The following is a 72,089-nucleotide window of genomic DNA, read 5'->3' on the forward strand; positions in this document are numbered from 1 at the left end:
AAAGGGCACGGACCCAGCGTGTTCGAACTAAGGCTGCAGGGCATTCAAGACTTTGGTTTACCTGGTGTCAGTGTCAGCATCTCTGGACTGTGTGAGTACATTGTGCCCCTTTGTTTCAACGGGTCCCTAGCATCACTGAGCCCCGGGACACCATCCACTTCCCATGGAGGGGTTAACATCTCCAGCTGCTATCCCATCGCTCCCAGGTGCTCCTTTTCTCTCCCAAAGGCAGCAGCTGTGGTATCCCATTTTACCACGACCCGTGGGTGGCGTCACGAACACTATCCAATCCATCCTTTTTTTCCCCCTTTTTATTTTCGAGAGGCCGCTCGACCCCGCCTCGGATCCGAAGACCCCTCGAGCCACTGCGGATCCGGATCCGAGCAGCCCATTGGCTGTAGCGGGGGTGGCACATTAGCATACTATGCAATTCAGTAATTGTAACCCATAGAGATGGGAGGGTCTGGATAATACGGACAGAGGCCCTGACATTTCTATACTGTTTCCCACAAGAAGTAATGTGTTTATCTCAAGACCCTATTAGGCTGAGTTACATGAGCTACCTTGTTGTTACTTTCTAGTGTAACCAGAAATTATACTGCTTTTCCTTGTGATAACCTTCCCTTGCCTTCTGTTTCCCTATCCCTGTCAGTAAATTAATAAATCGAGTTAGCACTGTTCCTCCTTCCCTGTGTGCTGTATTTTGACCCTGCTCTTACATGGGTATAATCCCTCCTTGGAATTCTACATAGTCTTTGCAATGAGTGAATAGGCTGTACAAGGGAAAGAGTCTGAATTTCTTTAAAATTGACACAAAATGTACTCAGAAGCCTTCTTCTCCATATCTTGCTGTGTGTATTTCCATCCATCCTTGGAATTCTTGCTATTCCTTCCACTGAGTGCTTAGGTTGATCTAGTATAGAAGTTCTAATTTTTTTAGAATTGACACAAACTGTAGTCACAGGTAGAGATGAGCGATCTCGAAGTTTGGTTATCATGTCCAACACATACTTTACAAAAAAAAAATAGTTTGGGTTTGGAGTTTAGGTGCTTTCCTCATGCTGACCACTTGAGCAAGCATTGCTGTGCTCGGGTATGCTCAATGCTCAGCCCAGTGCAATCCGCTTGCAGTGTTTGAATGGCTTGCACTGGGGGTAACAACAGAGTTATTGGATGTAGTGTGCACGAAAAAAAAAGGAAAAACCCTAGCCACCCTCCCCCAAAAATGTTCTGTTTATGGTTGGCTGCATAGGTCCAGAGACCTAAATTGCCCAATTAGTGACTTCCATTAGGGTTAAGGTCAAGCGGGGTCCTAAACCGAAATTAATCTAAAGTTCAGCTGAACTGAACTTCCACGGGTCAACTTATCTCTAGTCATAGGTCCCTCTCTTGCTGTGTATATTACAATCTGTATTTGGAATTCTAGCTAGGCCTTGCACTAATTGCATAGCCTATGCCTGTTTGGAGTCAGAATCTTTGTAATATTATAACATAATTGAATCTCAGTCTCTCATCTACATCTCTTGCTGGCTATGTTCCAGTTCCTCCTTTTACTTTTTGGCAGCCCTTACACTTAGTGCATAGTGCTTTACCAGTCTAGAAGTCCCATTGCTTCAAAATGGTCAAAAATTGTTGTCAGAGGCCCTCCTCTACAAGTCTTCCAGGGGGTATTGCAGTTTTTCCATTTAATTTTGTTCAGCCCTTGCACTTAGTGAACAATCTTTATGAGTGTAACAGTCCTACTACCTAACAGTTTTTTCAGAATGTGTATAAAACCCTCCTTTTTGTCTAATACCGGGTGTATTAAAGTCCCTCTTCTTTCTCATTTTGGCAGTTCTTTGATTTCATAGGCTTTGCAAGTTTCAGAGTCCCTCCTTGATAAATTAGAGACTTCTATAGGAAATTGGGGATCATCGCCGCGCTTGTCACCATTCAATCCAAAGAGTTATTATTGGAAGTAATTTATTTCGGAACATTAACAAAGTCTACGCGTTTCAGGGGTCTCTGCCCCCTTCCTCAGGACAATGTAAGAATAATGACACAGAAGATATTACAGGCAAACACATGCATGGAGATAAATACCTTAAGGTTGTAGACGTCATAGGACAGCCCACCAGTTTGAAAAAAATTGGCAGGAACAACATATGGAAAATAAAAGCAACGTCATAGAATATATAATGTACAAATTCAATACATCTCATTACATATATATGGGTGGTAATCCATTGTGGAAGAAATTGTAAAAAAATATCACTTTCTATGTATATTTTTATAAATAAAAATATATATAATTGTGTAAAAGAAATTCTTTTATATATAAGATTGATTGTCATTCCACCTTATATGTATTCAATATGCGATTCCATTTGGATTCGAACCCCTTGTATTATTGGAAACAGTGGATTATAGGATGAAGGATTTATCCATGTGTCCAAATGTATTACACTGAGTTCACAGTGGCAGGCGGGGGAATATGTAGGAACTAAAAAAAAAAGAGTATTCATGTTTATAACATCCTGCAACGATCTGCAGGGAAACTAAAAAGAAAGAGTAGTCATGTTTATAACATCCTGCAACTATCTGCAGGGAAACAAAGGAATATATATAATTTGTCAGACGTTCAACACGGTTCATAGTATCATAGTATCATAGTTTTTAAGGTTGAAGGGAGACTCTAAGTCCATCTAGTTCAACCTGTAGCCTAACATGTTGATCCAGAGGAAGGCAAAAAAACCCCAATGTGGCAAACAAGTTCCAATGGGGAAAAAATTTCCTTCCTGACTCCACATCCGGCAATCAGACTAGTTCCCTGGATCAATACCCTGTCATAAAATCTAATATACATAACTGGTAATATTACATTTTTCAAGAAAGGCGTCCAGGCTCTGCTTAAATGTTAGTAGTGAATCACTCATTACAACATCATGTGGCAGAGAGTTCCATAGTCTCACTGCTCGTACAGTAAAGAATCCTCGTCTGTGATTATGATTAAACCTTCTTTCCTCAAGACGTAGTGGATGCCCCCGTGTTCCAGTCGCAGGCCTTGGTGTAAAAAGATCTTTGGAAAGGTCTCTGTACTGTCCCCTCATATATTTATACATTGTGATTAGATCCCCCCTAAGCCTTCGTTTTTCCAAACTAAATAACCCCAAGTTTAATAACCTGTCTTGGTATTGCAGCCCACCCATTCCTCTAATAATCTTGGTGGCTCTTCTCTGCACCCTCTCTAGTTCAGCTATGTCCTTCTTATATATCGGTGACCAGAATTGTACACAGTATTCTAAGTGTGGTCGCACTAGTGACTTGTACAGAGGTAGAACTATATTTTTTTCATGAACACTTATACCTCTTTTAATACATCCCATTATTTTATTAGCCCTGGCAGCAGCTGCCTGACACTGTCCACTAAAGTGAAGTTTACCATCCACCAATACACCCAAGTCTTTTTCTGTGTCTGTTTTACCCAGTGTTCTACGATTAAGTACATAATCATAAATGTTATTTCCTCTACCCAAGTGCATGACCTTACATTTATCTACATTAAACTTCAATTGCCACTTCTCAGCCCAATCCTCCAATTTACATAAATCTCCCTGTAATATAAAATTATCCTCCTCTGTATTGATTACCCTGCAGAGTTTAGTATCATCTGCAAATATTGAAATTCTACTCCGCATGCCCCCAACAAGGTCATTTATAAATATGTTGAAAAGAAGTGGGCCCAATACTGACCCCTGTGGTACCCCACTATGAACTGAGACCCAGTCCGAGTACGTACCATTAATAACTACCCTTTGTTTCCTATCACTTAGCCAGTTTTTAACCCAGTTACACATATTTTCCCCTATCCCCATTATTCTCATTTTATGTACCAACCTTTTGTGTGGCACCGTATCAAAAGCTTTTGAAAAGTCCATATACACAACATCCACTGCATTTCCCTGGTCCAGACTTGAACTTACCTCTTCATAGAAGCTGATCAAATTAGTTTGACAGGATCGATCCCTCATAAACCCATGTTGATACTCTGTCATAAGGTTATTTTTCTTGAGATACTCCAATATAGCATCTCTCAAGAAACCCTCAAGGATTTTACCAACCGTAGAGGTTAAACTTACCGGCCTATAATTTCCCGGCTCAGTTTTTGTCCCCTTTTTGAATATTGGCACCACATTTGCTATGCGCCAGTCCTGCGGTACCGACCCTGTTATTAAGGAATCTGAGAAGATTAAAAATAATGGTCTATCTATCACAGAACTCAATTCCTGTAGTACTCTGGGGTGTATGCCATCCGGGCCCGGAGATTTGTCAACCTTAGTGATTTCGAGGCGGCGGCGTACTTCCTGCTGGGTTAAGCAGGTAATATTCAAGTGTGAATTTATGGTATCACTGGTCATGTCATCTGCCATGGCATTTTCTTGTATAAAAACCGTAGAAAAAAAGTCATTCAGCAGGTTGGCTTTACCCTCATCCCCTTCCACCATTTCACCAAGACTATTTTTAAGGGGGCCAACACTATCGCTTTTCAGTTTTTTACTGTTTATGTAGTTAAAGAATATTTTAGGATTATTTTTACTTTCTCTCGCAATGAGTCTCTCTGTCTCAAACTTAGCTAACTTAATTTGCTTTTTACATATTTTATTTAATTTTCTATAATTATATAATGCCTCATCACTACCTACCCTCTTTAATTCTTTTAAGGCTTTCTGTTTTTCTTTTATTGCTTCCCTTACAGCTCTATTTAGCCATAGGGGTTTCCTCCTATTTCTAGCATGTTTGTTCCCATAGGGTATATTTTCTGCACAAGCCCTATTCAGGATGCTCATAAAAGTCTCCCATTTGCTTTGTGTACTTTTATTACTTAGTACATCATCCCAGTTTATTGCACTAAGATCATCTCTCAACCGTTTAAAATTTGCTTTCCTGAAGTTTAGTGTCCTTGTAGCACCTCTACTAGACATCTTACTAAAGAATACATGAAAACTTATTATTTTGTGATCACTATTCCCCAAGTAACCCCCAACTTGTATATTTGATATGCGGTCTGGCCTATTGGTTAGTACAAGGTCTAGTAGTGCTCCCCCTCTTGTGGGGTCCTGTACCATTTGTGAAAGGTAATTATCTTTCATTGTTATCAAAAATCTATTTCCTTTGCTGGAACTGCAAGTTTCTGTTCCCCAATTTATATCAGGATAGTTAAAGTCCCCCATAATAATTACCTCTCCGAGACTCGCTGCTTTATCAATTTGCTTTATGAGGAGATTCTCTACCTCTTCCATAATATTCGGCGTCTTATAACACACCCCTATCAGTATTTTATTATTCATTCTCCCCCCCCTTATCTCCACCCATAGGGACTCTACATTCTCAGTACCCTCACATATGTTGTCACGCAGGATGGGTTTTAAGGATGATTTTACATATAGACACACACCTCCCCCTCGCTTATTTGTACGGTCATTCCTGAATAGGCTATAACCCTGTAAATTAACAGCCCAGTCATAGCTCTCATCCAGCCATGTCTCTGATATCCCCACTATATCATAATTTTCTTCCAACAATATTAATTCTAATTCCTCCACCTTATTTGTGAGGCTTCGGGCATTAGTGTACATGCACGTTACGTATGACTCTGTACCTGTATTCCTGCTTACTGTATTAACTGTCCTAACCCTTCCCCCCGTACCACCCCCAATTTCATTACTTGTGCCCTGGTCACTATCTGCACTACATTCCCCTTCTATAAAGTGAATACCCTCGCCCCCCATTCCTAGTTTAAACACTCCTCCAACCTTCTAGCCATTTTCTGCCCCAGCAGAGCTGCACCTTCCCCATTAAGATGCAGCCCATCCCTAGCATAGAATCTGTAGCCAACTGAAAAGTCGGCCCAATTCTCCAGGAACCCAAAACCCTCTTTCCTACACCAATTCCTGAGCCACCTGTTAACCTCCCTGATCTCCCTTTGCCTCTCTAGTGTGGCTCGTGGCACAGGTAGTATTTCCGAAAATACCACCTTTGAGGTCCATGCTTTAAGCTTACAACCTAATTCCCTGAAATCATCTTTAAGGACCTTCCACCTACCTCTAACTTTGTCATTTGTGCCAATGTGTACAATGACCGCTGGGTCCTCCCCAGCCCCTCCCAGTAATCTGTCAACCCGATCAGCGATGTGCCGAACTCGAGCGCCAGGAAGACAACACACTGTTCGGCGATCCCTGTCTTTGTGACAGATTGCCCTATCTGTCCCCCTAATAATTGAGTCCCCCACTACCAGTACCTGTCTTGCCTGCCCTGCACTCCTATTCCCCCCCTTACTGGAGCAGACACTCCTCTGGCGTTCAGAGGTCATGCCTTGCTGCAGCAATGCTACCCCTGTAATGACATCCCCCTCATCTGCCAAGTTTGCAAACCTATTGGGGTGTGTCAGTTCAGGACTAGCCTTCCTAGCACTTTTCCCTTTACCCCCCTTTCTAACTGTCACCCAGCTACCTACCTCACCGTCCTGCCGCTCCCTACTACGATCCTCCCCCACATCTGACCCAGCAAGCTGCTGCTCAGTGAGCAGCAAACTCCTTTCCATATTGCTAATGCATCTCAGAGTTGCCAGCTGCTCATTTAGATCCAGTATCTGGGCTTCCAAATGTGCAACTTGCTCACATCTCGAACAACAGTATGCACCCTCGAACGGCTTTTCAAGGACTGCATACATGAGACAAGATGTACACTGGATCGCATTAGCAATAGTGGAGCACATTTTCTAATGGGGATAGCACTAAACAAATGTTAAGTAATTAAACAACTAAATACAAACAATTCTACTCACACTTACTTTTGCTCACACTTTGCTCACTCACGCTCACAATGAAGAAGACAGGCTAAAACTCGCGCGCCGCTAGGCGCGCGGTTTTCAGAAGTCTTCCTTCCGGCTGTAACGGCCAAAACCCGGTTCTCCTTGAGCTCGCGGTGACTCTTCACTTATCCCAGAAGGCACTGGGAATATGCAAATTATCCTCGCAAGACTCCTTCCCTGGCTTTCAGAAGTCTCCCTTCCGGCTGTAACGGCCAAAACCCGGTTCTCCTTGAGCTCGCGGTGACTCTTCACTTATCCCAGAAGGCACTGGGAATATGCAAATTATCCTCGCAAGACTCCTTCCCTGGCTTTCAGAAGTCTTCCTTCCGGCTGTAACGGCCAAAACCCGGTTCTCCTTGAGCTCGCGGTGACTCTTCACTTATCCCAGAAGGCACTGGGAATATGCAAATTATCCTCGCAAGACTCCTTCCCTGGCTTTCAGAAGTCTTCCTTCCGGCTGTAACGGCCAAAACCCGGTTCTCCTTGAGCTCGCGGTGACTCTTCACTTATCCCAGAAGGCACTGGGAATATGCAAATTATCCTCGCAAGACTCCTTCCCTGGCTTTCAGAAGTCTTCCTTCCGGCTGTAACGGCCAAAACCCGGTTCTCCTTGAGCTCGCGGTGACTCTTCACTTATCCCAGAAGGCACTGGGAATATGCAAATTATCCTCGCAAGACTCCTTCCCTGGCTTTCAGAAGTCTTCCTTCCGGCTGTAACGGCCAAAACCCGGTTCTCCTTGAGCTCGCGGTGACTCTTCACTTATCCCAGAAGGCACTGGGAATATGCAAATTATCCTCGCAAGACTCCTTCCCTGGCTTTCAGAAGTCTTCCTTCCGGCTGTAACGGCCAAAACCCGGTTCTCCTTGAGCTCGCGGTGACTCTTCACTTATCCCAGAAGGCACTGGGAATATGCAAATTATCCTCGCAAGACTCCTTCCCTGGCTTTCAGAAGTCTTCCTTCCGGCTGTAACGGCCAAAACCCGGTTCTCCTTGAGCTCGCGGTGACTCTTCACTTATCCCAGAAGGCACTGGGAATATGCAAATTATCCTCGCAAGACTCCTTCCCTGGCTTTCAGAAGTCTTCCTTCCGGCTGTAACGGCCAAAACCCGGTTCTCCTTGAGCTCGCGGTGACTCTTCACTTATCCCAGAAGGCACTGGGAATATGCAAATTATCCTCGCAAGACTCCTTCCCTGGCTTTCAGAAGTCTTCCTTCCGGCTGTAACGGCCAAAACCCGGTTCTCCTTGAGCTCGCGGTGACTCTTCACTTATCCCAGAAGGCACTGGGAATATGCAAATTATCCTCGCAAGACTCCTTCCCTGGCTTTCAGAAGTCTTCCTTCCGGCTGTAACGGCCAAAACCCGGTTCTCCTTGAGCTCGCGGTGACTCTTCACTTATCCCAGAAGGCACTGGGAATATGCAAATTATCCTCGCAAGACTCCTTCCCTGGCTTTCAGAAGTCTTCCTTCCGGCTGTAACGGCCAAAACCCGGTTCTCCTTGAGCTCGCGGTGACTCTTCACTTATCCCAGAAGGCACTGGGAATATGCAAATTATCCTCGCAAGACTCCTTCCCTGGCTTTCAGAAGTCTTCCTTCCGGCTGTAACGGCCAAAACCCGGTTCTCCTTGAGCTCGCGGTGACTCTTCACTTATCCCAGAAGGCACTGGGAATATGCAAATTATCCTCGCAAGACTCCTTCCCTGGCTTTCAGAAGTCTTCCTTCCGGCTGTAACGGCCAAAACCCGGTTCTCCTTGAGCTCGCGGTGACTCTTCACTTATCCCAGAAGGCACTGGGAATATGCAAATTATCCTCGCAAGACTCCTTCCCTGGCTTTCAGAAGTCTTCCTTCCGGCTGTAACGGCCAAAACCCGGTTCTCCTTGAGCTCGCGGTGACTCTTCACTTATCCCAGAAGGCACTGGGAATATGCAAATTATCCTCGCAAGACTCCTTCCCTGGCTTTCAGAAGTCTTCCTTCCGGCTGTAACGGCCAAAACCCGGTTCTCCTTGAGCTCGCGGTGACTCTTCACTTATCCCAGAAGGCACTGGGAATATGCAAATTATCCTCGCAAGACTCCTTCCCTGGCTTTCAGAAGTCTTCCTTCCGGCTGTAACGGCCAAAACCCGGTTCTCCTTGAGCTCGCGGTGACTCTTCACTTATCCCAGAAGGCACTGGGAATATGCAAATTATCCTCGCAAGACTCCTTCCCTGGCTTTCAGAAGTCTTCCTTCCGGCTGTAACGGCCAAAACCCGGTTCTCCTTGAGCTCATGGTGACTCTTCACTTATCCCAGAAGGCACTGGGAATATGCAAATTATCCTCGCAAGACTCCTTCCCTGGCTTTCAGAAGTCTTCCTTCCGGCTGTAACGGCCAAAACCCGGTTCTCCTTGAGCTCGCGGTGACTCTTCACTTATCCCAGAAGGCACTGGGAATATGCAAATTATCCTCGCAAGACTCCTTCCCTGGCTTTCAGAAGTCTTCCTTCCGGCTGTAACGGCCAAAACCCGGTTCTCCTTGAGCTCGCGGTGACTCTTCACTTATCCCAGAAGGCACTGGGAATATGCAAATTATCCTCGCAAGACTCCTTCCCTGGCTTTCAGAAGTCTTCCTTCCGGCTGTAACGGCCAAAACCCGGTTCTCCTTGAGCTCGCGGTGACTCTTCACTTATCCCAGAAGGCACTGGGAATATGCAAATTATCCTCGCAAGACTCCTTCCCTGGCTTTCACGGTTCAGCTGCCGTGGGAGAAAAGCCTGACGTACACACACGCTGGGCTCCTCCAGTGCAAGAATCCCAGAACTCGGCAGAGATGTCATCCCATCCAGAACGGAGCTGGAGACCAAAGGAGGACACAAAAAAACGGAAAAAGAACAGGAAATTTGCTACAAAACAAACCTATCTATTGTCATTAAGGGTTTTTAAAAAGGAAGATGCCGTATTGTCCTTATCGTCCCAGATAATTATATTATCATCAATATATCTTTTATATAATATATAGTGATGAGCGAGTACTAAAAAGCTCGGGTGCTCGAAGCTCGGGCCGAGCCTCCCAAGATACTCGTGTACTCGGGCCGAGCAACGAGCCCAATGTTATCCTATGGGAGACCCGAGTATTTTTGTGAAATGACCCCCCGGCAGCATGGAGAAACCCTAAAAATGTCACAAAAGTCTCAGAAGAGTGCTCAAATGACATGGCAACAGCATGGGGAAGACCCCTTGAAGCATTTATCACTGAAAAGTCACAGCTGTGAACAATTTTGTCCGCGTTTTACGCCATTTTTACGGACTCACCAGAAAACCTTCCAAAATGACCCCAAAATGATTTTTCATGGCGGAAATGTTAAGGGCACATACCCAATAGTGAGATAGAGCTGGTGTATGTTACTTTTTGAGATTAATACATGAAAGATTTTACGTGAAAACATTGTGTGGCACTCCGATGTCCCTGAGAAGAGACGTACATGAAGGCCTCTTGAGTCTAATGTGCCCATTTTGAGGAAGTGAGTCTTTGTAGTATTTTCCTTTGCCAGGGCAGTCCAAAATTGTGAGGTTCACCAATGCCCCTGCATACAGACGTGCATGAGGGCCTGTAAACCTGAAGTGCCCATTGGAAGGAAGTGGGTCTATTGTAGTATAGCCCTTAGGCAGGGCAGCCAAAAATTGGGAGGCTCCACGTTGTCCCTGGGTAGAGACGTGCATGAGGGCCTCAAAACATTAAGTGTCCATTGTCAGGAAGTGGGTGTATTATAGTATAGCCCTTAGGCAGGGCAGCCAAAAATTGGGAGGCTCCACATTGTCCCTGGATAGAGACGTGCATGATGGCCTGTAAACCTGAAGTGCCCATTGTAAGGAAGTGGGTCTATTTCAGTATAGCCCTTTGCCAGGGCAGCCAAAAATTGGGAGGCTCCACATTGTCCCTGGATAGAGACGTGCATGATGGCCTGTAAACCTGAAGTGCCCATTGTAAGGAAGTGGGTCTATTTCAGTATAGCCCTTTGCCAGGGCAGCCAAAAATTGGGAGGCTCCACATTGTCCCTGGATAGAGACGTGCATGATGGCCTTTAAACCTGAAGTGCCCATTGTAAGGAAGTGGGTCTATTTCAGTATAGCCCTTTGCCAGGGCAGCCAAAAATTGGGAGGCTCCACATTGTCCCTGGATAGAGACGTGCATGATGGCCTGTAAACCTGAAGTGCCCATTGTAAGGAAGTGGGTCTATTTCAGTATAGCCCTTTGCCAGGGCAGCCAAAAATTGGGAGGCTCCACATTGTCCCTGGATAGAGACGTGCATGATGGCCTGTAAACCTGAAGTGCCCATTGTAAGGAAGTGGGTCTATTTCAGTATAGCCCTTTGCCAGGGCAGCCAAAAATTGGGAGGCTCCACATTGTCCCTGGATAGAGACGTGCATGATGGCCTGTAAACCTGAAGTGCCCATTGTAAGGAAGTGGGTCTATTTCAGTATAGCCCTTTGCCAGGGCAGCCAAAAATTGGGAGGCTCCACATTGTCCCTGGATAGAGACGTGCATGATGGCCTTTAAACCTGAAGTGCCCATTGTAAGGAAGTGGGTCTATTTCAGTATAGCCCTTTGCCAGGGCAGCCAAAAATTGGGAGGCTCCACATTGTCCCTGGATAGAGACGTGCATGAGGGCCTCAAAACATTAAGTGTCCATTTTAAGGAAGTGGGTGTATTATAGTATAGCCCTTAGGCAGGGCAGCCAAAAATTGGGAGGCTCCACGTTGTCCCTGGGTAGAGACGTGCATGAGGGCCTCAAAACATTAAGTGTCCATTTTAAGGAAGTGGGTGTATTATAGTATAGCCCTTAGGCAGGGCAGCCAAAAATTGGGAGGCTCCACGTTGTCCCTGGGTAGAGACGTGCATGAGGGCCTCAAAACATTAAGTGTCCATTTTAAGGAAGTGGGTGTATTATAGTATAGCCCTTAGGCAGGGCAGCCAAAAATTGGGAGGCTCCACGTTGTCCCTGGGTAGAGACGTGCATGAGGGCCTCAAAACCTTAAGTGTCCATTTTAAGGAAGTGGGTGTATTATAGTATAGCCCTTAGGCAGGGCAGCCAAAAATTGGGAGGCTCCACATTGTCCCTGGATAGAGACGTGCATGAGGGCCTCAAAACATTAAGTGTCCATTTTAAGGAAGTGGGTGTATTATAGTATAGCCCTTAGGCAGGGCAGCCAAAAATTGGGAGGCTCCACGTTGTCCCTGGGTAGAGACGTGCATGAGGGCCTCAAAACATTAAGTGTCCATTTTAAGGAAGTGGGTGTATTATAGTATAGCCCTTAGGCAGGGCAGCCAAAAATTGGGAGGCTCCACGTTGTCCCTGGGTAGAAACGTGCATGAGGGCCTCAAAACATTGTTCCCATTGCAAAGGAGCGGGTCTCCTGTCGTTGTAATGTCCATTCTGCAAAGAATGGGCGAAAAAATTTACCACTGGGGGTATACCTGAAACAAAGGCCTAAGTATTGCAATTTGTAACGGTCATCATCATGGTGGCGCATGAGGAGAAGGAGGAGGAGTCCAGCGATTATCCAAAGTCCAGAAGTGTGTACCCATGGGTGAGTGGAGGTACATGGCAAACTTTAAATTCCGCTCTCATTTGCTGGTGGTGTGGTGAAGTCTGGCCCAATCCAACCCTTGTTCATCTTGATCAGAGTCAGCCTGTCAGCATTTTCAGTTGACAGGCGGGTGCGTTTATCTGTAATGATTCCACCTGCGGCACTAAAAACACGCTCTGACAAAACGCTAGCAGCAGGGCAGGCCAGGACTTCCAAGGCGTAGAGAGCCAATTCATGCCACGTGTCCAGCTTGGATACCCAATAATTGTAAGGCACAGAGGAATGTCGGAGTACAGTTGTTCGATCTGCAAGGTACTCCTTCAGCATCTGGGCAAACTTAGGATTTCTTGTGGCACTACCCCGCACCTCAGGGGCTGTGGTACGTGAGGGGCTGAGAAAACTGTCCCACATCTTAAAGACTGTTCCCCTACCTCTGGCGGATTGGACTTGTGCCTCTCTCGGTTGTACGCCTCGGTTGTCCACTGATTCATGACCTATGCCGCTAGCGTTTTGTGAGGGGAATGCTTTGCCTACTTCCGTGAGTATGGCCTTCCGAAACTGCTGCATTTTGGTTGACCTCTCCTCCACGGGAATAAGAGACAAAAAGTTCTCCTTGTAGCGTGGGTCTAACAGTGTTACCAACCAGTAATGATTGTCGGCCAAGATGTTCTTAACGCGAGGGTCACGAGACAGGCAGCTTACCACAAAGTCAGCCATGTGCGCCAGACTCTTAACAGCCAGGACTTCAGTAGCCTGACCAACAAGATGACTGAACATGCTGTCCTCCTCCTCCTCCTCCTCCTCCTCATCTACCCTGTCCTCTGGCCAGCCACGCTGAACCGAGGATATGACTGGTGTGCATGTCATATCCTCAATTTGGCCGGAGAGTTGCTCCATGTCTTCATCCTCCTCCTCGTCATAGTCCTCCACTGCACGTTGTGATGAGACGAGGCTGGGCTGTGTGTTATCACCCACACCCACTACTGTTTCTTGCTGCAACTCATCGCGCTCCGCCTGCAATGCATCATGTTTGTTTTTCAGCAGAGACCGTTTTAGAAGGCAGAGTAGCGGTATGGTGACGCTAATAATGGCGTCATCACCACTCACCATCTTGGTGGAGTCCTCAAAGTTTTGGAGGATGGTACATAGGTCTGACATCCATCTCCACTCCTCAGGTGTTATGTGTGGAGTTTGACCCATTTCCCGACGGCTTAGGTGATGCAGGTACTCAACAACTGCCCTCTTCTGCTCACATATCCTGACCAACATGTGCAGAGTTGAATTCCAACGCGTGGGGACATCACACACCAGTCTTTGAGCCGGAAGATGCAAACGGCGCTGAAAGCCGGCAAGGCCGGCTGAAGCAGTAGGTGACTTTCGAAAATGTGCAGACAGGCGGCGAACTTTTACCAGTAGATCAGACAGCTCTGGGTATGACTTTATAAACCGCTGAACCACGAGGTTGAGCACATGGGCCACGCATGGAACATGTGTCAGCTGGCCTCGCCTCAAAGCCGCCACCAGGTTCCGGCCATTGTCACACACGACCTTTCCTGGCTTTAGGTTCAGAGGTGTGAGCCAGTGATCTGCCTGCTGTTTCAGAGCTGTCCACAGCTCTTCTGCATTGTGGGGTTTGTCACCTATGCAGATTAGCTTCAGCACAGCCTGTTGCCGCTTCGCCGAGGCAGTGCTGCAGTGCTTCCAGCTTGTGACTGGTGTGGAGGGCACAGTGGATGAGGATGCGCAGGAGGAGGAGGAGGCTGAAGAGCATGACATTCCGGAGCTGTAGAGTGTGGGTGAAACACTGACTGAGGTAGGGCCTGCAAACCTTGGTGTGGGAAGGACGTGTTCCGTCCCTCGCTCAGACTGGGTCCCAGCTTCCACAATATTAACCCAGTGTGCCGTCAACGAGATGTAGCGGCCTTGCCCACAAGCACTTGTCCACGTGTCTGTGGTTAGGTGGACCTTGGGTGAAACAGCGTTGTTCAGGGCACGTGTGATGTTTTGTGACACGTGGTTATGCAACGCGGGGACGGCACACCGGGAGAAATAGTGGCGGCTGGGGACCGAGTAACGTGGGACAGCTGCCGCCATCAGGTCACGGAATGCTTCAGTCTCCACCAGCCTAAAAGGCAACATTTCCAGCGCAAGCAGTCGCGAAATGTTAGCATTTAGAACTGTGGCATGTGGGGTGTTGGCAGTGTATTTGCGCCTGCGTTCAAAGGTTTGCTGAATGGATAACTGAACGCTGCGCTGGGACAAGGACGTGCTTGATGATGGTGTTCTTTCTGCGTAGGCAACTGCAGGTGCAGGAGTGGAGGAGGCTTGTTCGCAGGCAGCATGGACAGAGGATTGGCTCGCATGCACAACCAGCGAAGACGTAGCAGTGACATCAGCAAGCACTGCTCCTCGACTCTGTTGTACTTCCCACAAAGTCGGGTGCTTGGCTGACATGTGCCTGATCATGCTGGTGGTGGTCAGGCTGCTAGTTTTGGTACCCCTGCTGATGCTGGCACGGCAGGTGTTGCAAATGGCCTTTTTTGAATCATCTGGATCCAACTTAAAAAACTGCCAGACTCGGGAAGACCTAACATTTGTACAGGCACCTTGTGTTGTCGTGTTGTTCCGGGGAACGGTTGCCTGACTTCTGCCTGGGGCCACCACCCTGCTTCTTACTGCCTGTTGTGATGCTACGCCTCCCTCCCCCTGTGCACTGCTGTCCTCGCTCTGCATATCCTCCTGCCAGGTTGGGTCAGTTACTGGATCATCCACCACGTCGTCTTCCTCTTCCGCACCCTGCTCCTCCTCCTGACTTGCTGACAATTGTGTCTCATCATCGTCCACCACTTGTTGAGACACGTTGCCAACTTCGTGAGAACGTGGCTGCTCAAATATTTGGCCATCTGTACAGACGATCTCCTCATGACCCACTTCAATATGAGCTGGCGAGAGGCCAGAATGTGTGAATGGAAACGTGAACAGCTCTTCCGAGTGTCCAAGTGTGGGATCATTAATGTCCGAGGAGGACGTGTACTCAGCCTGGTGGTAGGAAGGAGGATCAGGTTCAGAAATGTGCGGTGCAGTATCACGGCTACTGACACTTGACCGTGTGGAAGACAGAGTGTTTGTGGTGGTGCCAATCTGACTGGAAGCATTATCTGCTATCCAACTAACAACCTGTTGACACTGGTCTTGGTTCAAGAGCGGTGTACTGCTGCGGTCCCCAAGAATTTGGGACAGGACGTGCGAGCGACTAGATGTGGCCCTTTGTTGTGGCGAAATTAGAGCTTGCCCACGACCTCGGCCTCTGCCTGCACCACCATCACATCCACTTCCTTGTTCCTTGCCAATGCCCTTGCGCATTTTGCAATGCTGTGCACTGCTGACGTGTATATTCACTACTTGTGCGTTATATCAAAGTGTGTGGAAATTGCACACAAGTGCACCTGTACGCTGCCACCAACAGGCACACACGTGCGGTTTTAAAAACCAAGCACGGACGCAATAATAACCTAACAGGTTTTTTTGGGGAGCGACAATTACAGACAAGTCAGACACTATCTGGACTGTTTTACACTGTGTACACCAGCCCCAGATATGATGAAGGCTGGTATACGGTCACCACTACCCTGCCTGCCTGCCTGCCTGTATACTGGTACAATAGTCCTGACAAGGACTCTTTTGGTCACTAGCCTGTATTCAGACCTGGCTATACCCTGCCTGTATATAGCAACAATAGTCCTGAGAAGGACTCTGCTACTGTACTCCGACCTGGCTATACCCTGCCTGCCTGTATACAACTAGAATAGTCCTGAGAAGGACTTTTGGTCACACTGTTTGCAGCCCTGCAACTGAAAAAGCTATAAAGGGCCGCAAAGCTTTCCCTGAATCAGCGACACTCTCCCTACACTGACTGTCTGAATAGCTGTGAGCAGAGCACAGCGCGCCGGCCGATATAAAGGCTCGGTCACGCTGTGCAGGCCGGCCAATCACTGCAATTCCACAACTAACAGGGCTGTGGCATTGCAGTGGTCTGCCAGCCAATCCCTGCATGAGGGCTGGCTCTCAAAAGAGCGCCAACATGCAGAAATGAAGACCACGAGTACAGCACGAGTATCGCGAGATTACTCGGTCCCCGCCGAGCAGCCCGAGTACAGCGATACTCGTGCGAGTACCGAGTAGTGACAAGCATGCTCGCTCATCACTAATAATATAATATCTTGTGCAAAACAGGAATTGTAAATGTGAATGAGTTAAAAAATACCCATAAAAAGGTTGGCATAGTTAGGTGCGACTTTCAAACCCATCGCGGTACCGGACTGCTGATGGTACATATGATCCAAAAAAGTGAAAAAATTATTATATAAAATAAACTAAAAATAATGTTCTATTGACATAACATACCATTTTAATTCCTTGGCAATGTGTCACGCTCCCCAGCTCCCGTGCCACGCTCCCCGGCGGGGCCTGTTCTTCGTGTTTGCTAAGCTAGGAGTCAGGTATCCCTGTGCCTTGTCCCGTACTTACCTATCTATCTTGTAGAGTCGCTCCTGTCTCGCCAACCGGTCCTGACGCTTCCAGAACCCCGAACGGTGACTGTCTGCCATCTCGTCAGTCCCTACCATCTCCGATCCCTGGATCCGTGTGCTGACCGACCTCCTCGCTCAGCTGGTTCCGGACTCTGCCTGACATCATCTCGGCCTCCGAACCTGAGCTCCATCACCCGTACTACCTTCAGAGACTCCGAGGTCCCAGGGACTTCTTCACTCCACTCCTCTGAACGGACTGTCCTGCTACCCGTAGTGCTCCGGCTACCGGGCACCTTGCCCTTGGTGGGGTGCTCAGTCCAGTGGATCCACCTGCTGGGCCTACCCGTCCTCCTGGTCCTAACAGTAAGAACAGACCATGGATCCCGCCGAAGCACTAGCGTCCCAGCTGGCCGGATTGCAGCAGGGACTCGGACGAGAGCGCGAGACCCAGTCCCGCATGCTGGCCTTCATGTCCTCGGTGGACACCCGCCTGAATACGCTGCAAGCAACAGCCACGTCCCTGGCATCTCAGTCTTCACCAGCACAGTCCATGGCCGCAGTTCCCGTGGCAGGTTCCTCGGAGGCCTCTAAACTCCGCTTGGCCTCTCCACCCCGATATGCCGGAGATCCTAAGACCTGCAGAGGATTCTTGAATCAGTGCTCCCTCCACTTTAAGCTGCTTCCGCATCTGTTTGCCTCCGACCAAGCCAAGGTGGCGTTTGTGATGTCCCATCTAGAGGGTGAGTCACTGGCCTGGATGAACCCCTTGTGGGAGAAGGAGGACCCTGTAACTACTAACATCCAGGAATTACTGCAGGCATTTAGAACCACCTTTGACGAACCCGGACGTGCCACCGCGTCCGCCTCATCACTCCTCAGGCTACGTCAGGGGACCTTGACGGTGGGTCAATATGCCATCCGCTTCCGCACCTTGGCCTCAGAATTAGGGTGGAACAATGAGGCCCTAACCGCCGCCTTCTGGGAAGGACTCTCCGGTCGTATTAAGGACGAGCTGGCAGGCCGCGATGTTCCTTCCTCCCTGGATGCCCTGATCGCACTAGCCACCTGCGTGGACCTCCGTTTTCAGGAACGATCCAAAGAGGTGTCCCGCGAGAGACGTCCGATACGGCATTCCTCTCCTCCGCAGAAGCCCATCATACCTCAGTTGGCGTCGTCTGGCGTCTCTGTCCCCGAGCCCATGCAGATTGATCGTTTGCGGCAGTCCGAACAACGCTGAGCAGAACAGCTCGCCAAGGGCCTCTGCTTCTACTGCGGAGAGGGCACACACCTGCTACGTTCCTGTCCAGAAAGGCCGGGAAACTCCAAAGCCTAGGGTTGGTAGGAGAGGCCACCCTAGGTACTGGGACCCTCTCAGACCCGGTTACGTGGACTGTTCAAGTGACAGCGGGAGAGACGCGGTTCACGGCAGAGGCGTACCTCGATTCCGGGGCAGCAGGCAATTTCATCCAGCAGGCCACGGTGGACAAGTACCAGGTGTCGGTTACTCCACTCGACAAACCCCTCTTGATTGCCTCTGTAGACGGGAGACCCCTCTCTGACACCATCTCGTGGATCACCAAGCCTGTAGAACTACGTATCGGTGCCCTGCACACCGAGAGAATCACTCTCTACGTCCTCCCGCACATGTCTCATCAAATCCTGCTGGGACTCCCCTGGTTACGGACACACGAACCATCGGTCAGCTGGCGTGCTGGCGAAATTACCCGATGAGGCTCCTCTTGCCACGAGAACTGCCTGAAGTCCATACAGCCCATCCGACGACCTCCGGTTCCGGAGTCCCTACCAGGACTGCCTTCGGCCTATTGGTCCTTCGCGGACGTTTTTGATAAAAAAGAGTTGGAGGTACTGCCGCCACATCGTCCTTACGACTGTGCCATCGACCTACTACCGGGAACCACACCACCTCGAGGACGGATATATCCTTTGTCCCCTGCTGAAACAAGAGCCATGTCTGCCTACATCACTGAGAACCTGGCAAGGGGATTCATCCGGAGATCCTCCTCTCCTGCTGGAGCAGGCTTCTTCTTCGTTAAGAAGAAAGAGGGCGACCTGCGCCCCTGCATTGACTACCGGGGATTGAACCCAATCACCGTAAAGAATAAATACCCCCTGCCGCTCATCCCCAAATTGTTTGATCGTCTTAGAGGAGCTCGTGTGTTTACCAAGTTGGATCTTCGTGGTGCCTACAACCTGGTCCGCATCCGCTCTGGGGACGAATGGAAGACCGCATTTAACACTCGCGATGGGCACTACGAGTATTGTGTGATGCCCTTCAGCCTGTGTAACGCACCGGCAGTCTTTCAAGAATTAGTGAACGACGTGTTCCGGGACCTTCTCTACATCTGTGTGGTAGTATATCTGGATGACATCCTGGTCTTCTCTCCGGACCTCCAGACCCACAGAGAGAACGTGCAGCTGGTACTACAAAGACTGAGAGAGAATCGTTTGTACGCCAAGTACGAGAAGTGTGTTTTCGAGCAGTCTTCTCTTCCCTTCCTGGGTTACGTAATCTCCGATACCGGCCTGCAGATGGACCCGGAGAAGGTCTCTTCCATTCTCAACTGGCCCCCTCCTTCCGGACTGAAGGCAATTCAACGTTTTCTTGGCTTTGCGAACTATTACCGTCAGTTCATCCCTCACTTCTCTGCCCTGACTGCGCCTCTCTCTGCCTTGACCAAGAAGGGGCTAATCCGAAGAACTGGTCACCTGCGGCCGACACCGCGTTTGGCTCCCTGAAGCGGGCATTTGCTTCATCTCCTGTGCTCCACCGTCCTGAGTTAAACCGACAGTTCACCTTGGAGGTGGATGCCTCCTCCTCTGGAGCCGGGGCAGTGCTCATGCAGAAGTACTCCACCGAGAAGATGGTTACTTGCGGTTTCTTCTCCAAGAGCTTCTGAGCGCCGGAACGCAACTACACCATCGGTGACCGAGAGCTATTAGCAGTCAAGCTGGCTCTGGAAGAATGGCACTACCTTCTGGAGGGAGCAGTGTACCCCGTGATCATTTACACGGACCACAAGAACCTGGAATACCTGCGGTCTGCTCAGCGACTGAACCCACGACAAGCCAGGTGGTCCTTGTTCTTTGCCAGGTTCGATTTCCAACTCCATTTTCATCCCGCGGATAAGAATGTGCGAGCAGATGCCTTGTCCAGGTCATTCGTGCCCATGGAACAGGAGGAGGAGACATCCCAACCCATCATCTGCCCAAGTAAAGTCATTCCGGTGGCTCCTGTCACTCTGGCCCAGATACCGCCCGGGAAGACCTATGTCTCTGAAACTGACAGACAAAAAGTCTTGCACTGGGGCCATGCCTCGAAAATAGCTGGCCATTTCGGTCAGAAGAGAACATGGAGTACAATTGTACGTCACTATTGGTGGCCATCCCTTCGCACGGACGTCACGTCCTTTGTCTCAGCCTGCTCCTCTTGTGCCCGGAACAAGACGCCCAAATACCTGCCATATGGTCGTCTTCTGCCGCTGCCAATTCCCTCCGTTCCGTGGCAACACATTGCAATGGACTTTATTACAGACTTGCCCTTGTCCTCCGGACACATGGTCAAATGGGTCGTGGTGGACTGTTTCTCCAAGATGGCTCATTTCGTCCCTATGGCTGGACTGCCCTCTGCCCAGGAGCTCGCTGACGCCTACATACAGCACATCTTCCGGTTGCATGGCTTTCCATCACACATTGTGTCCGACAGAGGAACTCAGTTTACCTCGCGCTTCTGGAGGGCTCTCTGCAAACATCTGGGAGTGACTCTGGACTTTTCTTCGGCCTACCATCCTCAGTCAAATGGCCAAGTGGAGCGAGTCAATCAGATCCTGACCTCCTTCTTGCGTCACTACGTTAACACCCATCACGACGATTGGTCCACGCTCCTTCCCTGGGCTGAATTGTCCCATAACCATCACGTCAGTGAGTCCTCCTCCAGCTCTCCCTTCCATGTCATTTATGGACTTCAGCCTTCCGTCCCATTACCTGTATCTTCGTCCTCGGATGTCCCCGCTGCTGATACCGTAGTCCGTGACTTTTCAACAATTTGGGACTCTGTCAAGACGCCCCTTGGACGCGCTTCCCTGCGGATGAAGAGACACGCGGACAAGAGGCGTCTGGATCCTCTGTGTTTCTCTCCAGGAGATCTGGTCTGGCTTGCTTCCAAATATGTCCGATTGAAGCTACCATCGTACAAGCTGGGTCCTCGATACATCGGGCCGTTTAAAGTCATCGCCAAGATCAATGAGGTCTCCTCCAAGCTGCAGCTCCCGGCCACGATGAGGATACCCAACTCCTTCCACGTCTCCCTGCTCAAGCCGGTTGTGCTTGGTCCCTTCTCCGCTGCTGCCAGTTCTGCTCCTCCTCCTATTGCTGATGATGACATCTATGCGGTAAGGGATATCGTGGCCATGAAGACCGTGTGGGGCCGACAGTTCTTCCTGGTGGACTGGGCTGGGTATGGTCCTGAGGATAGGTCCTGGGAACCCCGGGAGAATGTGGGTACTCCTCTGATACGTGCCTTCCGGTCCCGGTTGCGGGGAGGGGGTACTGTCACGCTCCCCAGCTCCCGTGCCACGCTCCCCGGCTCCCCTGCCACGCTTCTCGGCTTCCCTGCCATGCTTCCCGGCTCCCCTGCCACGCTTCCCGGCTCCCCTGCCATGCTTCCCGGCTCCCCTGCCACGCTTCCCGGCTCCCCTGCCACGCTTCCTGGCTCCCGTGCCATGCTCCCCGGTCCCCCGCTCCACAGCCTCCATGCTCCCTCACCTGCATCCTCCAGGCAACCCGGTCCCCGCTCCCGGCGCCCGTCTGCGATGCTGAGCCAGCCCAGCACTCCTGCCTCCTGTGCACCGCTTCCTGCTCTGGCTTCTGGCACCCGGGCCTCGCGCATGCGCATTAGGGCGTGCGCGCGGTCATTGACCCTCTCTTAAAGGGCCAGCGTCCTCCAACAGGATATTGAAGATTTAGGTATAGGGTATATAGGGGGATCCTTTCCAAGTAGGCGGGGCCTGTTCTTCGTGTTTGCTAAGCTAGGAGTCAGGTCTCCCTGTGCCTTGTCCCGTACTTACCTATCTCTCTTGTAGAGTCGCTCCTGTCTCGCCAACCGGTCCTGACGCTTCCAGAACCCCGAACGGTGACTGTCTGCTACCCGTAGTGCTCCAGCTACCGGGCACCTTGCCCTCGGTGGGGTGCTCAGTCCAGTGGATCCACCTCCTGGGCCTACCCGTCCTCCTGGTCCTAACACAATGTATTTATACTGTCATTAATCACCTACTATTTATATCCTATATATCAACTAATACAGGTATATACATATAATTTTTACTTTTCTTAATTTTGTGTTACACAAAAAGGTTTGTTTTGTAGCAAATTTCCCGTTCTTTTTTCGTTTTTTTGTGTCCTCCTTTGGTCTCCAGCTCCGTTCTGGATGGGATGACATCTCTGCTGAGTTCTGGGATTCTTGGAGGAGCCCAGCGTGTGTGCACGTCAGGCTTTTCTCCCACAGCAGCTGAACCGTGTTGAACTTCTGACAGATTATATATATTCCTTTGTTTCCCTGCAGATCGTTGCAGCATGTTATAAACATGAATACTCTTTTTTTTAGTTTCCCTGCAGATCGTTGCAGGATGTTATAAACATGAATACTCTTTATTTAGTTTCCCTGCAGATCGTTGCAGGATGTTATAAACATGAATACTCTTTTTTAGTTCCTACATATTCCCCCGTCTGCAGCTGTGAACTCTGTGTAATACATTTGGACATGTGGATAAATCCTTCATCCTATAATCCACTGTTCCCAATGATACAAGGGGCTTGAATCCAAATGCCATCGCATATTGAATACATATAAGGTGGAATGACAATCAATCTTATATATAAAAGAATTTCTTTTACACAATTATATATATTTTTATTTATAAAAATATACATAGAAAGTGATAATTTTTTACAATTTCTTCCACAATGGATTACCACCCATATATGTAATGAGATGTATTGAATTTGTACATTATATATTCTATGACGTTGCTTTAATTTTCCATATGTTGTCCCACCGACTTTTTTTCAAACTGGTGGGCTGTCCTATGACGTGTACAACCTAAACAGAGAGAAGTAGAGAGGGGTGTTTAATGCCGCGCCAAATGATCACTGTTCAGAAGTCAGATTAACGTGTCTTTATTGTTGGCATAGGTCTACGCGTTTCAGGAGCTCCGCTCCCTTCCTCTGGACCGTCAAGCACCAAAGAAACATCAAATCTACAAATGTGGAGGCCGACATACATTAAATAGCCACAGTGACGTCACAAAGACCATCCCTTTTTCCAAAAAAACAGGCGGGAAAAGGTGCAACAAAGTAAAATCATGACATAATACATATATGTGCATAATGACAAATAAAAATAAAGAAAGAAACGGTGTAAAGATTATACATACAGAGATTGTGTAAAAAATTAAATATTAAATTATGTATAAAACCTGTGTATTTCCTGTGATGTGTGTGAGAAAAAAAAAAAATATATATAATACAAATATGTGTGTGACATATAAATGCGTGTTACACCAGAAGTTTATATAGAGTCCAGAACATTAAGTACTTGTCATATAGAAATAAGATCCACCGCAGCCACCAAGGCATGTGATGTTTTTGGAAGGAAAGAAACATTAATGAAGAAGATGAATATAAGCACGGAAGTAAGAGAACTTATGGGAGAATGTGAAGCAAAGAAAAAACTTTCCCGACTATAGAGAACCAGGAGTAAAAATAGTGAAGCAGTGTGTGGGACCGCTACAGATCCTCATGTACTGACAGCGGTTCACCGGAGTTCAGAAGCGTGGGAAAAAAGTAAACCGCGCCTGCGCCAAGGATATGTATCAGGGGCAGGCAGGTTAACTAAGTTCAAAAGCGTGGGAAAAAAGACAGAGTGCATGCGTTCAACCCGAGCGGTAAAGCGGGTGTCTGTATCTGTGTCATCATAAAATAACTCACAGATAGGTGCGGAGTGTGCTGAGGATAAAGATGGAGGAGAGAACTATCTCCCATCAACCCTGACCCATCACATAGTGCATGAAAGGATGAACTAAAACCAGCATAATAACAAGAAAATTGTGCCCATCAGTAAATGGGTGAGGAGAACGGACAGGAACCCAGACAAGTATGTGAGATAGTCCCGCTAGAAATAGCGGGTAAACCCGCTAACCCAACCAAAAGGATATAGAAAAGCTCAACTAGACATGGAATAAAACACAACCATAAAACATGAATAGAAATTTTTTTTAGAATAGAAAAACAAATAAGATAAAGGAGGAAATATTGATATATTATGTTTGATTAGTGTGCTTTTACTGATATATGTTCAGTATAAAAACAAGATGCTGATGGGGAGGAATTACTCATAAAGGGACATAAGAAGGAATATAATATAAATACTATAAAATCTCTTTTCATATGATCAAATAAAAAAATATTAAAATAAAAAAATAATATAAAAATATATAAATACGTACCGTAGCCTATACTATGCCAAATACTAAAATTATAAAAAAAAAGCAATAGTTATTTAGGAATATATATATAAAAAGACAAAAATAAGTATATAAAGGATAATAAAACCAGGAATAAAACCCTCTAAAGGGACTGATAAAGGTATATAAATATATGTAAAAACCATCATATATCACATTTAATGGAATAAGTCGGTGACTTCATTAAGGCCCCGGGGTTTAAGGGTGTTAAGTTTATATATCTAAAATGTCTCTTTTTTGTTTAGGACATCTATTCTGTCAGGAACATGTGGCGGTATCTGCTCAATAGGGGTGACTTTTAGCTTAATTTTCTTTCCATGGACTAAAGTGGCATGTCGTGATAATCCATGGAGCATGAACCCCACTTTAATATTATGTCTGTGGGAGTTCATGCGATTGTGTAATGCTTGTGTCGTCCTTCCGATATAGCGTTTATCACAATCGCATTCTATTAAATAAATTACAAAATCAGACTGGCAGGTGAGGTGTCCTTTTATCGTAAATTCTGTATCTCCCGGGAGACACAGAAAGAGACATTTTGGATATATAAACTTAACACCCTTAAACCCCGGGACCTTAATGAAGTCACCGACTTATTCCATTAAATGTGATATATGATGGTTTTTACATATATTTATATACCTTTATCAGTCCCTTTAGAGGGTTTTATTCCTGGTTTTATTATCCTTTATATACTTATTTTTGTCTTTTTATATATATATTCCTATACAGTGGCGTAACTAGAGTTTGATGGGCCCTGGTGCAAACTTTGGACCGGGGCCCCCCTCCATGTACACAACACTTAGGGTACGGGATAATGATGCTGACACTTGGCTTTTACCCAAAGCACCCAGGTTTCCCATGATCTAAAATCCCTCTATCAGCACCCTGCTTTCCCATGCTCTGTCATACATCTTTCCCTCAGCACCCAGCTTTCCCATATCAGAGCATAGGAAAGCTGGGTGCTGAGAGATGTATAGCAGAGCATGGGAAAGCTGGGTGCTGAGAGATGTATAGCAGAGCATGGGAAAGCTGGGTGCTGAGAGATGTATAGCAGAGCATGGGAAAGCTGGGTGCTGAGAGATGTATAGCAGAGCATGGGAAAGCTGGGTGCTGAGAGATGTATAGCAGAGCATGGGAAAGCTGGGTGCTGAGAGATGTATAGCAGAGCATGGGAAAGCTGGGTGCTGAGAGATGTATAGCAGAGCATGGGAAAGCTGGGTGCTGAGAGATGTATAGCAGAGCATGGGAAAGCTGGGTGCTGAGAGATGTATAGCAGAGCATGGGAAAGAGCCCTTTTCCCTCAGCACAAAACATTCCCATCCCATACTTGTATCTTTTTCCTCCCTCATATATAGTTCTCCAAATACTATAATGGCCCCCACATAGCCTTCCATATAGTATAAAGGGTCCCACATAACCCTTTATATATTAGAATGCACCCCCATAGTCCTCCATGTATTATAATGCATTTCCCATAGTTCTCCATATTTTATACTGCACCACAGTCCCCATGCTTTATAATGCACCCCCACAGACCATGTGTAAGGTAGCCTCCATAGTCCTCCATATATTATAATGTAGCCCCCATAGTCCTATATGTATTATAATGCAGCCCCATAGACCTCCATGTATAATGCGCTGCTATAGTCTATGTATAAGGTGTCCTTCATGTTTATTATGCAGTCCCATAGACCTCCATGTATCATGCAGCCAGCACCCCCAGGCCTCCATGTATTATGCAGCCAGTCCCACCAGGGCCTCCATGTGTCATGCAGCCAGCCCCACCAGGTGTCATGCAGCCAGCCCCACCAGGGCCTCCATGTGTAATGCAGCCAGCTTCCCCCGGGCCTATATGTGTCATGCAGCCAGCCCCCCCAGGGCCTCTATGCGTCATGCAGCCAGCCCCCCCAGGGCCTCTATGCGTCATGGAGCCAGCCCCCCCCAGGGCCTCTATGTGTCATGCAGCCAGCCCCCCCAGGGCCTCCATGTGTCATGCAGCCAGCCCCCCCAGGGCCTCCATGTGTCATGCAGCCAGCCCCCAGGACCTCCATGTGTCATGCAGCCAGCCCCCAGGACCTCCATGTGTCATGCAGCCAGCCCCCAGGACCTCCATGTGTCATGCAGCCAGCCCCCAGTACCTCCATGTGTCATGCAGCCAGCCCCCCAGGGCCTCCATGTGTCATGCAGCCAGCCCCCCCAGGGCCTCCATGTGTCATGTAGCCAGCCCCCCCAGGGCCTCCATGTGTCATGCAGCCAGCCCCCCCAGGGCCTCCATGTGTCATGCAGCCATCCCCCAGAGCTTCTATGTGTAATGCAGCCTGCCAGCCAGCCCCACCAGAGCCTCCATGTATCATGCAGGCAGCTTCCCCGGGCCTATATGTGTCATGCAGCCAGCAAAATAAAAAAACAAGTACCTCTCAGCTCCTTCTGACCCCTGCGACTGCGGTAGTTATGCCCCTGCCCCCATATGTCACACACCCTGCTCCCTATACAGCCTGCACCCCCATATCACACACACACCCTGACCCACATATCTCACCCTGCCCGTACCCCAACTTACCCCTCTCAAACACTCTGCACCCTTCACATGCTTCTGTCACAGTCTGCAGCCCTCATATCCCACTCACCCTGCAGCCCCTCCCCTCATGTCCCCTCTTTTCTCATTACCACTCATGTGTTCGAAGTATCTTCTCCTGCTTTCTCCCCGGCCTCCTGTGTCTCCTCCCACACAGTCACATGGGCGTGACATCATCACAGGTCCTGGTAGGGATGGTTTCCGTCTGCCGTGCAGGAGCACATCTCCTCTGCAGCAGGTCAGGAACGCCTGGTGGCCTCTCCAGGTCAGGGGCCCCTCTGCCCCCCTGCAGACACTGGGCCCCCCTGACTCACAGGCCGGCCCCCTAACGGTCGCGCAGTCGGCCACTACATAGTGGCACTACACATAGGGGCCCGGCAGCCGGCTCTGCAGAGCGGCTGCCGGGCCCCTATAACCCTGCGGGCCCGGTCGCAGTGGCGACCTCTGCGACCGCGATCGTTACGCCCCTGTTCCTATATTACTATTGCTTGTTTTTTATAATTTTAGTATTTGGCATAGTATAGGCTACGGTACAATTTTATATATTTTTGTATTATTTTTTTATTTTAATATTTTTTTATTTGATCATATGAAAAGAGATTTTATAGTATTTATATTATATTCCTTCTTATGTCCCTTTATGAGTAATTCCTCCCCGTCAGCATCTTGTTTTTATACTGAATATATATTCTGTTTGATTAGTGTGCTTTTACTGATATATCAATATTTCCTCCTTTATCTTATTTGTTTTTTCTATTCTAAAATTTTTTTCTATTCATGTTTTATGGTTGTGTCTTATTCCATGTCTAGTTGAGCTTTTCTATATCCTTTTGGTTGGGTTAGCGGGTTTACCCGCTGTTATTTCTAGCGGGGCTATCTCACATACTTGTCTGGGTTCCCGTCCGTTCTTCTCACCCATTTACTGATGGGCGCATTTTTCTTGCTATTATGCTGGTAAGCTTAGTTAACCTGCCTGCCCCTGATACATATCCTTGGCGCAGGCGCGGTTTACTTTTTTCCCACGCTTCTGATCTCCGGTGAACCGCTGTCAGTACATGAGGATCTGTAGCGGTCCCACACACTGCTTCACTATTTTTACTCCTGGTTCTCTTTAGTCGGGAAAGTTTTTTCTTTGCTTCACATTCTCCCATAAGTTCTCTTACTTCCGTGCTTATATTCATCTTCTTCATTAATGTTTCTTTCCTTCCAAAAAGATCACATGCCTTGGTGGCTGCGGTGGATCTTATTTCTATATGACAAGTACTTAATGTTCTGGACTGACACAAATGTAGATGAGTTCTGGTCTCTATATAAACTTCTGGTGTAACACGCATTTATATGTCACACACATATTTGTATTATATATATATATATATTATTCTCACACACATCACAGCAAATACACAGGTTTTATACATAATTTAATATTTATTTTTTACACAATCTCTGTATGTATAATCTTTACACCGTTTCTTTCTTTATTTTTATTTGTCATTATGCAGATATATATTATATTATATATTATGTCATGATTTTACTTTGTTGCACCTTTTCCCGCCTGTTTTTTTGGAAAAAGGGATGGTCTTTGTGACGTCACTGTGGCTATTTAATGTATGCCGGCCTCCACATTTGTAGATTTGATGTTTCTTTGGTGCTTGACGGTCCTGAGGAAGGGAGCAGAGCTCCTGAAATGCGTAGACCTATGCCAACAATAAAGACACGTTAATCTGACTTCTGAACAGTGATCATTTGGCGCGGCATTAAACACCCATCTCTACTTCTCTCTGTTATCTGCCTCTGGGGTGGCTGCAGCCTTGATCAAAGTTATACACGCGAATAAAGTAGTTGTGACTGTCACAACTTCATCTGGTGAGTATATTACTCCCCTCTCCTCACCCCGCATATATTGGGGTAATACCCTATCTGCGCTTTTATTTCCACAGTTTTTTCTGGTGTACAACCTAAAGGTATTTGTCTCCATGCATGTGTTTGCCTGTAATATCTTCTGTGTCATTATTCTTACATTGACCTGAGGAAGGGGGCAGAGACCCCTGAAACGTGTAGACTTTGTTAATGTTCCGAAATTAATGACTTGGAATAATAACTTTTTGGATTGAATGGTGACAAGCGCGGCGATGATCCCCGATTTCCTATAGAAGTCTCTGTTTCCATTTAACGGGTCCGCAGCTGTCTCCACCAGCATTTATGCTTCAATAGGTGTTGTGACTTCTCACAATATCTATAGGTGAGTGCACACTATTAATTCTTTCACTGTTTTTATCAGTTAAGACCCTATGCGCCTGTTCTTTCCTCTACAGTCCCTGAATTCCTTGATAAATTAAGCAGGATGTGCCTGACTTTAACATTTTACTACTGTATCTTGGCATGTGGTGCGTGATATAATTACATTTACCGGTGACTACCGGCGGGTGTAGTTTTATTCTTCTCTATACTATGTCATTTACTGCAGTCATAGGTGATGGAAAAATACGATTAACAATACCTTGGCCGTTAAGGCTATGTTCACACATTGCATTTTTTCTGCATTTTTTGGCAGCATTTTAACAATAAAGAGTTTCATGGAAATTGAAAACTAATTTTACAATCCCAGCAAAAACCATGACAATTTATAAAGCTAATGCACACAATTGTTTATTTTTCCTGACTGAAACGGAAAACTAGAATAGATCCACACATAGAGGAGCAAAAAAAGGATAACATTAAAATAGATTTTATTGAAATATAATTAAAATCATTACAAAAGAGAGAATGTATAGAAACTGCATATGGGGGACCATACAGAATACAGTGCAAACATAGATAAATCCACATAAATAGGATAATTTATAAATAGTCACTTAGGTGTAAAATATATTACATATACCAGTATAATAAATACACAAATACAATGTGTAAATAGTAAAATAACCAGTTCAAATATAAAAGGATAGAAAAAGCACCAGAGACTATATAGCATCCAAAAAATAAATAGATTAAATAAATACAAGTGTGTAAAGGATGTATATTGACCGAAGTGACTAGTGCTTTTGTGAAAAATACCCTGTGTAAATATCAATACCAATACTATGTAAATAATTATTTCATGTATTCTATGTTATGTCCACAAGATGACACCAAAGTATAACAAGTCAAGCATCAAGGCCACGATTCCTTATTGTACTTTGCTGCCATCTGGTGGACATTACATAGAATACAGGTTGAAATAATTATTTACATTGTCAGTATTGGTATTGATATTTACACAGGGTATTTTTTACAAAAGCACTAGTCACTTTGGTCTATATACATCCTTTATACACTTGTATTCACTTAATATATTATTAGTATTTTTTGGATGGTATATAGTCTTTGGTGCTTTTTCTATCATATCCTTTGATACTTGCACTGGTTATTTTACTATTTAAACAGTGTATTTATGTATTTATTATACTAATATATGTAATATATTTGACACCTAACTGACTTTTTTGTATCAGGTTATAATTATCCTATTTATGTAGTTTGATCTCTGTTTGCCCTGTATGCTGCACGGTCCCCCATACGTGATTTCTGTATATTCTCTTTTTTCTAATGATTTTAATATTTTTCAATAAAATCTATTTTAATGTTATCCTTGTTTTTGCTCCTATATGTGTGGAACTATTATAATCTACAATTGGTTGTTATTCTTGAGCTTGGGGAGCTTTGAGGTTTAGGGAGGAATTTCTTTTGCCCTACATATACAGTATATTATATTACCATTTTTGTTTGTATGAAATGAAAAACTGCTGCGTTTTCTTAAAGCATGCTGTGTGACTATAGCCAAAGGGGTAGAAGATGCGGTTATTATCTCTAGTTACATTTTTCTTAGATCATTGAGTGTTCTCAGTGTTAGAAACAAAATTATAATCTTGTTGTGATATCTTTTAATGGCTAACTAAAATAAAATAAAATGATGTTACAAAGCAAGCTTTCGAGACATCTCAAGTCCCTTCATCAGGCATGGTATGACGGGTCCTCCTGCCAGGTGTCAGTGGCGGCAACACCGGGTCCCCCTCCCGTCATTGTGCACAGCAATGATGAAGCATAGAGCATCCTGCACCGCTCCATGCTCCATAATTCCCCCTCTGTGCCTGCACGGTGATGTCACTCCCATGCAACTGCTGTGCTGGGAACACAGCGCACAGGACGGGAGGGCACTGACCGGACCAGCGGGGCAAGGAGGAGAGAGGTGAGGTCTTGTTTTGTTTTTTTTTTATAAATCAGTGCATACATAGTAGCCAGAGGCCTGGGGGGCTGCATTAAACATGGAGGCCTGGGAGGCTGGCTGCATTATACATGGAGACCTGGGGGGATGGCTGCATTATACATGGAGGCCTGGGGGCTGGCTGCATTATACATGGAGGCCTGGGGGGCTGGCTGCATTATACATGGAGGCCTGGGGGGCTGGCTGCATTATACATCCAGGCCTGGGGGGCTGGCTGCATTATAAATGGAGGCATGGGGGGGCTGGCTGTATTATAAATGCAGGCATGGGGGGCTGTCTGTATTATAAATGGAGGCATGGGGGGCTGGCTGCATTATAAATGGAGGCCTGGGGGGTTGGCTGCATTATACATCCAGGCCTGGGAGGCTGGCTGCATTATACATGGAGGCCTGGGGGGCTGGGTGCCTTATACATGGAGGACTGGGGGGCTGGCTGCATTATACATGGAGGCCTGGGGGTCTGGCTGTGACGTGCCCACGGGGCCTGGGGTTTCCTCATAACTGCGCAGATGGTGGATTGGGTTGTCATAGTTGCCTGTCACGATTTCATGGTCCCGCGGTGTTAATGAAAGATGGATATGAAGGGATGGTTGGGGATGTTGGGAGTAGTTGTCTCATGATGCCACCTGGGATATGTGGCTATGCGGGAAGCCGCTGCTGCGGAAAATCTCTCACTGTGGGGCTGATGGTGCGATGCAGCTCGGGTGTTACAGCTCTCCACAGGTAGAGCTAGGCACCAGGGAGGATGAGGGTGGTGGTAGTCTATGGCGCCGAAGCGTGGGGTGACGGTGCCGGCAAGGAAGTAGATGACACAGGGGCTGCAGTTCCAAGTTCTTTACTCCCTGTCAGTACATTACCCTTGGAGTGCCGGTTTCCACTAAGATGGGCTCCAGTTGATCCCGGATAGTTCAGAGGCCGGTGCCGGTGTTGTGGTCGGTGAGCCCTTCCTTCCTTGCGCGGTGTGTTTTGGGTCCCCGTGACCTATAGCTACACAGGGCCCCTTCTCTGTCAATTTAAAGTTCTGACCCGTTTAGGAGGCAGCGTGATTCCTTTGGTGCTGGATAGTGGTCTCTAGTCCTGACTCTCTTTGCTGCTGTGCTCCAGGCTCTTGTGGTGAGAAAGGAAACCTGGAATCTCCTCTCCCAGCAGAATTATTAGGAAGTCATAAAGTTTCCCCTAATCTAGGGCTCTGTACCCAGTTTGCGCTGGTCCCAGGGGAACTGACTCTGCATCCCTGTTCTCCTGTCTCACAAGTACCACCGGTGTTGCTGTCCAGAGATGTTGCCTGGTCCGAAGTCCAGACTCGAGTCTCTCAGCCTGCCTGTGTCGCAGGCTGGCTCACTATATGAGTTGTGTCTCCTATTCCCCTGAACATCACCCCTCCCCCTCCCGGGTCCCCAGACTAGTGGGTGGGAGGCCCTTACCATTAGGTGGCCATCCAAAGACCCGACCCTAGCCTGGTCCCCAATGACGAAAGGGGCAATGGTGTGTGTGTGTATGATTAAAGTGGTGTGGAACCGGCACTGACCACCTCCGAACCTGGGATGAATACTGCACCTTAAGGCAGATGCAATACCCTGTGGCGCCTGAAACCTCAGGGGTGCCACAGCTGGATTATACATGGAGGCCTGGGGGGCTGGCTTCATTATACCAGGAGGCCTGGGGGACTGGCTGCATTATACATGGAGGCCTGGGGGTGCTGCATTATATATGGAGGTCTATGGGGTTGCATAATAAACATGGACACCTTATACATCGACTATAGGGGTGCATTATACATGGAGGTCTATGGGGCTGCATAATACAAAATGAAGGACACCTTATGCATGAAATACAGGGGTGCATTATACATGGAGAGTATGGGGCTGCATAATAAAATATGAAGGTTTTATGGGGCTGCATTATAATTAGGGATGATGGAATACCCTATTATTCGATTCGACGAATATCTGGCGAATACCTCACCGCTATTCGAGTATTTGCGAATATTCGACCCCCAATGTAAGTCTATGGAAAACCAGAATAATTTTACATCGGACCTAACGGTGACCTGAGGTGACTGAGGAAAAGGCTGAAATCGATGGAAAATGCTGAAACAGTATGGGCACAGCCTGTGGAAGGTGCCTCACTGTATTTCTGGTGTCTTTGAATAACGTGGTCAGAGCAGCACGCGGAGTTTACATAGTCGACATAACAGCTCTCAAACCATAGTAAAAGAGGGGACATTGCTAAGAAACAGTTTCTAGTGCCTAATAACTGTAATACAATGTCAAATCAAGCCCCGACCTCCCCAAAAAAACCACCTTAGCATATGTTCACACGTTTCGTTTTTTAAATTTTTCCTTTTTCGATTAGAAAGGGCTGTAACTTAAACATTATATTGGTGTCTGTCTCACACCTCCTTTTTTGGGACATATTTGACAGCACTTTAAAAGGTCAGCTACAATGTGCCCGTTGGGATGTTGACCTTGCCCTCCTCCTCCTCCACCACCAGCACCACCGGCTGCAGTGGCCCTCTACTCAAATGTAGGAAGGGCCAGTGGCTGTCCTCAAATCTGACTTCTTAGGGCTCTCAGGTGGGCCCTGTAACATACATTGAGGAAGGATGGCAGTCATTTGTAGTTTTCTGCGTCCCCTATATCATTAGTGTGAAAGTTGGAATACGTACTCCATAACGCTTTACAGTGCTATTGCCAATGTGGCCATTTGGGTGTTGGCCTTGGCCTCCTCCTCCTCCTCCTCCTCCACCAACACCATTGGCTCCAGTGGCCCTCTATTCAAATTCTATTCAAATGATTCAGAAATTTATGTTTTATGGACAAATGAACGCCACGCTGGGACATCGAAGCTGATGTCGTTGATGATGATGATTGCATCTGACCAAAAGCAGGTTATGACCAGGAGGCATCATCGCATGCTTCCTAAACCGCAGTTTGTGAAGCATGCAGCACCGTGGAAGTGGCAGTTATTTCACTCTGGAACTCAGGCTTTATTTCACTAGCTAACACCGAGGATTTAAAAAAAATCAGTTTCCCCAGGGGGGAATGGTTCAAACACCATGGAGCACAGCATCAGACGGTACTCCCAATAACTCTCAACAACTTTTTTTCTTTAAAAAAAAAATTGGTAGGATAAGCAACAGGGCATAACATGCCAAGGAGTTTAATAAATTCAATTCCCCCTATTGAAAATGGTTCAGACACCATGGAGCACAGCATCACAAGGTACTCCCAACAGCTCCCAGCAACATTTTTAAAAAAAAAATTGTAAGATTTGAAACAGGGCATAACATGCTAAGAAGTTTAGTAAATTCAGTTCCCCCAGGGGATAATGGTTCACACACCATGGAGCAAAGCATCAAAAGGTACTCCCAAAAGGCTCCCAACAGCTTTTTTAAAAAAAATTGGTAGGATAAGCAAACAGGCATAACATGCCAAAGAGCTAAAAAAAAATCTGATTTTGCAGGGGGCCATGTGTAACACATGTGGAGCACAGCATCAACAAAGAACACAAATAGAAACTGCCTGACTAATTGTTCTAGACCAGACCTGGGCAAGGGGCGGCCCACAGGCCACATTCGGCCCGCCTACTCTGTGACCGGCCCGTCTGGCTCAGGGCGTCCTTGCTGGCTGATCAGTGATGAGGGCAATCTGACCTTGTTGTCCGGAGCTCCAGGCTCCGGGAGGCGCGTGGTCAGATTTCCCTCATCACACGTTGCGTGCCGGGCAGGGAGAAATCCTGCAGCTCCACACAGTCTAGGCAGCGGAACGCAGGAATCTGTCCTCTGTTCCCTGCCCGGCACCTTTCTCTGTGACACACACGCGTGCCCTGACGTCATCAGTATGGCGCGCGTGTGTGTCATTTGAAAAGTTCCCGCCCGGCAGGAGAAGAAGCTGCAGCAGCCGGGGCCGGTACGGAGATTAGCAGCGGCGGGGGCCGTTCAAGAAAAGAAGCATAGAAAAAGGAGCCAGCCCGATCTGAAATTGGCATGCATCATATAAAAAGTGAAAATTCACAGATTTATTCCAACTGTACTATAAAAAAAAAAAAAAAAGAGATTTTTAGCAAATAATTGATCAACTCTTTGAGCCACCCCTGCCAATGTCACAGCAAATCTCAATAGGGGGGTCCTAACCTATATTACGTATTTCATGTGCCATACGGCCTCCTAGATAAAGTTAAAAGCAGAACCATAATGGAGCACACATACCTGTAACCTGTATATAGCCGCATCCATGCTGCAAAAAAGGCAATTGTGGATAGAGACCAGCCCAGATCCCAGCATGTGGAGCATGCTCTACACATACCAGGACTATATCAGAACTGACCCTCCCAGTGCCAGACAGCAACCATTGATAAAGGCGGACCAGATCCAAGAATGGTGCTTAATTAGCATTGCCTGTGGAAAGGGGTGAGGTAACTGAATCTGAACAGCTACCAACAGGAGGAATACATTGCAAACCAAAATCAGGCGTGCATGGTATGGTGATGGTCAGTCACCACAAATTGTAGCATAACTACAGTCATAAAAGAGAAAAAGGAGCCAGCACGATATGAAATTGGCATGCATCATATAAAAAGTGAAAATTCACAGATTTATTCCAACTGTACTATAATAAAAAAAAAAAAATGAGATTTTTAGCAAATAATTGATCAATTCTTTGAGCCACCCCTGCCAACGTCACGGCAAATCTCAATAGGGGGGTCCTAACCTATATTACGTATTTCATGTGCCATGCGGCCTCCTAGATAAAGTTAAAAGCAGAACCATAATGGAGCACACATACCTGTAACCTGTATATAGCCGCTTCCATGCTGCTTCTGTGAATTCGCACTTTTTATATGATGCATACCATTTTCAGATCGTGCTGGCTCCCCTCTCTCTCTGTTAGGTTGTAGTTATGCTACAAATGTCTGGTGGCTGGTCACCACCATGCTATGCACGCCTGATCTTGGTTTGCAATATATTCCTCCTGTTGGTAGCTGTTCACATTCAGTTGCCTCACCCTTTCCACAGGCATTGCTAATTAAGCACCATACTTGGATCTGGTCCGCCTTTATCAATGGTTGCTGTCTGACACTGGGAGGGTCAGTTCTGATATAGTCATGGTATGTGTAGAGCTTGCTCCACATGCTGGGACCTGGGCTGGCCTCTATCCACTATTGCCTCTTTTGCAACATAGAAGTGGTTATATATACAGGTTACAGGTATGTGTGCTCTATTATGGTTCTGCTTTTAACTTTATCTAGGAGGCCGCATGGCACATGAAATACAGAATATAGTGTAGGACCCCCCTATTGAGATTTGCCGTGACGTTAGCAGGGGTGGCTCAAATAATTGATCAATTATTTGCTAAAAATCTCATTTATATTACAGTACAGTTGGAATAAATCTGTGAATTTGCACTTTTTATATGATGCATGCCATTTTCAGATCGTGCTAGCTCCCCTCTCTCTGTTAGGTTGTAGTTATGCTACAAATGTCTGGTGGCTGGTCACCACCATGCTATGCACGCCTGATCTTGGTTTGCAATATATTCCTCCTGTTGGTAGCTGTTCACATTCAGTTGCCTCACCCTTTCCACAGGCATTGCAAATTAAGCACCATACTTGGATCTGGTCCGCCTTTATCAATGGTTGCTGTCTGACACTGGGAGGGTCAGTTCTGATATAGTCATGGTATGTGTAGAGCTTGCTCCACATGCTGGGACCTGGGCTGGCCTTTATCCACTATTGCCTCTTTTGCAACATAGAAGCGGTTATATATACAGGTTACAGGTATGTGTGCTCTATTATGGTTCTGCTTTTAACTTTATCTAGGAGGCCGCATGGCACATGAAATACAGAATATAGTGTAGGACCCCCCTATTGAGATTTGCCGTGACGTTGGCAGGGGTGGCTCAAACAATTGATCAATTATTTGCTAAAAATCTCATTTATATTACAGTACAGTTGGAATAAATCTGTGAATTTGCCCTTTTTATATGATGCATGCCACTTTCAGATCGTGCTGGCTCCCCTCTCTCTCTGTTAGGTTGTAGTTATGCTACAAATGTCTGGTGGCTGGTCACCACCATGCTATGCACGCCTGATCTTGGTTTGCAATATATTCCTCCTGTTGGTAGCTGTTCACATTCAGTTGCCTCACCCTTTCCACAGGCATTGCTAATTAAGCACCATACTTGGATCTGGTCCGCCTTTATCAATGGTTGCTGTCTGGCACTGGAAGGGTCAGTTCTGATATAGTCCTGGTATGTGTAGAGCTTGCTCCACATGCTGGGACCTGGGCTGGCCTCTATCCACTATTGCCTCTTTTGCAACATAGAAGCGGATATATATACAGGTTACAGGTATGTGTGCTCTATTATGGTTCTGCTTTTAACTTTATCTAGGAGGCCGCATGGCACATGAAATACAGAATATAGTGTAGGACCCCCCTATTGAGATTTGCTGTGACGTTGGCAGGGGTGGCTCAAAGAATTGATCAATTATTTGCTAAAAATCTCATTTATATTACAGTACAGTTGGAATAAATCTGTGAATTTGCACTTTTTATATGATGCATGCCATTTTCAGATCGTGCTGGCTCCCCTCTCTCTCTGTTAGGTTGTAGTTATGCTACAAATGTCTGGTGGCTGGTCACCACCATCCTATGCATGCCTGATCTTGGTTTGCAATATATTCCTCCTGTTGGTAGCTGTTCACATTCAGTTGCCTCACTCTTTCCACAGGCATTGCTAATTAAGCACCATACTTGGATCTGGTCCGCCTTTATCAATGGTTGCTGTCTGGCACTGGGAGGGTCAGTTCTGATATAGTCCTGGTATGTGTAGAGCTTGCTCCACATGCTGGGACCTGGGCTGGCCTCTATCCACTGTTGCCTCTTTTGCAACATAGAAGTGGTTATATATACAGGTTACAGGTATGTGTGCTCTATTATGGTTCTGCTTTTAACTTTATCTAGGAGGCCGCATGGCACATGAAATACAGACTATAGTGTAGGACCCCCCTATTGAGATTTGCCGTGACGTTGGCAGGGGTGGCTCAAAGAATTGATCAATTTTTTTCTAAAAATCTCATTTATATTACAGTACAGTTGGAATAAATCTGTGAATTTGCACTTTTTACATGATGCATGCCATTTTCAGATCGTGCTGGCTCCCCTCTCTCTCTGTTAGGTTGTAGTTATGCTACAAATGTCTGGTGGCTGGTCACCACCATGCTATGCACGCCTGATCTTAGTTTGCAATATATTCCTCCTGTTGGTAGCTGTTCACATTCAGTTGCCTCACCCTTTCCACAGGCATTGCTAATTAAGCACCATACTTGGATCTGGTCCGCCTTTATCAATGGTTGCTGTCTGGCACTGGGAGGGTCAGTTCTGATATAGTCCTGGTATGTGTAGAGCTTGCTCCACATGCTGGGACCTGGGCTGGCCTCTATCCACTATTGCCTCTTTTGCAACATAGAAGCGGTTATATATACAGGTTACAGGTATGTGTGCTCTATTATGGTTCTGCTTTTAACTTTATCTAGGAGGCCGCATGGCACATGAAATACAGAATATAGTGTAGGACCCCCCTATTGAGATTTGCCGTGACGTTGGCAGGGGTGGCTCAAAGAATTGATCAATTTTTTGCTAAAAATCTCATTTATATTACAGTACAGTTGGAATAAATCTGTGAATTTGCACTTTTTATATGATGCATGCCATTTTCAGATCGTGCTGGCTCCCCTCTCTCTCTGTTAGGTTGTAGTTATGCTACAAATGTCTGGTGGCTGGTCACCACCATGCTATGCACGCCTGATCTTGGTTTGCAATATATTCCTCCTGTTGGTAGCTGTTCACATTCAGTTGCCTCACCCTTTCCACAGGCATTGCAAATTAAGCACCATACTTGGATCTGGTCCGCCTTTATCAATGGTTGCTGTCTGGCACTGGGAGGGTCAGTTCTGATATAGTCATGGTATCTGTAGAGCTTGCTCCACATGCTGGGACCTGGGCTGGCCTTTATCCACTATTGCCTCTTTTGCAACATAGAAGCGGTTATATATACAGGTTACAGGTATGTGTGCTCTATTATGGTTCTGCTTTTAACTTTATCTAGGAGGCCGCATGGCACATGAAATACAGAATATAGTGTAGGACCCCCCTATTGAGATTTGCCGTGACGTTGGCAGGGGTGGCTCAAACAATTGATCAATTATTTGCTAAAAATCTCATTTATATTACAGTACAGTTGGAATAAATCTGTGAATTTGCACTTTTTATATGATGCATGCCACTTTCAGATCGTGCTGGCTCCCCTCTCTCTCTGTTAGGTTGTAGTTATGCTACAAATGTCTGGTGGCTGGTCACCACCATGCTATGCACGCCTGATCTTAGTTTGCAATATATTCCTCCTGTTGGTAGCTGTTCACATTCAGTTTCCTCACCCTTTCCACAGGCATTGCTAATTAAGCACCATACTTGGATCTGGTCCGCCTTTATCAATGGTTGCTGTCTGGCACTGGGAGGGTCAGTTCTGATATAGTCCTGGTATGTGTAGAGCTTGCTCCACATGCTGGGACCTGGGCTGGCCTCTATCCGCTATTGCCTCTTTTGCAACATAGAAGCGGTAATATATACAGGTTACAGGTATGTGTGCTCTATTATGGTTCTGCTTTTAACTTTATCTAGGAGGCCGCATGGCACATGAAATACAGAATATAGTGTAGGACCCCCCTATTGAGGTTTGCCGTGACGTTGGCAGGGGTGGCTCAAACAATTGATCAATTATTTGCTAAAAATCTCATTTATATTACAGTACAGTCGGAATAAATCTGTGAATTTGCACTTTTTATATGATGCATGCCATTTTCAGATCGTGCTGGCTCCCCTCTCTCTCTGTTAGGTTGTAGTTATGCTACAAATGTCTGGTGGCTGGTCACCACCATGCTATGCACGCCTGATCTTGGTTTGCAATATATTACTCCTGTTGGTAGCTGTTCACATTCAGTTGCCTCACCCTTTCCACAGGCATTGCTAATTAAGCACCATACTTGGATCTGGTCCGCCTTTATCAATGGTTGCTGTCTGGCACTGGGAGGGTCAGTTCTGATATAGTCCTGGTATGTGTAGAGCTTGCTCCACATGCTGGAACCTGGGCTGGCCTCTATCCACTATTGCCTCTTTTGCAACATAGAAGCGGTTATATATACAGGTTACAGGTATGTGTGCTCTATTATGGTTCTGCTTTTAACTTTATCTAGGAGGCCGCATGGCACATGAAATACAGAATATAGTGTAGGACCCCCCTATTGAGATTTGCCGTGACGTTGGCAGGGGTGGCTCAAAGAATTCATTAATTATTTGCTAAAAATCTCATTTATATTACAGTACAGTTGGAATAAATCTGTGAATTTGCACTTTTTATATGATGCATGCCATTTTCAGATCGTGCTGGCTCCCCTCTCTCTCTGTTAGGTTGTAGTTATGCTACAAATGTCTGGTGGCTGGTCACCACCATGCTATGCACGCCTGATCTTGGTTTGCAATATATTCCTCCTGTTGGTAGCTGTTCACATTCAGTTGCCTCACCCTTTCCACAGGCATTGCTAATTAAGCACCATACTTGGATCTGGTCCGCCTTTATCAATGGTTGCTGTCTGGCACTGGGAGGGTCAGTTCTGATATAGTCCTGGTATGTGTAGAGCTTGCTCCACATGCTGGGACCTGGGCTGGCCTCTATCCACTATTGCCTCTTTTGCAACATAGAAGCGGTTATATATACAGGTTACAGGTATGTGTGCTCTATTATAGTTCTGCTTTTAACTTTATCTAGGAGGCCGCATGGCACATGAAATACAGAATATAGTGTAGGACCCCCCTATTGAGATTTGCCGTGACGTTGGCAGGGGTGGCTCAAAGAATTGATTAATTTTTTGCTAAAAATCTCATTTATATTACAGTACAGTTGGAATAAATCTGTGAATTTGCACTTTTTATATGATGCATGCCATTTTCAGATCGTGCTGGCTCCCCTCTCTCTCTGTTAGGTTGTAGTTATGCTACAAATGTCTGGTGGCTGGTCACCACCATGCTATGCACGCCTGATCTTGGTTTGCAATATATTCCTCCTGTTGGTAGCTGTTCACATTCAGTTGGCTCACCCTTTCCACAGGCATTGCTAATTAAGCACCATACTTGGATCTGGTCCGCCTTTATCAATGGTTGCTGTCTGGCACTGGGAGGGTCAGTTCTGATATAGTCATGGTATGTGTAGAGCTTGCTCCACATGCTGGGACCTGGGCTGGCCTCTATCCACTATTGCCTCTTTTGCAACATAGAAGCGGTTATATATACAGGTTACAGGTATGTGTGCTCTATTATGGTTCTGCTTTTAACTTTATCTAGGAGGCCGCATGGCACATGAAATACAGAATATAGTGTAGGACCCCCCTATTGAGATTTGCCGTGACGTTGGCAGGGGTGGCTCAAACAATTGATCAATTATTTGCTAAAAATCTCATTTATTTTACAGTATAGTCGGAATAAATCTGTGAATTTGCACTTTTTATATGATGCATGCCATTTTCAGATCGTGCTGGCTCCCCTCTCTCTCTGTTAGGTTGTAGTTATGCTACAAATGTCTGGTGGCTGGTCACCACCATGCTATGCACGCCTGATCTTGGTTTGCAATATATTCCTCCTGTTGGTAGCTGTTCACATTCAGTTGCCTCACCCTTTCCACAGGCATTGCTAATTAAGCACCATACTTGGATCTGGTCCGCCTTTATCAATGGTTGCTGTCTGGCACTGGGAGGGTCAGTTCTGATATAGTCCTGGTATGTGTAGAGCTTGCTCCACATGCTGGGACCTGGGCTGGCCTCTATCCACTATTGCCTCTTTTGCAACATAGAAGCGGTTATATATACAGGTTACAGGTATGTGTGCTCTATTATGGTTCTGCTTTTAACTTTATCTAGGAGGCCGCATGGCACATGAAATACAGAATATAGTGTAGGACCCCCCTATTGAGATTTGCCGTGACGTTGGCAGGGGTGGCTCAAAGAATTGATCAATTATTTGCTAAAAATCTCATTTATATTACAGTACAGCTGGAATAAATCTGTGAATTTGCACTTTTTATATGATGCATGCCACTTTCAGATCGTGCTGGCTCCCCTCTCTCTCTGTTAGGTTGTAGTTATGCTAGAAATGTCTGGTGGCTGGTCACCACCATGCTATGCACGCCTGATCTTGGTTTGCAATATATTCCTCCTGTTGGTAGCTGTTCACATTCAGTTGCCTCACCCTTTCCACAGGCATTGCTAATTAAGCACCATACTTGGATCTGGTCCGCCTTTATCAATGGTTGCTGTCTTGCACTGGGAGGGTCAGTTCTGATATAGTCCTGGTATGTGTAGAGCTTGCTCCACATGCTGGGACCTGGGCTGGCCTCTATCCACTATTGCCTCTTTTGCAACATAGAAGCGGTTATATATACAGGTTACAGGTATGTGTGCTCTATTATGGTTCTGCTTTTAACTTTATCTAGGAGGCCGCATAGCACATGAAATACAGAATATAGTGTAGGACCCCCCTATTGAGATTTGCCGTGACGTTGGCAGGGGTGGCTCAAAGAATTGATCAATTATTTGCTAAAAATCTCATTTATATTACAGTACAGTTGGAATAAATCTGTGAATTTGCACTTTTTACATGATGCATGCCATTTTCAGATCGTGCTGGCTCCCCTCTCTCTCTGTTAGGTTGTAGTTATGCTACAAATGTCTGGTGGCTGGTCACCACCATGCTATGCACGCCTGATCTTAGTTTGCAATATATTCCTCCTGTTGGTAGCTGTTCACATTCAGTTGCCTCACCCTTTCCACAGGCATTGCTAATTAAGCACCATACTTGGATCTGGTCCGCCTTTATCAATGGTTGCTGTCTGGCACTGGGAGGGTCAGTTCTGATATAGTCCTGGTATGTGTAGAGCTTGCTCCACATGCTGGGACCTGGGCTGGCCTCTATCCACTATTGCCTCTTTTGCAACATAGAAGCGGTTATATATACAGGTTACAGGTATGTGTGCTCTATTATGGTTCTGCTTTTAACTTTATCTAGGAGGCCCCATGGCACATGAAATACAGAACATAGTGTAGGACCCCCTATTGAGATTTGCCGTGACGTTGGCAGGGGTGGCTCAAAGAATTGATCAATTATTTGCTAAAAATCTCATTTATATTACAGTACAGTTGGAATAAATCTGTGAATTTGCACTTTTTATATGATGCATGCCATTTTCAGATCGTGCTGGCTCCCCTCTCTCTCTGTTAGGTTGTAGTTATGCTACAAATGTCTGGTGGCTGGTCACCACCATGCTATGCACAACTGATCTTAATTTGCAATATATTCCTCCTGTTGGTAGCTGTTCACATTCAGTTTCCTCACCCTTTCCACAGGCATTGCTAATTAAGCACCATACTTGGATCTGGTCCGCCTTTATCAATGGTTGCTGTCTGGCACTGGGAGGGTCAGTTCTGATATAGTCCTGGTATGTGTAGAGCTTGCTCCACATGCTGGGACCTGGGCTGGCCTCTATCCACTGTTGCCTCTTTTGCAACATAGAAGCGGTTATATATACAGGTTACAGGTATGTGTGCTCTATTATGGTTCTGCTTTTAACTTTATCTAGGAGGCCGCATGGCACATGAAATACAGACTATAGTGTAGGACCCCCCTATTGAGATTTGCCGTGACGTTGGCAGGGGTGGCTCAAAGAATTGATCAATTTTTTTCTAAAAATCTCATTTATATTACAGTACAGTTGGAATAAATCTGTGAATTTGCACTTTTTACATGATGCATGCCATTTTCAGTTCGTGCTGGCTCCCCTCTCTCTCTGTTAGGTTGTAGTTATGCTACAAATGTCTGGTGGCTGGTCACCACCATGCTATGCACGCCTGATCTTAGTTTGCAATATATTCCTCCTGTTGGTAGCTGTTCACATTCAGTTGCCTCACCCTTTCCACAGGCATTGCTAATTAAGCACCATACTTGGATCTGGTCCGCCTTTATCAATGGTTGCTGTCTGGCACTGGGAGGGTCAGTTCTGATATAGTCCTGGTGTGTGTAGAGCTTGCTCCACATGCTGGGACCTGGGCTGGCCTCTATCCACTATTGCCTCTTTTGCAACATAGAAGCAATTATATATACAGGTTACAGGTATGTGTGCTCTATTATGGTTCTGCTTTTAACTTTATCTAGGAGGCCCCATGGCACATGAAATACAGAACATAGTGTAGGACCCCCTATTGAGATTTGCCGTGACGTTGGCAGGGGTGGCTCAAAGAATTGATCAATTATTTGCTAAAAATCTCATTTATATTACAGTACAGTTGGAATAAATCTGTGAATTTGCACTTTTTATATGATGCATGCCATTTTCAGATCGTGCTGGCTCCCCTCTCTCTCTGTTAGGTTGTAGTTATGCTACAAATGTCTGGTGGCTGGTCACCACCATGCTATGCACAACTGATCTTAATTTGCAATATATTCCTCCTGTTGGTAGCTGTTCACATTCAGTTTCCTCACCCTTTCCACAGGCATTGCTAATTAAGCACCATACTTGGATCTGGTCCGCCTTTATCAATGGTTGCTGTCTGGCACTGGGAGGGTCAGTTCTGATATAGTCCTGGTATGTGTAGAGCTTGCTCCACATGCTGGGACCTGGGCTGGCCTCTATCCACTATTGCCTCTTTTGCAACATAGAAGCGGTTATATATACAGGTTACAGGTATGTGTGCTCTATTATGGTTCTGCTTTTAACTTTATCTAGGAGGCCGCATGGCACATGAAATACAGAATATAGTGTAGGACCCCCCTATTGAGATTTGCCGTGACGTTGGCAGGGGTGGCTCAAAGAATTGATCAATTTTTTGCTAAAAATCTCATTTATATTACAGTACAGTTGGAATAAATCTGTGAATTTGCACTTTTTATATGATGCATGCCATTTTCAGATCGTGCTGGCTCCCCTCTCTCTCTGTTAGGTTGTAGTTATGCTACAAATGTCTGGTGGCTGGTCACCACCATGCTATGCACGCCTGATCTTGGTTTGCAATATATTCCTCCTGTTGGTAGCTGTTCACATTCAGTTGCCTCACCCTTTCCACAGGCATTGCAAATTAAGCACCATACTTGGATCTGGTCCGCCTTTATCAATGGTTGCTGTCTGGCACTGGGAGGGTCAGTTCTGATATAGTCATGGTATGTGTAGAGCTTGCTCCACATGCTGGGACCTGGGCTGGCCTTTATCCACTATTGCCTCTTTTGCAACATAGAAGCGGTTATATATACAGGTTACAGGTATGTGTGCTCTATTATGGTTCTGCTTTTAACTTTATCTAGGAGGCCGCATGGCACATGAAATACAGAATATAGTGTAGGACCCCCCTATTGAGATTTGCCGTGACGTTGGCAGGGGTGGCTCAAACAATTGATCAATTATTTGCTAAAAATCTCATTTATATTACAGTACAGTTGGAATAAATCTGTGAATTTGCACTTTTTACATGATGCATGCCATTTTCAGATCGTGCTGGCTCCCCTCTCTCTCTGTTAGGTTGTAGTTATGCTACAAATGTCTGGTGGCTGGTCACCACCATGCTATGCACGCCTGATCTTGGTTTGCAATATATTCCTCCTGTTGGTACGTGTTCACATTCAGTTGCCTCACCCTTTCCACAGGCATTGCTAATTAAGCACCATACTTGGATCTGGTCCGCCTTTATCAATGGTTGCTGTCTGGCACTGGGAGGGTCAGTTCTGATATAGTCCTGGTATGTGTAGAGCTTGCTCCACATGCTGGGACCTGGGCTGGCCTCTATCCACTATTGCCTCTTTTGCAACATAGAAGCGGTTATATATACAGGTTACAGGTATGTGTGCTCTATTATAGTTCTGCTTTTAACTTTATCTAGGAGGCCGCATGGCACATGAAATACAGAATATAGTGTAGGACCCCCCTATTGAGATTTGCCGTGACGTTGGCAGGGGTGGCTCAAAGAATTGATTAATTTTTTGCTAAAAATCTCATTTATATTACAGTACAGTTGGAATAAATCTGTGAATTTGCACTTTTTATATGATGCATGCCATTTTCAGATCGTGCTGGCTCCCCTCTCTCTCTGTTAGGTTGTAGTTATGCTACAAATGTCTGGTGGCTGGTCACCACCATGCTATGCACGCCTGATCTTGGTTTGCAATATATTCCTCCTGTTGGTAGCTGTTCACATTCAGTTGGCTCACCCTTTCCACAGGCATTGCTAATTAAGCACCATACTTGGATCTGGTCCGCCTTTATCAATGGTTGCTGTCTGGCACTGGGAGGGTCAGTTCTGATATAGTCATGGTATGTGTAGAGCTTGCTCCACATGCTGGGACCTGGGCTGGCCTCTATCCACTATTGCCTCTTTTGCAACATAGAAGCGGTTATATATACAGGTTACAGGTATGTGTGCTCTATTATGGTTCTGCTTTTAACTTTATCTAGGAGGCCGCATGGCACATGAAATACAGAATATAGTGTAGGACCCCCCTATTGAGATTTGCCGTGACGTTGGCAGGGGTGGCTCAAACAATTGATCAATTATTTGCTAAAAATCTCATTTATTTTACAGTATAGTCGGAATAAATCTGTGAATTTGCACTTTTTATATGATGCATGCCATTTTCAGATCGTGCTGGCTCCCCTCTCTCTCTGTTAGGTTGTAGTTATGCTAGAAATGTCTGGTGGCTGGTCACCACCATGCTATGCACGCCTGATCTTGGTTTGCAATATATTCCTCCTGTTGGTAGCTGTTCACATTCAGTTGCCTCACCCTTTCCACAGGCATTGCTAATTAAGCACCATACTTGGATCTGGTCCGCCTTTATCAATGGTTGCTGTCTTGCACTGGGAGGGTCAGTTCTGATATAGTCCTGGTATGTGTAGAGCTTGCTCCACATGCTGGGACCTGGGCTGGCCTCTATCCACTATTGCCTCTTTTGCAACATAGAAGCGGTTATATATACAGGTTACAGGTATGTGTGCTCTATTATGGTTCTGCTTTTAACTTTATCTAGGAGGCCGCATAGCACATGAAATACAGAATATAGTGTAGGACCCCCCTATTGAGATTTGCCGTGACGTTGGCAGGGGTGGCTCAAACAATTGATCAATTATTTGCTAAAAATCTCATTTATATTACAGTACAGTTGGAATAAATCTGTGAATTTGCACTTTTTACATGATGCATGCCATTTTCAGATCGTGCTGGCTCCCCTCTCTCTCTGTTAGGTTGTAGTTATGCTACAAATGTCTGGTGGCTGGTCACCACCATGCTATGCACGCCTGATCTTAGTTTGCAATATATTCCTCCTGTTGGTAGCTGTTCACATTCAGTTGCCTCACCCTTTCCACAGGCATTGCTAATTAAGCACCATACTTGGATCTGGTCCGCCTTTATCAATGGTTGCTGTCTGGCACTGGGAGGGTCAGTTCTGATATAGTCCTGGTATGTGTAGAGCTTGCTCCACATGCTGGGACCTGGGCTGGCCTCTATCCACTATTGCCTCTTTTGCAACATAGAAGCGGTTATATATACAGGTTACAGGTATGTGTGCTCTATTATGGTTCTGCTTTTAACTTTATCTAGGAGGCCCCATGGCACATGAAATACAGAACATAGTGTAGGACCCCCTATTGAGATTTGCCGTGACGTTGGCAGGGGTGGCTCAAAGAATTGATCAATTATTTGCTAAAAATCTCATTTATATTACAGTACAGTTGGAATAAATCTGTGAATTTGCACTTTTTATATGATGCATGCCATTTTCAGATCGTGCTGGCTCCCCTCTCTCTCTGTTAGGTTGTAGTTATGCTACAAATGTCTGGTGGCTGGTCACCACCATGCTATGCACAACTGATCTTAATTTGCAATATATTCCTCCTGTTGGTAGCTGTTCACATTCAGTTTCCTCACCCTTTCCACAGGCATTGCTAATTAAGCACCATACTTGGATCTGGTCCGCCTTTATCAATGGTTGCTGTCTGGCACTGGGAGGGTCAGTTCTGATATAGTCCTGGTATGTGTAGAGCTTGCTCCACATGCTGGGACCTGGGCTGGCCTCTATCCACTGTTGCCTCTTTTGCAACATAGAAGCGGTTATATATACAGGTTACAGGTATGTGTGCTCTATTATGGTTCTGCTTTTAACTTTATCTAGGAGGCCGCATGGCACATGAAATACAGACTATAGTGTAGGACCCCCCTATTGAGATTTGCCGTGACGTTGGCAGGGGTGGCTCAAAGAATTGATCAATTTTTTTCTAAAAATCTCATTTATATTACAGTACAGTTGGAATAAATCTGTGAATTTGCACTTTTTACATGATGCATGCCATTTTCAGATCGTGCTGGCTCCCCTCTCTCTCTGTTAGGTTGTAGTTATGCTACAAATGTCTGGTGGCTGGTCACCACCATGCTATGCACGCCTGATCTTAGTTTGCAATATATTCCTCCTGTTGGTAGCTGTTCACATTCAGTTGCCTCACCCTTTCCACAGGCATTGCTAATTAAGCACCATACTTGGATCTGGTCCGCCTTTATCAATGGTTGCTGTCTGGCACTGGGAGGGTCAGTTCTGATATAGTCCTGGTGTGTGTAGAGCTTGCTCCACATGCTGGGACCTGGGCTGGCCTCTATCCACTATTGCCTCTTTTGCAACATAGAAGCGGTTATATATACAGGTTACAGGTATGTGTGCTCTATTATGGTTCTGCTTTTAACTTTATCTAGGAGGCCCCATGGCACATGAAATACAGAACATAGTGTAGGACCCCCTATTGAGATTTGCCGTGACGTTGGCAGGGGTGGCTCAAAGAATTGATCAATTATTTGCTAAAAATCTCATTTATATTACAGTACAGTTGGAATAAATCTGTGAATTTGCACTTTTTATATGATGCATGCCATTTTCAGATCGTGCTGGCTCCCCTCTCTCTCTGTTAGGTTGTAGTTATGCTACAAATGTCTGGTGGCTGGTCACCACCATGCTATGCACAACTGATCTTAATTTGCAATATATTCCTCCTGTTGGTAGCTGTTCACATTCAGTTTCCTCACCCTTTCCACAGGCATTGCTAATTAAGCACCATACTTGGATCTGGTCCGCCTTTATCAATGGTTGCTGTCTGGCACTGGGAGGGTCAGTTCTGATATAGTCCTGGTATGTGTAGAGCTTGCTCCACATGCTGGGACCTGGGCTGGCCTCTATCCACTATTGCCTCTTTTGCAACATAGAAGCGGTTATATATACAGGTTACAGGTATGTGTGCTCTATTATGGTTCTGCTTTTAACTTTATCTAGGAGGCCGCATGGCACATGAAATACAGAATATAGTGTAGGACCCCCCTATTGAGATTTGCCGTGACGTTGGCAGGGGTGGCTCAAAGAATTGATCAATTTTTTGCTAAAAATCTCATTTATATTACAGTACAGTTGGAATAAATCTGTGAATTTGCACTTTTTATATGATGCATGCCATTTTCAGATCGTGCTGGCTCCCCTCTCTCTCTGTTAGGTTGTAGTTATGCTACAAATGTCTGGTGGCTGGTCACCACCATGCTATGCACGCCTGATCTTGGTTTGCAATATATTCCTCCTGTTGGTAGCTGTTCACATTCAGTTGACTCACCCTTTCCACAGGCATTGCTAATTAAGCACCATACTTGGATCTGGTCCGCCTTTATCAATGGTTGCTGTCTGACACTGGGAGGGTCAGTTCTGATATAGTCATGGTATGTGTAGAGCTTGCTCCACATGCTGGGACCTGGGCTGGCCTCTATCCACTATTGCCTCTTTTGCAACATAGAAGCGGTTATATATACAGGTTACAGGTATGTGTGCTCTATTATGGTTCTGCTTTTAACTTTATCTAGGAGGCCGCATGGCACATGAAATACAGAATATAGTGTAGGACCCCCCTATTGAGATTTGCCATGACGTTGGCAGGGGTGGCTCAAACAATTGATCAATTATTTGCTAAAAATCTCATTTATATTACAGTACAGTTGGAATAAATCTGTGAATTTGCACTTTTTATATGATGCATGCCATTTTCAGATCGTGCTGGCTGCCCTCTCTCTCTGTTAGGTTGTAGTTATGCTAAAAATGTCTGGTGGCTGGTCACCACCATGCTATGCACGCCTGATCTTTGTTTGCAATATATTCCTCCTGTTGGTAGCTGTTCACATTCAGTTTCCTCACCCTTTCCACAGGCATTGCTAATTAAGCACCATACTTGGATCTGGTCCGCCTTTATCAATGGTTGCTGTCTGGCACTGGGAGGGTCAGTTCTGATATAGTCCTGGTATGTGTAGAGCTTGCTCCACATGCTGGGACCTGGGCTGGCCTCTATCCACTATTGCCTCTTTTGCAACATAGAAGCGGTTATATATACAGGTTACAGGTATGTGTGCTCTATTATGGTTCTGCTTTTAACTTTATCTAGGAGGCCGCATGGCACATGAAATACAGAATATAGTGTAGGACCCCCCTATTGAGATTTGCTGTGACGTTGGCAGGGGTGGCTCAAAGAATTGATCAATTATTTGCTAAAAATCTCATTTATATTACAGTACAGTTGGAATAAATCTGTGAATTTGCACTTTTTATATGATGCATGCCATTTTCAGATCGTGCTGGCTCCCCTCTCTCTCTGTTAGGTTGTAGTTATGCTACAAATGTCTGGTGGCTGGTCACCACCATGCTATGCACGCCTGATCTTGGTTTGCAATATATTCCTCCTGTTGGTAGCTGTTCACATTCAGTTGCCTCACCCTTTCCACAGGCATTGCTAATTAAGCACCATACTTGGATCTGGTCCGCCTTTATCAATGGTTGCTGTCTGGCACTGGGAGGGTCAGTTCTGATATAGTCCTGGTATGTGTAGAGCTTGCTCCACATGCTGGGACCTGGGCTGGCCTCTATCCACTATTGCCTCTTTTGCCACATAGAAGCAGTTATATACACAGGTTACAGGTATGTGTGCTCTATTATGGTTCTGCTTTTAACTTTATCTAGGAGGCCGCATGGCACATGAAATACAGAATATAGTGTAGGACCCCCCTATTGAGATTTGCCGTGACGTTGGCAGGGGTGGCTCAAAGAATTGATCAATTATTTGCTAAAAATCTCATTTATATTACAGTACAGTTGGAATAAATCTGTGAATTTGCACTTTTTATATGATGTATGCCATTTTCAGATCGTGCTGGCTCCCCTCTCTGTCTGTTAGGTTGTAGTTATGCTACAAATGTCTGGTGGCTGGTCACCACCATGCTATGCACGCCTGATCTTGGTTTGCAGTATATTCCTCCTGTTGATAGCTGTTCACATTCAGTTGCCTCACCCTTTCCACAGGCATTGCTAATTAAGCACCATACTTGGATCTGGTCCGCCTTTATCAATGGTTGCTGTCTGGCACTGGGAGGGTCAGTTCTGATATAGTCATGGTATGTGTAGAGCTTGCTCCACATGCTGGGACCTGGGCTGGCCTCTATCCACTATTGCCTCTTTTGCAACATAGAAGTGGTTATATATACAGGTTACAGGTATGTGTGCTCTATTATGGTTCTGCTTTTAACTTTATCTAGGAGGCCGCATGGCACATGAAATACAGACTATAGTGTAGGACCCCCCTATTGAGATTTGCCGTGACGTTGGCAGGGGTGGCTCAAAGAATTGATCAATTTTTTTCTAAAAATCTCATTTATATTACAGTACAGTTGGAATAAATCTGTGAATTTGCACTTTTTACATGATGCATGCCATTTTCAGATCGTGCTGGCTCCCCTCTCTCTCTGTTAGGTTGTAGTTATGCTACAAATGTCTGGTGGCTGGTCACCACCATGCTATGCACGCCTGATCTTAGTTTGCAATATATTCCTCCTGTTGGTAGCTGTTCACATTCAGTTGCCTCACCCTTTCCACAGGCATTGCTAATTAAGCACCATACTTGGATCTGGTCCGCCTTTATCAATGGTTGCTGTCTGGCACTGGGAGGGTCAGTTCTGATATAGTCCTGGTATGTGTAGAGCTTGCTCCACATGCTGGGACCTGGGCTGGCCTCTATCCACTATTGCCTCTTTTGTAACATAGAAGCGGTTATATATACAGGTTACAGGTATGTGTGCTCTATTATGGTTCTGCTTTTAACTTTATTTAGGAGGCCGCATGGCACATGAAATACAGAACATAGTGTAGGACCCCCTATTGAGATTTGCCGTGACGTTGGCAGGGGTGACTCAAAGAATTGATCAATTATTTGCTAAAAATCTCATTTATATTACAGTACAGTTGGAATAAATCTGTGAATTTGCACTTTTTATATGATGCATGCCATTTTCAGATCGTGCTGGCTCCCCTCTCTCTCTGTTAGGTTGTAGTTATGCTACAAATGTCTGGTGGCTGGTCACCACCATGCTATGCACAACTGATCTTAATTTGCAATATATTCCTCCTGTTGGTAGCTGTTCACATTCAGTTTCCTCACCCTTTCCACAGGCATTGCTAATTAAGCACCATACTTGGATCTGGTCCGCCTTTATCAATGGTTGCTGTCTGGCACTGGGAGGGTCAGTTCTGATATAGTCCTGGTATGTGTAGAGCTTGCTCCACATGCTGGGACCTGGGCTGGCCTCTATCCACTATTGCCTCTTTTGCAACATAGAAGCGGTTATATATACAGGTTACAGGTATGTGTGCTCTATTATGGTTCTGCTTTTAACTTTATCTAGGAGGCCGCATGGCACATGAAATACAGAATATAGTGTAGGACCCCCCTATTGAGATTTGCCGTGACGTTGGCAGGGGTGGCTCAAACAATTGATCAATTATTTGCTAAAAATCTCATTTATATTACAGTACAGTTGGAATAAATCTGTGAATTTGCACTTTTTATATGATGCATGCCATTTTCAGATCGTGCTGGCTCCCCTCTCTCTCTGTTAGGTTGTAGTTATGCTACAAATGTCTGGTGGCTGGTCACCACCATGCTATGCACAACTGATCTTAATTTGCAATATATTCCTCCTGTTGGTAGCTGTTCACATTCAGTTTCCTCACCCTTTCCACAGGCATTGCTAATTAAGCACCATACTTGGATCTGGTCCGCCTTTATCAATGGTTGCTGTCTGGCACTGGGAGGGTCAGTTCTGATATAGTCCTGGTATGTGTAGAGCTTGCTCCACATGCTGGGACCTGGGCTGGCCTCTATCCACTGTTGCCTCTTTTGCAACATAGAAGCGGTTATATATACACGTTACAGGTATGTGTGCTCTATTATGGTTCTGCTTTTAACTTTATCTAGGAGGCCGCATGGCACATGAAATACAGAATATAGTGTAGGACCCCCCTATTGAGATTTGCCGTGACGTTGGCAGGGGGGGCTCAAACAATTGATCAATTTTTTTCCAAAAATCTCATTTATATTACAGTACAGTTGGAATAAATCTGTGAATTTGCACTTTTTACATGATGCATGCCATTTTCAGATCGTGCTGGCTCCCTTCTCTCTCTGTTAGGTTGTAGTTATGCTACAAATGTCTGGTGGCTGGTCACCACCATGCTATGCACGCCTGATCTTAGTTTGCAATATATTCCTCCTGTTGGTAGCTGTTCACATTCAGTTGCCTCACCCTTTCCACAGGCATTGCTAATTAAGCACCATACTTGGATCTGGTCCGCCTTTATCAATGGTTGCTGTCTGGCACTGGGAGGGTCAGTTCTGATATAGTCCTGGTATGTGTAGAGCTTGCTCCACATGCTGGGACCTGGGCTGGCCTCTATCCACTATTGCCTCTTTTGTAACATAGAAGCGGTTATATATACAGGTTACAGGTATGTGTGCTCTATTATGGTTCTGCTTTTAACTTTATTTAGGAGGCCGCATGGCACATGAAATACAGAACATAGTGTAGGACCCCCTATTGAGATTTGCCGTGACGTTGGCAGGGGTGACTCAAAGAATTGATCAATTATTTGCTAAAAATCTCATTTATATTACAGTACAGTTGGAATAAATCTGTGAATTTGCACTTTTTATATGATGCATGCCATTTTCAGATCGTGCTGGCTCCCCTCTCTCTCTGTTAGGTTGTAGTTATGCTACAAATGTCTGTTGGCTGGTCACCACCATGCTATGCACAACTGATCTTAATTTGCAATATATTCCTCCTGTTGGTAGCTGTTCACATTCAGTTTCCTCACCCTTTCCACAGGCATTGCAAATTAAGCACCATACTTGGATCTGGTCCGCCTTTATCAATGGTTGCTGTCTGGCACTGGGAGGGTCAGTTCTGATATAGTCCTGGTATGTGTAGAGCTTGCTCCACATGCTGGGACCTTGGCTGGCCTCTATCCACTATTGCCTCTTTTGCAACATAGAAGCGGTTATATATACAGGTTACAGGTATGTGTGCTCTATTATGGTTCTGCTTTTAACTTTATCTAGGAGGCCGCATGGCACATGAAATACAGAATATAGTGTAGGACCCCCCTATTGAGATTTGCCGTGACGTTGGCAGGGGTGGCTCAAAGAATTGATCAATTATTTGCTAAAAATCTCATTTATATTACAGTACACTTGGAATAAATCTGTGAATTTGCACTTTTTATATGATGCATGCCATTTTCAGATCGTGCTGGCTCCCCTCTCTCTCTGTTAGGTTGTAGTTATGCTACAAATGTCTGGTGGCTGGTCACCACCATGCTATGCACGCCTGATCTTGGTTTGCATTATATTCCTCCTGTTGGTAGCTGTTCACATTCAGTTGCCTCACCCTTTCCACAGGCATTGCTAATTAAGCACCATACTTGGATCTGGTCCGCCTTTATCAATGGTTGCTGTCTGGCACTGGGAGGGTCAGTTCTGATATAGTCATGGTATGTGTAGAGCTTGCTCCACATGCTGGGACCTGGGCTGGCCTCTATCCACTATTGCCTCTTTTGCAACATAGAAGCGGTTATATATACAGGTTACAGGTATGTGTGCTCTAGTATGGTTCTGCTTTTAACTTTATCTAGGAGGCCGCATGGCACATGAATACAGAATATAGTGTAGGACCCCCCTATTTAGATTTGCCGTGACGTTGGCAGGGGTGGCTCAAACAATTGATCAATTATTTGCTAAAAATCTCATTTATATTACAGTACAGTTGGAATAAATCTATGAATTTGCACTTTTTATATGATGCATGCCATTTTCAGATCGTGCTGGCTCCCCTCTCTCTCTGTTAGGTTGTAGTTATGCTACAAATGTCTGGTGGCTGGTCACCACCATGCTATGCACAACTGATCTTAGTTTGCAATATATTCCTCCTGTTGGTAGCTGTTCACATTCAGTTTCCTCACCCTTTCCACAGGCATTGCTAATTAAGCACCATACTTGGATCTGGTCCGCCTTTATCAATGGTTGCTGTCTGGCACTGGGAGGGTCAGTTCTGATATAGTCCTGGTATGTGTAGAGCTTGCTCCACATGCTGGGACCTGGGCTGGCCTCTATCCACTATTGCCTCTTTTGCAACATAGAAGCGGTTATATATACAGGTTACAGGTATGTGTGCTCTATTATAGTTCTGCTTTTAACTTTATCTAGGAGGCCCCATGGCACATGAAATACAGAATATAGTGTAGGACCCCCCTATTGAGATTTGCTGTGACGTTGGCAGGGGTGGCTCAAAGAATTGATCAATTTTTTGCTAAAAATCTCATTTTTATTACAGTACAGTTGGAATAAATCTGTGAATTTGCACTTTTTATATGATGCATGCCATTTTCAGATCGTGATGGCTCCCCTCTCTCTCTGTTAGGTTGTAGTTATGCTACAAATGTCTGGTGGCTGGTCACCACCATGCTATGCACGCCTGATCTTAGTTTGCAAAATATTCCTCCTGTTGGTAGCTGTTCACATTCAGTTGCCTCACCCTTTCCACAGGCATTGCTAATTAAGCACCATACTTGGATCTGGCCCGCCTTTATCAATGGTTGCTGTCTGGCACTGGGAGGGTCAGTTCTGATATAGTCCTGGTATGTGTAGAGCTTGCTCCACATGCTGGGACCTGGGCTGGCCTCTATCCACTATTGCCTCTTTTGCAACATAGAAGCGGTTATATATACAGGTTACAGGTATGTGTGCTCTATTATGGTTCTGCTTTTAACTTTATCTAGGAGGCCGCATGGCACATGAAATACAGAATATAGTGTAGGACCCCCCTATTGAGATTTGCCGTGACGTTGGCAGGGGTGGCTCAAAGAATTGATCAATTATTTGCTAAAAATCTCATTTATATTACAGTACAGTTGGAATAAATCTGTGAATTTGCACTTTTTATATGATGCATGCCATTTTCAGATCGTGCTGGCTCCCCTCTCTCTCTGTTAGCTTGTAGTTATGCTACAAATGTCTGGTGGCTGGTCACCACCATGCTATGCATGCCTGATCTTAGTTTGCAATATATTCCTCCTGTTGGTAGCTGTTCACATTCAGTTGCCTCACCCTTTCCACAGGCATTGCAAATTAAGCACCATACTTGGATCTGGCCCGCCTTTATCAATGGTTGCTGTCTGGCACTGGGAGGGTCAGTTCTGATATAGTCCTGGTATGTGTAGAGCTTGCTCCACATGCTGGGACCTGGGCTGGCCTCTATCCACTATTGCCTCTTTTGCAACATAGAAGCGGTTATATATACAGGTTACAGGTATGTGTGCTCTATTATGGTTCTGCTTTTAACTTTATCTAGGAGGCCGCATGGCACATGAAATACAGAATATAGTGTAGGACCCCCCTATTGAGATTTGCCGTGACGTTGGCAGGGGTGGCTCAAAGAATTGATCAATTATTTGCTAAAAATCTCATTTATATTACAGTACACTTGGAATAAATCTGTGAATTTGCACTTTTTATATGATGTATGCCATTTTCAGATCGTGCTGGCTCCCCTCTCTCTCTGTTAGGTTGTAGTTATGCTACAAATGTCTGGTGGCTGGTCACCACCATGCTATGCACGCCTGATCTTGGTTTGCAATATATTCCTCCTGTTGGTAGCTGTTCACATTCAGTTGCCTCATCCTTTCCACAGGCATTGCAAATTAAGCACCATACTTGGATCTGGCCCGCCTTTATCAATGGTTGCTGTCTGGCACTGGGAGGGTCAGTTCTGATATAGTCCTGGTATGTGTAGAGCTTGCTCCACATGCTGGGACCTGGGCTGGCCTCTATCCACTATTGCCTCTTTTGCAACATAGAAGCGGTTATATATACAGGTTACAGGTATGTGTGCTCTATTATGGTTCTGCTTTTAACTTTATCTAGGAGGCCGCATGGCAAATGAAATACAGAATATAGTGTAGGACCCCCTATTGAGATTTGCCGTGACGTTGGCAGGGGTGGCTCAAACAATTGATCAATTATTTGCTAAAAATCTCATTTATATTACAGTACAGTTGGAATAAATCTGTGAATTTGCACTTTTTATATGATGCATGCCATTTTCAGATCGTGCTGGCTCCCCTCTCTCTCTGTTAGGTTGTAGTTACGCTACAAATGTCTGGTGGCTGGTCACCACCATGCTATGCACGCCTGATCTTGGTTTGCAATATATTCCTCCTGTTGGTAGCTGTTCACATTCAGTTGCCTCACCTTTTCCACAGGCATTGCTAATTAAGCACCATACTTGGATCTGGTCCGCCTTTATCAATGGTTGCTGTCTGGCACTGGGAGGGTGTTACGGGGGGCTGTCTGATAATAACCGAAAGGAGTATCAGACAGTCAGGGTCCACCGTGCAAAGACTTTGCTGCAGACTATGGCAGAGTGCAATACCTCTGTTAACTCACAGAAGGATATAATAAGTAAAGCAATTCCTCCCTTACTTGGAGGGTGTGTGGAATGATCCCTGTTAATAATCACAGAGACAAAGGCAATGTGTGCGAAATGGCACCTACCTAGGTCCGCTCTTCTAGTGGTGCAAAAGAGACGAACAGCAGCGTAAGCCGCACAAAGCTCCTACCTGCGTTCGCTCCACTAGTGTGCGAGGACACGAACCACTAAATATGGCACCTGCCTAGGTCCGCTCTTCTAGTGGTGCAAAAGAGACGAACAGCAGCGTAAGCCGCACAAAGCTCCTACCTCTGTTCGCTCCCCTAGTGTGCGAGGATACGAACAACTGCCAGACGCAGTATAAGGAACGTTACCCTAGCGGCAACGTCCACCTACGAGTAGAATCACAAGGCACAGCCAGACCATATGCCTCAGGCACCTGCCTATGTCCGCTCCTCTAAGAGGTAAGGATACGGACAGCAGCCGAAGCTGTAAGGTATAAGAACGCTACCCTGCCGGTAGCGCTCACCTAGCATAGACAGAGGAATGCCTAGAGGAACGCGCACAGAGCGTCTACTCATATGCATGAACCAAGAGGACTGAGCACCATGCGGCGTGTGTCAGGGTCTTATATAGACTCTGTGCCCCATCCAAGATGGAGGACACCAGAGCCAATCCGCTGCCAGAACGACAGGAGTGACGTCATGCTGGCCTATCACCGAGCAAGACGTCACAAGCACATGACCAGCGACCAATCGGCATAGAAGGTGTCAGAGACATGTGACCTCGTGTCAGCGATGATGTCACCCGCACATGTGCAATGGCTCCAAGATTGGACTTAGTCTCCAGCGCTCGCACATGTGCAGTAGCAAGAAATCTGGACTTAGTCTCCAGCGCTCGCACATGTGCAGTAGCAAGAAATCTGGACTTAGTCTCCAGCGCTCGCACATGTGCAGTAGCAAGAAATCTGGACATAGTCTCCAGTGCTCGCAGCAACCGTAACAGAGGGTTTGTTCTGATATAGTCCTGCTATGTGTAGAGCTTGCTCCACATGCTGGGACCTGGGCGGCTGGCCTCTATCCACTATTGCCTCTTTTGCAACATAGAAGCGGTTATATATACAGGTTACAGGTATGTGTGCTCTATTATGGTTCTGCTTTTAACTTTATCTAGGAGGCCCCATGGCACATGAAATACAGAATATAGTGTAGGACCCCCCTATTGAGATTTGCCGTGACGTTGGCAGGGGGGGCTCAAAGAATTGATCAATTATTTGCTAAAAATCTCATTTATATTACAGTACAGTTGGAATAAATCTGTGAATTTGCACTTTTTATATGATGTATGCCATTTTCAGATCGTGCTGGCTCCCCTCTCTGTCTGTTAGGTTGTAGTTATGCTACAAATGTCTGGTGGCTGGTCACCACCATGCTATGCACGCCTGATCTTAGTTTGCAATATATTCCTCCTGTTGGTAGCTGTTCACATTCAGTTGCCTCACCCTTTCCACAGGCATTGCTAATTAAGCACCATACTTGGATCTGGTCCTCCTTTATCAATGGTTGCTGTCTGGCACTGGGAGGGTCAGTTCTGATATAGTCCTGGTATGTGTAGAGCTTGCTCCACATGCTGGGACCTGGGCTGGCCTCTATCCACTATTGCCTCTTTTGCAACATAGAAGCGGTTATATATACAGGTTACAGGTATGTGTGCTCTATTATGGTTCTACTTTTAACTTTATCTAGGAGGCCGCATGGCACATGAAATACAGAATATAGTGTAGGACCCCCCTGTTGAGATTTGCCGTGACGTTGGCAGGGGGGGCTCAAAGAATTGATCAATTATTTGCTAAAAATCTCATTTATATTACAGTACAGTTGGAATAAATCTGTGAATTTGCACTTTTTATATGATGCATGCCATTTTCAGATCGTGCTGGCTCCCCTCTCTCTCTGTTAGGTTGTAGTTATGCTACAAATGTCTGGTGGCTGGTCACCACCATGCTATGCACGCCTGATCTTGGTTTGCAATATATTCCTCCTGTTGGTAGCTGTTCACATTCAGTTGCCTCACCCTTTCCACAGGCATTGCTAATTAAGCACCATACTTGGATCTGGTCCGCCTTTATCAATGGTTGCTGTCTGGCACTGGGAGGGTCAGTTCTGATATAGTCCTGGTATGTGTAGAGCTTGCTCCACATGCTGGGACCTGGGCTGGCCTCTATCCACTATTGCCTCTTTTGCAACATAGAAGCGGTTATATATACAGGTTACAGGTATGTGTGCTCTATTATGGTTCTGCTTTTAACTTTATCTAGGAGGCCGCATGGCACATGAAATACAGAATATAGTGTAGGACCCCCCCTATTGAGATTTGCTGTGACGTTGGCAGGGGTGGCTAAAAGAATTGATCAATTATTTGCTAAACATCTCATTTATATTACAGTACAGTTGGAATAAATCTGTGAATTTGCACTTTTTATATGATGCATGCCATTTTCAGATCGTGCTGGCTCCCCTCTCTCTCTGTTAGGTTGTAGTTATGCTACAAATGTCTGGTGGCTGGTCACCACCATGCTATGCACGCCTGATCTTAGTTTGCAATATATTCCTCCTGTTGGTAGCTGTTCACATTCAGTTGCCACACCCTTTCCACAGGCATTGCTAATTAAGCACCATACTTGGATCTGGTCCGCCTTTATCAATGGTTGCTGTCTGGCACTGGGAGGGTCAGTTCTGATATAGTCATGGTATGTGTAGAGCTTGCTCCACATGCTGGGTCCTGGGCTGGCCTCTATCCACTATTGCCTCTTTTGCAACATAGAAGCGGTTATATATACAGGTTACAGGTATGTGTGCTCTATTATGGTTCTGCTTTTAACTTTATCTAGGAGGCCGTATGGCACATGAAATACAGAATATAGTGTAGGACCCCCCTATTGAGATTTGCCGTGACATTGGCAGGGGGGGCTCAAAGAATTGATCAATTATTTGCTAAAAATCTCATTTATATTACAGTACAGTTGGAATAAATCTGTGAATTTGCACTTTTTATATGATGCATGCCATTTTCAGATCGTGCTGGCTCCCCTCTCTCTCTGTTAGGTTGTAGTTATGCTACAAATGTCTGGTGGCTGGTCACCACCATGCTATGCACGCCTGATCTTGGTTTGCAATATATTCCTCCTGTTGGTAGCTGTTCACATTCAGTTGCCTCACCCTTTCCACAGGCATTGCTAATTAAGCACCATACTTGGATCTGGTCCGCCTTTATCAATGGTTGCTGTCTGGCACTGGGAGGGTCAGTTCTGATATAGTCTTGGTATGTGTACAGCTTGCTCCACATGCTGGGACCTGGGCTGGCCTCTATCCACTATTGCCTCTTTTGCAACATAGAAGCGGTTATATATATACAGGTTACAGGTATGTGTGCTCTATTATGGTTCTGCTTTTAACTTTATCTAGGAGGCCGCATGGCACATGAAATACAGAATATAGTGTAGGACCCCCCTATTGAGATTTGCCGTGACGTTGGCAGGGGTGGCTCAAACAATTGATCAATTATTTGCTAAAAATCTCATTTATATTACAGTACAGTTGGAATAAATCTGTGAATTTGCACTTTTTATATGATGCATGCCATTTTCAGATCGTGCTGGCTCCCCTCTCTCTCTGTTAGGTTGTAGTTATGCTACAAATGTCTGGTGGCTGGTCACCACCATGCTATGCATGCCTGATCTTAGTTTGCAATATATTCCTCCTGTTGGTAGCTGTTCACATTCAGTTGCCTCACCTGTTGTGAATGTTAGTTATGTCTTGCTGCTGGGAGGCTCCCTCTGGTGGCCAGGAAGGGTTTGGACAGAGACCAGGTGGGTTGTGCAGTGGGTGTTTCCTTTCCTAATTCTCTGCTTATTTAAGTCCTGGTCTGATTGCAGGCTGTTGCCGGATGTCAGTTGTACTTTGTATTTTCAGCCTGCTTAATCCTGCTCTACACCACATCTTCCCCAGATAAGTGCTTGCTCTTTATTTATTGTCTGGTTCTTTTGTTTATCTGGGTTTGTCATTTGTTGTGGTTGGTTTCAGTTTATTTCCTTCTTAAGAGTACCCTTTAAATTTGTTTGGCCGGATGTACTGTTATGATCCGGAACCATGGAAGATCACCACATATCATTGGCAAAAAGGTGACAAGAGCCTTGGCAACTAATCTGGCCGCCATCCCCTTACTAACCAACACAACTAGAAGTAGCCGAGGGGTGAACTAACATCCTGTGCACCCCGAACCCAGCCGGAGAACTAACTATCCTAAAGGTAGGAAAGATGAATAACTCTCTGCCTCAGAAAATAGACAAGAATAGCAAGCCCCCCACATTCAAAGACTGCGGTGATATAGGAAAAACACAATACACAGGTAGATGACAGGATTAGCAAAAGGTGAGGCCACTGCTGACTAAAATAGGAAAGTACAGGAAAGGGACTGATGGTAGCCAGAGAAAAACCCTACAAAATACCAACTTCCTGATAGTACAAAAAGGCCCTCAGATCGCTCGATCTGAACTCCGTCCTATACCAGGTGCCCTTGTCATACCAATGAACAGAAAACAAGAATTATAACAAATTCAACAAGCCATAAACACATGGACCCAAAGGAGCTATACTCCACACAGAACTGCAGGGAGTTCCTCAACAATCCACTGAGGGGGAAAATCCCTGGAAGGAAATAAACTGAAACCAACCACAACAAATGACAAACCCAGATAAACAAAAGAACCAGACAATAAATAAAAAACAAGCACTTATCTGGGGAAGATGTGGTGTAGAGCAGTATTAAGCAGGCTGAAAATACAAAGTACAACTGACATCCGGCAACAGCCTGCAATCAGACCAGGACTTAAATAAGCAGAGAATTAGGAAATGAAACACCCACTGCACAACCCACCTGGTCTCTGTCCAAACCCTTCCTGGCCACCAGAGGGAGCCTCCCAGCAGCCACGACATAACTAACATTCACAACACTCACCCTTTCCACAGGCATTGCTAATTAAGCACCATACTTGGATCTGGTCCGCCTTTATCAATGGTTGCTGTCTGGCACTAGGAGGGTCAGTTCTGATATAGTCCTGCTATGTGTAGAGCTTGCTCCACATGCTGGGACCTGGGCTGGCCTCTATCCACTATTGCCTCTTTTGCAACATAGAAGCGGTTATATATACAGGTTACAGGTATGTGTGCTCTATTATGGTTCTGCTTTTAACTTTATCTAGGAGGCCGCATGGCACATGAAATACAGAATATAGTGTAGGACCCCCCTATTGAGATTTGCCGTGACGTTGGCAGGGGTGGCTCAAAGAATTGATCAATTATTTGCTAAAAATCTCATTTATATTACAGTACACTTGGAATAAATCTGTGAATTTGCACATTTTATATGATGTATGCCATTTTCAGATCGTGCTGGCTCCCCTCTCTCTCTGTTAGGTTGTAGTTATGCTACAAATGTCTGGTGGCTGGTCACCACCATGCTATGCACGCCTGATCTTGGTTTGCAATATATTCCTCCTGTTGGTAGCTGTTCACATTCAGTTGCCTCACCCTTTCCACAGGCATTGCAAATTAAGCACCATACTTGGATCTGGCCCGCCTTTATCAATGGTTGCTGTCTGGCACTGGGAGGGTCAGTTCTGATATAGTCCTGGTATGTGTAGAGCTTGCTCCACATGCTGGGACCTGGGCTGGCCTCTATCCACTATTGCCTCTTTTGCAACATAGAAGCGGTTATATATACAGGTTACAGGTATGTGTGCTCTATTATGGTTCTGCTTTTAACTTTATCTAGGAGGCCGCATGGCAAATGAAATACAGAATATAGTGTAGGACCCCCTATTGAGATTTGCCGTGACGTTGGCAGGGGTGGCTCAAACAATTGATCAATTATTTGCTAAAAATCTCATTTATATTACAGTACAGTTGGAATAAATCTGTGAATTTGCACTTTTTATATGATGCATGCCATTTTCAGATCGTGCTGGCTCCCCTCTCTCTCTGTTAGGTTGTAGTTACGCTACAAATGTCTGGTGGCTGGTCACCACCATGCTATGCACGCCTGATCTTGGTTTGCAATATATTCCTCCTGTTGGTAGCTGTTCACATTCAGTTGCCTCACCTTTTCCACAGGCATTGCTAATTAAGCACCATACTTGGATCTGGTCCGCCTTTATCAATGGTTGCTGTCTGGCACTGGGAGGGTTTGTTCTGATATAGTCCTGCTATGTGTAGAGCTTGCTCCACATGCTGGGACCTGGGCGGCTGGCCTCTATCCACTATTGCCTCTTTTGCAACATAGAAGCGGTTATATATACAGGTTACAGGTATGTGTGCTCTATTATGGTTCTGCTTTTAACTTTATCTAGGAGGCCCCATGGCACATAAAATACAGAATATAGTGTAGGACCCCCCTATTGAGATTTGCCGTGACGTTGGCAGGGGGGGCTCAAAGAATTGATCAATTATTTGCTAAAAATCTCATTTATATTACAGTACAGTTGGAATAAATCTGTGAATTTGCACTTTTTATATGATGTATGCCATTTTCAGATCGTGCTGGCTCCCCTCTCTGTCTGTTAGGTTGTAGTTATGCTACAAATGTCTGGTGGCTGGTCACCACCATGCTATGCACGCCTGATCTTAGTTTGCAATATATTCCTCCTGTTGGTAGCTGTTCACATTCAGTTGCCTCACCCTTTCCACAGGCATTGCTAATTAAGCACCATACTTGGATCTGGTCCGCCTTTATCAATGGTTGCTGTCTGGCACTGGGAGGGTCAGTTCTGATATAGTCCTGGTATGTGTAGAGCTTGCTCCACATGCTGGGACCTGGGCTGGCCTCTATCCACTATTGCCTCTTTTGCAACATAGAAGCGGTTATATATACAGGTTACAGGTATGTGTGCTCTATTATGGTTCTACTTTTGACTTTATCTAGGAGGCCGCATGGCACATGAAATACAGAATATAGTGTAGGACCCCCCTGTTGAGATTTGCCGTGACGTTGGCAGGGGGGGGCTCAAAGAATTGATCAATTATTTGCTAAAAATCTCATTTATATTACAGTACAGTTGGAATAAATCTGTGAATTTGCACTTTTTATATGATGCATGCCATTTTCAGATCGTGCTGGCTCCCCTCTCTCTCTGTTAGGTTGTAGTTATGCTACAAATGTCTGGTGGCTGGTCACCACCATGCTATGCACGCCTGATCTTAGTTTGCAATATATTCCTCCTGTTGGTAGCTGTTCACATTCAGTTACCACACCCTTTCCACAGGCATTGCTAATTAAGCACCATACTTGGATCTGGTCCGCCTTTATCAATGGTTGCTGTCTGGCACTGGGAGGGTCGGTTCTGATATAGTCATGGTATGTGTAGAGCTTGCTCCACATGCTGGGTCCTGGGCTGGCCTCTATCCACTATTGCCTCTTTTGCAACATAGAAGCGGTTATATATACAGGTTACAGGTATGTGTGCTCTATTATGGTTCTGCTTTTAACTTTATCTAGGAGGCCGTATGGCACATGAAATACAGAATATAGTGTAGGACCCCCCTATTGAGATTTGCCGTGACATTGGCAGGGGGGGCTCAAAGAATTGATCAATTATTTGCTAAAAATCTCATTTATATTACAGTACAGTTGGAATAAATCTGTGAATTTGCACTTTTTATATTATGCATGCCATTTTCAGATCGTGCTGGCTCCCCTCTCTCTCTGTTAGGTTGTAGTTATGCTACAAATGTCTGGTGGCTGGTCACCACCATGCTATGCACGCCTGATCTTGGTTTGCAATATATTCCTCCTGTTGGTAGCTGTTCACATTCAGTTGCCTCACCCTTTCCACAGGCATTGCTAATTAAGCACCATACTTGGATCTGGTCCGCCTTTATCAATGGTTGCTGTCTGGCACTGGGAGGGTCAGTTCTGATATAGTCTTGGTATGTGTACAGCTTGCTCCACATGCTGGGACCTGGGCTGGCCTCTATCCACTATTGCCTCTTTTGCAACATAGAAGCGGTTATATATACAGGTTACAGGTATGTGTGCTCTATTATGGTTCTGCTTTTAACTTTATATAGGAGGCCGCATGGCACATGAAATACAGAATATAGTGTAGGACCCCCCTATTGAGATTTGCCGTGACGTTGGCAGGGGTGGCTCAAACAATTGATCAATTATTTGCTAAAAATCTCATTTATATTACAGTACAGTTGGAATAAATCTGTGAATTTGCACTTTTTATATGATGCATGCCATTTTCAGATCGTGCTGGCTCCCCTCTCTCTCTGTTAGGTTGTAGTTATGCTACAAATGTCTGGTGGCTGGTCACCACCATGCTATGCATGCCTGATCTTAGTTTGCAATATATTCCTCCTGTTGGTAGCTGTTCACATTCAGTTGCCTCACCTGTTGTGAATGTTAGTTATGTCTTGCTGCTGGGAGGCTCCCTCTGGTGGCCAGGAAGGGTTTGGACAGAGACCAGGTGGGTTGTGCAGTGGGTGTTTCCTTTCCTAATTCTCTGCTTATTTAAGTCCTGGTCTGATTGCAGGCTGTTGCCGGATGTTAGTTGTACTTTGTATTTTCAGCCTGCTTAATCCTGCTCTACACCACATCTTCCCCAGATAAGTGCTTGCTCTTTATTTATTGTCTGGTTCTTTTGTTTATCTCGGTTTGTCATTTGTTGTGGTTGGTTTCAGTTTATTTCCTTCTTAAGAGTACCCTTTAAATTTGTTTGGCCGGATGTACTGTTATGATCCGGAACCATGGAAGATCACCACACATCATTGGCAAAAAGGTGACAAGAGCCTTGGCAACTAATCTGGCCGCCATCCCCTTACTAACCAACACAACTAGAAGTAGCCGAGGGGTGAACTAACATCCTGTGCACCCCGAACCCAGCCGGAGAACTAACTATCCTAAAGGTAGGAAAGATGAATAACTCTCTGCCTCAGAAAATAGACAAGAATAGCAAGCCCCCCACATTCAAAGACTGCGGTGATATAGGAAAAACACAATACACAGGTAGATGACAGGATTAGCAAAAGGTGAGGCCCCTGCTGACTAAAATAGGAAAGTACAGGAAAGGGACTGATGGTAGCCAGAGAAAAACCCTACAAAATACCAACTTCCTGATAGTACAAAAAGGCCCTCAGATCGCTCGATCTGAACTCCGTCCTATACCAGGTGCCCTTGTCATACCAATGAACAGAAAACAAGAATTATAACAAATTCAACAAGCCATAAACACATGGACCCAAAGGAGCTATACTCCACACAGAACTGCAGGGAGTTCCTCAACAATCCACTGAGGGGGAAAATCCCTGGAAGGAAATAAACTGAAACCAACCACAACAAATGACAAACCCAGATAAACAAAAGAACCAGGCAATAAATAAAGAGCAAGCACTTATCTGGGGAAGATGTGGTGTAGAGCAGGATTAAGCAGGCTGAAAATACAAAGTACAACTGACATCCGGCAACAGCCTGCAATCAGACCAGGACTTAAATAAGCAGAGAATTAGGAAATGAAACACCCACTGCACAACCCACCTGGTCTCTGTCCAAACCCTTCCTGGCCACCAGAGGGAGCCTCCCAGCAGCCACGACATAACTAACATTCACAACACTCACCCTTTCCACAGGCATTGCTAATTAAGCACCATACTTGGATCTGGTCCGCCTTTATCAATGGTTGCTGTCTGGCACTAGGAGGGTCAGTTCTGATATAGTCCTGCTATGTGTAGAGCTTGCTCCACATGCTGGGACCTGGGCTGGCCTCTATCCACTATTGCCTCTTTTGCAACATAGAAGCGGTTATATATACAGGTTACAGGTATGTGTGCTTTATTATGGTTCTGCTTTTAACTTTATCTAGGAGGCCGCATGGCACATGAAATACAGAATATAGTGTAGGACCCCCCTATTGAGATTTGCCGTGACGTTGGCAGGGGTGGCTCAAAGAATTGATCAATTATTTGCTAAAAATCTCATTTATATTACAGTACAGTTAGAATAAATCTGTGAATTTGCACTTTTTATATGATGCATGTCATTTTCAGATCGTGCTGGCTGCCCTCTCTCTCTGTTAGGTTGTAGTTATGCTACAAATGTCTGGTGGCTGGTCACCACCATGCTATGCACGCCTGATCTTAGTTTGCAATATATTCCTCCTGTTGGTAGCTGTTCACATTCAGTTGCTTCACACTTTCCATAGGCATTGCTAATTAAGCACCATACTTGGATCTGGTCCGCCTTTATCAATGATTGCTGTCTGGCACTGGGAGGGTCAGTTCTGATATAGTCCTGGTATGTGTACAGCTTGCTCCACATGCTGGGACCTGGGCTGGCCTCTATCCACTATTGCCTCTTTTGCAACATAGAAGCGGTTATATATACAGGTTACAGGTATGTGTGCTCTATTATGGTTCTGCTTTTAACTTTATCTAGGAGGCCGCATGGCACATGAAATACAGAATATAGTGTAGGACCCCCCTATTGAGATTTGCCGTGACGTTGGCAGGGGTGGCTCAAAGAATTGATCAATTATTTGCTAAAAATCTCATTTATATTACAGTACTGTTGGAATAAATCTGTGAATTTGCACTTTTTATATGATGCATGCCATTTTCAGATTGTGCTGGCTCCCCTCTCTCTCTGTTAGGTTGTAGTTATGCTACAAATGTCTGGTGGCTGGTCACCACCATGCTATGCACGCCTGATCTTGGTTTGCAATATATTCCTCCTGTTGGTAGCTGTTCACATTCAGTTGCCTCACCCTTTCCACAGGCTTTGCTAATTAAGCACCATACTTGTATCTGGTCCGCATTTATCAATGGTGTCTGTCTGGCACTGGGAGGGTCAGTTCTGATATAGTCCTGGTATGTGTAGAGCTTGCTCCACATGCTGGGACCTGGGCTGGCCTCTATCCACTATTGCCTCTTTTGCAACATAGAAGCGGTTATATATACAGGTTACAGGTATGTGTGCTCTATTATGGTTCTGCTTTTAACTTTATCTAGGAGGCCGCATGGCACATGAAATACAGAATATAGTGTAGGACCCCCCTATTGAGATTTGCCGTGACGTTGGCAGGGGTGGCTCAAAGAATTGATCAATTATTTGCTAAAAATCTCATTTATATTACAGTACAGTTGGAATAAATCTGTGAATTTGCACTTTTTATATGATGCATGCCATTTTCAGATCGTGCTGGCTCCCCTCTCTCTAAGAAAAGAAGCATGTCAGCGGGGGCCCGTACAAGAGAAGAAGCATGTCAGCGGGGGCCCGTACAAGAACAGCAGCGGCGCAGCCAGAGCATTTACAGGTGAAGAAGCAGCTGAGCGGGGACCCGTACGGAGGTGCTTGAGGAGGGAGAGGTGAGTGGTGACTAGTAAACAAAGGGGATAATCAGGGGTGTGGGGGTAACTGGTGACTAATATTTGGGTGTAGTGGTGTAGTATATGGGAATGTAGTTTTACAGGTGTAGTATATAGGGGTCTAGTGATGTATATGGGGATGTAGTGATGTATATTATAGGTGTAGTGTATAGGGATGTAGTGATGTATATTACAGGTGCAGTATATAGGAGTCTAGTGATGTATATGGGGATGTAGTGATGTATATTACAGGTATAGTATATAGGGGTCTAGTGATGTATATGGGGATGTAGTGATTAGAGATGATCGAACGGCCAATAATCCAGGGCCAGCGGATCACTAACAGATTTAAAAAAGAATCCGATCTGCTTTGGAATCCGGTGCCAATATAAGTCAATGGGGACCGGAATCCGGAGGGTAGAAAACGTTTCTGAAGGTGCTAGGGGGTTAGGAGCGAGTGCAGCATACTCACCGAGGCGCTGTCATTTGCGGCACACTTCTTCCGGGTCACGCTGTTACCTGCCGGAGTTGACAATTCAATATTCATTGTTTTCCCGGCCGGTGGGTGGGGAAAGCAGTGTGTCCGTCGCAAGTGTCACTCCGGCTTTTTTTTTTTTTAATATTAATTAAATAAATAATTAAAAAACCTGACGTGCGGTCCCCCCTAATTTTCATCCCCAGACATGGTAATGCTGGCCGGGGGCTGGTATTTCAGCCTGCAGCCGCCCGGTATAGCCGCATGTATTACTTGCGGCTATACCGATACATTACCGGCGGCATGATGCGGTGCCAGTCGGGGTAATAGGTTTGTGATCGCACGGGCGTCTGTGAGATAGCCGCATCACAAACCTGCAAATGAATGTAAATAAACACACAGTGAAATCCTTTATTTACAATAAAGTACAAACTCAGCCTCGTTCACCATTTTATTACCCGAACACCCTCCGGCATAATCCACACGTCCCACGGCGACACATCCGGCTCTGCTACATCTCACAGCTAGCAGCCGTAAAGCACGGCCGTGCCCAGCGTGGAACGGAGGCACGGAGAGGGGGCGTGTCCAGCCTGGGGCCTGCTCTGGACGCCGGGGCCGGTGGCTGCTTCTGTACAGGAGCGTGCCCGGCTGATGATGGAGGCCAGCAGTACCCCCCGAGGACGGTGGGGGGGCCGGGCGCATGCAGCCAGCAGGGGGACCGGTGTGGGCAGGTGCCACCCGGATACTTGTACAGCTGCGGAGAGCAGGAGGGACGGCGGGAGCCCCGAAGTGACCGCCAGGTCCCTCAGGTCATCAGCACTGCGCCTGGCGGCCGCGGTCTCCCTCGGGCGTGGGAGGACCCAGTGGGAGGTCCCGGTCGGAGGCCCTGGAGGGCAGGAACCAACGGTGGGGAGCCCCCTGAGCTCGGGGAGAGGCTCCTCCAGGAAGAGGACTCGGTCAGCGGCGGCCCAGGGGACAGGACGGTCTTGTGGGCTGTCGCTGCACAGAAAGCAGCGGACGCCCACCGCCAGTGCCCACGCGGCTGCCCAGGAGAGCGGCTGTGGTGGAGGGGACGCATTGGCTGCGTCCTCTGGAGCTGGGATGGTGGAGGACGGCTACAGTGAGGAAGAAGAAGGAGCCCTCAGGTCGGGGGAAGAATCAGAGGAGCAGATGGCAGACGACGTCGCAGTATCGAATTCCATCTCTGCGTCACGGTCCGGTGAGCTAGCCGTGGATTCGGCATTGCTTGCGGCGCGGGGTGCGGGCACGGCAGCGCCAGAGGGGTCAGCTTTGCTTAGTTAGTTGCTGGGGCTTATGCAGGGTTTAGCGCGAGCGCCGGCGGCGGCGGCAGCCTGGACGGGGTCGGCGGTAGATGGTGCAGCGGCGGCCAGCGGCGAGAAGGCGCCGGTGGGGGCAGGTGCAGTTAGCGGAGTAGTGGAGCCTGCAGGCGACAAAGCGGGAGAAAAGGAGAAGGAAAAGGAGGATGAGGTGGTGCGGCTGGATGACAGGGCTAAGAGCAAGGTGTATGTGTGGTTTGAGGGACCGCTAGGGGCGCACCTCAAAAAAGAGGTGAGGGAAAAAATTTGGAAAGGGGAGTATGTGGAGATATTTTCCCTACTACCCCTGGAAAAATTTAACCTAGACAAGGTGAAGCCGAGCGATTCCAAGAAGTAAAAGGAGGAGGAAGAAAAACGCCGCTATAGGCTCATTCCTCGTTCCAAAGGAGCCGGAGCACTGCTCGGCTCTATTCGGCTATATGGATGCAATCGGGGAGGCGTATTGCACGTACGGGGGTTAGCATGGCTGCGGTATGATGAGCAGTTTAGGCAGCGGAAGGCGTTGCGGCCCAGCATGCGGTGGGATAATAAGGACATTTCCTTATGGATGCGTTTAATGGCGGCCCCGAGCCAGCCCTTTCATGGCGGTGCCGGGGGAACGGGAGCCGGGCCCTCGGG

The sequence above is a fragment of the Anomaloglossus baeobatrachus genome, chromosome 8 (assembly GCF_048569485.1).
Source record: "Anomaloglossus baeobatrachus isolate aAnoBae1 chromosome 8, aAnoBae1.hap1, whole genome shotgun sequence".
In the NCBI taxonomy this organism is placed as follows: Eukaryota; Metazoa; Chordata; class Amphibia; order Anura; family Aromobatidae; genus Anomaloglossus; species Anomaloglossus baeobatrachus.